The 53,771-nt window shown below is 35.8% G+C and overlaps 4 protein-coding genes across 4 annotated transcripts; 1 reads left to right on the forward strand and 3 right to left on the reverse strand.

Annotated features, from left to right (window-relative positions):
- The first annotated feature begins 2,201 nt into the window (after positions 1-2,201).
- On the forward strand, positions 2,202-2,558 carry LOC133321085 (uncharacterized). The gene has a single exon (XM_061530184.1). It carries the CDS (start codon positions 2,202-2,204, stop codon positions 2,556-2,558), a length of 357 nt encoding a protein of 118 aa, XP_061386168.1.
- A 13,472-nt stretch (positions 2,559-16,030) lies between these two features.
- LOC133321086 (G2/mitotic-specific cyclin-B3) lies at positions 16,031-28,300 on the reverse strand. Its single transcript, XM_061530185.1, has 5 exons — positions 26,465-28,300; positions 21,600-21,940; positions 16,862-17,008; positions 16,717-16,818; positions 16,031-16,651 (listed from the first exon to the last, which is right to left on the reverse strand). The coding sequence occupies exons 1-5, from the start codon at positions 28,254-28,256 to the stop codon at positions 16,031-16,033; spliced, it is 3,003 nt and encodes a 1,000-aa protein (XP_061386169.1). The 5' UTR covers positions 28,257-28,300.
- A 2,690-nt stretch (positions 28,301-30,990) lies between these two features.
- Positions 30,991-40,463, reverse strand: LOC133321090 (phosphoinositide 3-kinase regulatory subunit 4). The gene is made up of 11 exons (XM_061530190.1): positions 40,369-40,463; positions 40,099-40,279; positions 39,579-40,033; positions 34,511-35,141; positions 34,036-34,453; positions 33,376-33,971; positions 32,896-33,295; positions 32,039-32,495; positions 31,541-31,976; positions 31,300-31,475; positions 30,991-31,225 (listed from the first exon to the last, which is right to left on the reverse strand). The coding sequence occupies exons 1-11, from the start codon at positions 40,461-40,463 to the stop codon at positions 30,991-30,993; spliced, it is 4,080 nt and encodes a 1,359-aa protein (XP_061386174.1).
- A 7,395-nt stretch (positions 40,464-47,858) lies between these two features.
- LOC133321087 (delta-1-pyrroline-5-carboxylate dehydrogenase, mitochondrial-like) lies at positions 47,859-49,625 on the reverse strand. The gene has a single exon (XM_061530187.1). The coding sequence runs from the start codon at positions 49,623-49,625 to the stop codon at positions 47,859-47,861; it is 1,767 nt and encodes a 588-aa protein (XP_061386171.1).
- Positions 49,626-53,771: the final 4,146 nt, after the last annotated feature.

Raw genomic sequence — 53,771 nt, forward strand, 5'->3', positions numbered from 1 at the left:
TGGATGGAAATAAACGTGCCTACATAACTATCTTTGTTCATATTTATTTTCAATTTGTTCCAAACATAACTAACGGAGACAAGCGTATGTTAGCCGCATTATGGACCATTTTATGTAACCAAACCCGAACTTTAATAGGTTCAGGTAATGTGCATAAACCCAATTATCACATAGACATAACTACAAAGCATATTCACATGTACAAGTACATTCACACGTTGGTACATAATTAAATTAACAGCATATACGACCATGCATAATACCCTACACTATTAAACATGTTACTAAATAATTATCAGAGCTATAAGCGTGGATTTTTAATAAATATTTCCCCATTATTATCAAGAGCTATAAGCGCGAATTTGTAAACAATATTTTCCCATTATTATCAGGAGCTATAAACGCGAATTTTTAAACAATATTTTCCCATTATTATCAGGAGCTATAAACGCGAATTTTTAAACAATATTTTCCCCATTCTTATCCGGAGCTATAAACGCGAATTTTTAAACAATATTTTCCCCATTCTTATCCGGAGCTATTAGCGTTGATTTGTTAAGAATAATTTTCCCATTATTATCATTAGCTATAAACGTGGATCCCCATTATTATGTGAGCTATATGAGTCGATTTTTAAAGAGCATTTTTCCCATTACTTTCTGATCAATAAGCGTGGATTTTAAAGAAAAATTTTCCTTTATCTTTGTTGTATTAGTTCGGCTGTAGGCTTTTTAAAAGTAAAAATCGTTTCTAATTCTGATTTTTAATATTTATTGTTTCCAATATTTCGATTGGATTCTCCAATCATCCTCAGGGAATTGAAGAAAGTTATGTTGTCTTTAAGTCAACGTTCTTACTTCAATTTTCCCATTATTTTCAGAGCAATAAGCGTGGATTTTGAAAAAAAAAACATTTTCCCATTATCAGGAGCTATAAGCGTGGATTTTTTGTAAAGAATATTTTTCCCATTATTATCAGGAGCTATAAGCGTGGGTTTTTAAAGATTATTTTTCCCATTGTAATCAGGAGCTATAAGCGTGGATTTTTAGAGAATATTTTCCCCGCTATTATCAGATCTATAAACGGTGATTTGTAGAGAATATTTTCCCCGCTATTTTCAGATCTATAAACGTGGATTTTTATAGAATATTTTTCCCCATATTATCAGAGCTATAAGCGTGCATTATTTAAGGATACTTTCCCCATTATCAAGAGCTATAAGCGTAGATTTTTAAAGAATATTTTTCTCATTATCAGAGCTATAAGCATGGATTTTTAAAGAATATTTTTCCCATTATTATCAGAGCTACAAGCATGGATTTTTAAAGTATATTTTTCCCATTATTATCAGGAGCTATAAGCGTGAATTTTTATAGATTATTTACCCCATTATTATGAGAGCTTAAAGGATTTTTAAGGTATATATTTTTTCAGAGCTTAAAAATCACAATTGTTCGATAGGTTTTTTGATTGACACACACGAATTTTAATATCCATTCCCTTAAACAACACTATTTTAAGTTTTTATTCTCTCCTGGAGATGTTATGCTGCTGTAGCAGACACATCCATCTCTCAAAGCGTCCATGGGATCTGTGCAGCCAAATGATTGGAGATTTTTGTCTGCGTTTCCGTTCACAGCGATGACAAAGCTAAGCATTTAACGGTGCGAAGTTGTGGCGTTAAGACGTGATTTGAATTCAATCTTAGTGTAAATCACAGATGTCATAACTTAGCTAAGTGCAAAACAACAGAAATTGTGTAAAAAAATATACAAAACAAATAAAGTGGGCTAAACCAAAAGAAGATCGCTTCAAAACAGCAATTTGCAAATAAAAAAAAACAAAATTCAATTCTAAAAAAGTTCATAAAAAATTATCTTGCCACAGACAAGAAGAAATTGGAATACATGTGTGTGACTGTGTCCGAATAACATTACGCATACAGATAACATTATAGACATTCTTCGGGACTTAATGCAGTGCGGACGGGACTTTGCCATGGAAGTAGTAAAAAATTAAAAAAAGTTATTTTTTAGAACAAAAAAATATATCTTATTTGTATTCCCAATGGATTTTAGAATACGACGGTGATTTGTCATTCTATATAAATATAACATCTTGCCATTCAAAAGTAACAAGTCTTGAAGAACCACTGCATGTGAAAAGAACAAATTGAGAGGATTTTGAAAATACTCAACATTATGAAATTCCTGCAAAGTGCTGTGTTCGTTTTACTATTTACAATCTGTTACCTCGATTTGTGTTCGACATTATTTTTTAAGCCATGGATAAAGAGTTTAAGGAAGTCTGTGGGATATGGCAACACTGGACGTTATTATGGTTATCAAAATCCCTATTACGGTTACAATAGTAATTATTACAATTATGGTTATTTTGGCAGCGGCGGTGGAGGAGGTTATAATAGACCCGGCAGACGTCCTGGTGGCAAACGTACTGGTCGCACTTATTCCGACATTGCAAGAGTAGTAAATCCAAATCCATATGCTTTTGTCGGTCAACGACCATATCCAGCACAACCATTTTATCCTATCGGTTAATAATTTAATAGTAAATAAAACAGTATAGTGTTTAAATTAATTATAATAAGGTATTATTAAGTTTAATGGAAATATTGTAAATAAAATTTAAAATATAAATAAATAAAAAATGTCTGATAATAATGAGAAACCTATTCTTTAAATATCCACGCTTATAAATCCGTTAATAATGGAAAAAATAAAAATCCTCTCCTATAGCTCAAATAATAATGGGAAAAGTATTCTTTAAAAATCCACGCTTATAGCTCTAATAGAGAGATTCACGCTTAAAACTCTGATAATAGCTCAGATAATAATGATAATAGGGAAAAGTATTCTTTAAAAATCCACGCTTATAGCTCTGATTCACGCTTCTAGCTCAGATAATAATGGGGAAAATATTCTTTAAAAATCCACGCTTATAGCTCTGATAATAATGGGGAAAATATTCTTTAAAAATCCACGCTTATAGCTCCTAATAATAATGGGAAAAATATACTTTAAAAATGCACGCTTATAGCTCTGATAATAATGGGAAAAGTATTCTTTAAAAATCCACGCTTATAGCTCTGATAATAATGGGAAATATTCTTTAAATAACCACCCTTATAGCTCTGGTAATATTGGAGAAAATATTCTTTCAAAATCCACGCTTATAGTTTTTTTGGAGAATATAAATAAAATACAACGCTTGTAACAATAGTGGGAAAGTATTGTTTAGAAATCTATGGTTAGAGATTCTGATAGTAACGGGAAACGTATTCCTTGAAAATCCACGCTTACAGTTGACAATAAGGAGAAAATATACTTATAGCTCTGATAGTAATGAGAAAATTATTATTTAGAAATCTATGCTTAGAGGCTCTGATAGTAACGGGTAGAATATTCTTTAAGAATCCACGCTTATAGCTTTGTCGATAATGGGGAAAATATTCATTAAAATTCCACGCTTATAGGCTCTGCTGATTTTAAAAATAAAAAATTAATTTTAAGGAATTTTCACAAAAATACCTAGCGCCCAGAATAAAATAGCCGTTGCCCACCAAAATATAAAAAATGTCGGCCTGGCAATTACCTACCAAAAATGCAACATTTTGCCTAAAAGTATGCTACAAATTTTGTAATTTCTTAGTATGGCCTTGCCAAATGCAATTTTTTCTACATTTAAATTTTTATGGCGGATTGCTTACTATTTTATACTGGGTGCCTGATATTTCTGTGAAATTTGTCCAAAAATGTGCAGGCTAAAGAAAAATTGTGACGTCATTACATAAATATATTTCTCGCAGCCATACACTTCCTTGTAGAATTTTATGAAGGATGTTTTGGGAAATTTGTACTAATGTGTACTAAATTTGCTACAGTTTGGATTTAGGTAAACCAATAGAACTGGAATCCTGAAAACCAGAATTAAGTTTACTGCTGTGTAGGGTATACAAATTCAATGAAATATTTGAAATAAAAATTGCTTTAAATATATTTAATTTACACTTTATTTTTATTATTAAAGAACAAAATTTCCGAACATTATAACTTAAGAACTAAATTAAACTATATATAAACTATTATCCGGGTTTACCCACGTTGGCAAATGGATTTGGATATAATACTCGACGAATTTCGGAATAGGGGCGGCCGTTACGTTTTTTAGTTCCACTCTTCTTCTTAGTTCCACCTTTTCCAACACTGCTGCCATAATAACCCATTCTGTTGTGGTAGTTATTCCGGTAATGATTAAATGGATTGTGATGGCCATAATAGGGAACAACAGGATTACCATAGTCCTGCAACTGCTGTAAACCGCTAATCAGTTGTTTAAAAAATAATGCCCGGCTCACATCAATGGAGCAGAATATTAATAATAAAGTAACGAGTACAACACTTTCCTTCAATTTCATTTTATTGAATTTGAAATTTCCGTTGGGTTCCTTCCACCTTCAATGTAATTTTGGGAATTGTTAATTTTCAAATGCGTAAAGGGTTATTTAAATGGAATAACACAATTTCAAACCAATTTTAATACAAAATAAATGATTTGGGAATATAAAAAAATAGTTTTCAAAACTTTTATTGGTTACAACATTCAGGGTGATTTACCCGTCTGTGTTATTCACGCAATGGTACTATTATTTCCATTTCTTTTCTTTCATTGAATTTTTGTTTGTTTTTTTTCCAGAACTTCTTAACATATCTTTGATCGGTTTAGTGTTGTTTTCAAACAAATAGAACAGTTATGTCATCTTTGAATCAGTGATTCACTGACACGTCGTGTGTGTGTACTTTTCCATAATACGATTTGTGGTCGAAGAAAAAGAAACGGAGCCAAACAAAAAACTTCGTTCTACATTTATAGGTTTGTAAAATGTTGACCCCTTGTGGGGGAGGTACCAGAAGGAGAGGAAGGTGGGTCTCACCTTCGATATATGCAAAGTTATCATATTTCAATGAAATTTGATATACTGCTTTGATATATTGCTTTATATGAGATTTAAAACTTTTCAAAATGTTGAGAAGGAGTGAAACGTCAAGTCCCATCTTACAACATTATACAGACATGATAAAAATATTAGGTTGTGTAAAGTTTGGTTCAAATCGGATAGTCCATTCATGAAGTTACAAATCTAATTTTCAGCAACAGTTTGACCATTTTATGTGGAAGGTACCAGAAGGAGTGCAACAATATTCCCCTTATACGAACGCGATTTAAATTTGGGAGAAATGTTACGATGTAAAAAGTTTGGAGGATGTCGTTTACTCCCTTTGGGAATTATCGTGCCCACCAGCCAGTCAAATTGACGGGCATTTGCAAATCGACTCTAAACTTCAATTTTATATCAATATTCAATTAATTTTAATTATAACTTTCATATGACACCACTTTCATTTGAATACCAGCAATACGAAAGCCATCGTCTGCGCCATCTATTGATGGACATGGTTCAAATCATGCGAAAGTTTTTAAGTCCACCCTTCCAACCGTATAACTTTGGAACAGTTATGGAAAAGACAAATGAGGTTTACATTTTGCACCCACCCGTTCAATAGATGGCGCTGACGGCAATTGTTTGCTAGTGCTGCCATGTTTAGGGGAAATCATTGGTATTTTAGATTCTACATAACTTTTGAAAGCGTAATGTGATACAGAAATAATTTATATGAAATATATATATTTAGCATGATGCAATAATAAGGTGATGTATGAAAACAAAAACATTTTTTTTGTCTCGATTATCTGTCACATTTTCCCTTATAATATTTCAAAAAGTTGGCAGCATTGCACATCGAATTCAAGTAAAATTGACCACTTTGACAGTTAATCAAGACATCAGCTGCTCTAAATGGACTACCTATTCATTGTGCCATGATACTTAGTTTAGAACATGCTGTATTCGACAGTAAAAGAAATAGTTTGACAGAGTTGCCATGTTAAAAGAAAATTACAGTTTTATAGGAATCTTCATAACTTTTGAATATTTCATTCTTTGACAATATTCACGAAAAATTAAGTTTCATGTTACAGTTAATTGAAACTAAAAATTACTTACTTACTTAGCTGGCTTGTTACAGAACGGTTGTTCCATAAGCCGAGCTTAAAAAAGATTTCCAAGCGCGTCGGTCTTGTGCGCAAGTCCACCAATTTGGAAGACCACGTTCCAAGATGTTGTTTTCTACTTGGTCTTTCCATCTAATTCGTGGCCTTCCCCTTCTACGGGAACCATCAGTAGGCTCATTTTTATATGCCTTTTGAGCTGGGGCATTTTCATTCATCCGCACAACATGCCCTAGCCACCGTAGTCGCTGCAGCTCAATACGACTGACTATGTCGATGTCCGCGTATAAATTGTAAAGCTCGTGGTTCATTCGACGCCGATATTCACCATCGACGCAGATCGGCCCGTAGATCTTTCGGAGAACTTTTCCCTCAAACACCCCAAGAGCTGCCTCATCTGCTTGCGCAAGTACCCATGCTTCTGATCCATATAATAGCACTGGTAGTATCAGCGTCTTGTAAAGTGTGAGTTTGGTCTGGCGGGAGGTGGCCTTGTTTCTAAACTGCTTACTTAGACCATAGTAGCATCTGTTGGCCATCACAATCCTTCTCCGAATTTCAAAACTGATGTCATTCGTTTTATTTACGGCGGTACCAAGGTATATAAAGTCTTTAACTACCTCGAAGCTGTAGTTCTCAAGTTCCACAGTTGATCCGAGTCTACTGGACGTCTTGCGCGTTGATACCATCAGCTTGGTCTTCTCGCCGTTTACTGCCAGACCCACTTTAAACACCTCTGGCTTTAAACACCTCTGAACGGAATTCTTTTCCATTGTGCTTCTATATTACTATTATCGGGGCAAGAAGTGCTTTCTTCAAGCAGATGGGTAAAAATTATAAAATAATATTTCGGATGAATTGTCCATTTTCGAAAGAAATCCATTATTTTTTCGACAGATGGCTCAACTGATAGATTTCTCGAAAAGTATCGATCAAACAATTTCAGATTTATACACGTTGGAGGAAGGGTGAGATTTCGCAGTAAAAACAAATATTTTGCTTTTTTTTGGTGCAATCAGTTGTGAGTTACAGGGTGTTAAAAATGAAAGTGAACAAAGAGAAAATTCGGTACATTTTACATTTTTTCTTTGACAAAGGCGAAAATGCAAGCCAACCGGCTAAAATTGCGAATGGTGTTTATGGTTCCGATACTGTTCGACAGATGGCTCAACTGATAGATTTCTCGAAAAGTATCGATCAAACAATTTCAGATTTATACACGTTGGAGGAAGGGTAAGATTTCGCAGTAAAAACAAATATTTTGCTTTTTTTTTGGTGCAATCAGTTGTGAGTTACAGGATGTTAAAAATGAAAGTGAACAAAGAGAAAATTCGGTACATTTTACATTTTTTCTTTGACAAAGGCGAAAATGCAAGCCAACCGGCTAAAATTGCGAATGGTGTTTATGGTTCCGATACTGTAGCAGCCAATTATGTGTAATTTACGTTCAGAAATTTTTGATGTTAAAGATGCATCTTTGATTGCTATCTTACTTGCTGTTCCCCAGAGTTGAATACCATATGTTCAGATTAAGTTTAAGTATGGTTCTATACAAAATTACTTTGTTCTCCAAACTCAGTTTTTCATAGTTCGTCTTCGGGCGGCTCACAAGAAGGACGCATTTTTAAGAAGTAATCACGCATACGGGCTTAAATATTTACAAAATTGCGTTGTGTTAAGATTTCGCTTAAATTGCCACATGTTTTATCTACCGAACTAGACGAAATATAGTTTAATATCGAATACAAATTTGACGAAAATAGTTTATAAGATCCCGTTTTTATATAACAGCCACCCAAAAAGGATTCATAGATATTTTTAGACGGTGTCTACATATGGTGTATGGTCCTATACCTTCTATCTCTTATAACATTCATCAACCGATGGCACTGTTCAGGTCCACCATGTTTTTCTCTGAAACCAAACTGTTGATCAGGCATAACATTTAATTTATGAATCGTGTCTTTCGTATCTTTATCTTTATTAGACCTACACCAAATTCAATTCGAATTTTTAATAGGCACATTTCTTTTTTGTGGTCTTTTAAGATATTTTGTTGCTCTCCATAAATTGTGATCATTATTTTATTAAGGCTTAGATTGCTTAAGAAATGTTCAATAGATTTGTTATTAAATCACTTGGCAGGAGTTTAGGTGGATTAGATACTCTGTTTAAATTTATTTTGTCCATTTGATGATAATATTTTTGTCCTTTATACCATTCTTCTAAAACGATTGGAAAAACGTAGTGAAAAACAAAGATTTAAATCATTTCTGGAAAAGGGGACCGAAAAAAACCCCTTCGGAGTGTTAACATATTAGAAACTAATATTTAGTAATATTGACAAAGACACCATACCTAAAATGCAAGGATTTCGAGAAATCTTAATCCGAATATTTTAAAATGTCTTGGAAATATTGCCACGTCTTTTTTTGTTACCTCCTGATGTAAACTTTCAAAATGCCGATACACGTATCTTCTCATTATTATTCTCCCCTCTATCATTATTATTTTTATACCCTCCACCATAGTATGGAGGGTATATTAGTTTTGTTTTTCCGTTTGTAACGCATCGAAATACTCATTTCCGACCCTATAAAGTATATATATTCTTGATCAGCGTAAAATTCTAAGACGATTTATGAATGTCCGTCTGTCTGTTGTAATCACTTTAGCGTCTAAACGAATTGAGATAGAGCCCCAAAATTTCGCATAGAGTCGTATTTTGTCTGCAGGCAGGTCAAGTTCGAAGATGGGCTATATCAGTCCACGTTTAGGCATAGCTCCCTATAAGGATACCCCCCAATTTTCGGTATTTTGAGGTTCTTGAGCGTGTTTTTCAACCGAATTCGCTGAAATTTGGTACTTTGAGTTCTTATTGGGTAGTAAATATCCCCACTAAAAATTATAAATATAGGTCCATTTTTTCGGACAGCCCCCATGTAAGGGTAACCCCAAAATTTCGGTATTTTGAGGTTCTTGAGCGTGTTTTTCAACAGAATTCGCTGAAATTTGGTACTTTGAGTTCTTATTGGGTACCAAATAAACCTACTAAAAATTATAAATATAGGTCAATTTTTTCTGGTACCCCCCATATAACGGTACCCCTCAATTTTCGGTATTTTGGGGTTCTTGGCCGCGTTTTTCAACGGAATTCGCTGAAATTTGCTATATTGGGTTCCTATTGGGTAACAAATTTCTACACAAAAAGTTATGGATATAGGTCCACTTTTTCTGGTAGTCCCCATATAACGGTACCTCCTAATTTTCAGTATTTTGGGGGTTTCGATCGTATTTTTCCGCCGAATTAGCTGTAATTTAGTATTTTGAGTTCTTAATAGGTACCAAATCTCCCCACAAAAAATTATGAATATAGATCCATTTTTTCGGATAGCCCCCATATAACGATACCCCCAATTTTCGGTATTTTGGGGTTTTTGAACGCGTTTATCAACCGAATTTGCTGCAATTTGGTATTTTGTAGTCGTATATGGTAACAAATCTCCCTACCAACAATTATTAATATTCGCCCCCTTTTTGGGGTAGTCCCCATATAACCCCCTTTTTTTATATTAAAATAGTTATCTGATTTGTTACGCTTTTAATTTTGGTTCTAAGACTCTGTTGTAATCATTTCACCTGCGGAGGATAGCGAGATAAAAAATTAGAACGTAAGGTTCGATAATGAACTATAGCCGCATTTAGACCTAGCCCCTGTGTGGAGGTACCAGAAGAAGTGGACGGATATTCCCCATCTTCGAATTTGAACTAAGTTTGGAAGAAATAATAAGATGTGCGAGGTTTGAATGAAATCCAACTTTACTGAAACGGATTTGGTCCAAAGAAACATGGGGTCTAGAACCAATATTTCGATGAGGCACATTTTCATTGTGTTAAAGTGTATACCCCGTCATTAGCTGTAAGGCTGGAGGTATAATTGTCCATTAAAATTTTCTGAAATTTGTATTGTTGTTTACATTGTGGTTTACATAATCCGTTTTTAGAAATGTCGGTATAGGTCCACTTTTTGACATGTTCCCTATATTTTCATTTCTAGTACCTGCCCGTATATCTATGGTGGAGGGTATCCAAAGTTCGGCCCGGCCGAACTTAACGCTTTTTCACTTGTTTTATTTTTTAATTTCCCGATAGTTATTTTTTGTGTTGCGCAGTGTAATTAATAAATTCTTCATAATAAATATACCCTTCATACTCGTGGTTCACTCAACTTAAAGAGAAAACTATTTTTGATTTGTGTCCTCTTATATTTGCATATAAAAGTTAGTTGTATTTGGCTACGAGAACGGTGTTCTGGTAAAATATCACAAAAGTGGTAAAAGTAGTAACGCTTCAGGTTCGACAAAAAAACGCGTATTCGAATATTACTCACTGCATTTTTTCAAATTTATTAATAATGAAATTTCGAATAACATGGGTTTTGTATTTATAAGCATCGACATATGACACATTCAGTTAAGACAATATCTCAGATGTTCTTGAGAAAGTCCATAAATGAGTAATACAGCATTTGGAGACTCCAATGCAACAAATAGCCACACATAGTTTGTGTGTATGTGCGTATGGCTTTTGTGTGTACGTTTTTTTGCGGTTAAATATGAATTGAATTATTATAACAAAAAAAGCATGACAGAGGAGAACACATAAAAGGTTATCACAGCAAGAGATTTTGTTTATTTATTGAACCGAGTCACCCATAAGTCCAGAAGAACACCTTGTTGGTAAACAAAAAGCCAAAAAAACATCGCTTCAATTTTATTTTGCCGCTGCGACTCTTTAAACGTTAGTCAAAATGATGTTCCGTTCGGGTAACATTTGTATATTTTTGAGTATCCTAGTTATTACATCCGTGGCCAAAGGTGCTCCACCTTCAGAGAAAATAATAACAAATTTAATTCCTACCCTCTTCGGATTACAAGTTCCCCAAACCACTTACTATTATCCAACGATCTATCAACAACCCGGTCAACAATATCCTGTCTATTATTATCCGAATTATCAATGGACCAATAATAATGGTGTTCCGGTGCGACCAACAGTTGGATATGTACCGCAGACACCCGCACCACCAAAATGGGCTCCTAGCGATCCGGGTGAAGAGACTGATCCAAAGAAACAAGTTGAAGTTTTATTTTAATTAAAAAAAATAAAATTATAATTAACAAGTTAAATATAAATATAAGTGTCATAACGTTAAATGTTAAGTGTAAATAAAACAAATTAAAAAATAAAAACACTATGCAGCAAATATCATTTTTTTTTTATAATTACCCAGAAAATAAAAAAAAAATATTAAAAAACGGATTAAAAATAACGCATCGACTTTTTGAGGTAGCCTAAAAAGAATTAGGATTTCTTGAAATCCTTGCATTTTAGATACACGGTGTGTTTGTGTCGGTATAATTTGTTTTTAATTAATTTTAAGACGTGTTCCATATATCCGCAAAGTTGATAAAGCCATGGTGTTAAACAGCACTTTTTGGGAATTCCCAAACAAAATTATGCCAAAAATAAGCCGAGATTATTTTGGGCGCTAATCAGCGGTCATACAAATCTGCTTATGTGAATAATTAATTGGCAAAACATCTGCTCTAAAAAACAGCAACAATAATAATAAAGACAATAGCACGAGTTTATTACGAAAAAAATCCGAACAAACAAAAAGACGAACAGCTGAAAATTGTCTCTTACATACATACTTAGAATGAACAAAATAAAACAAATCAATGTACTATTGTTAAGAATTCGAACACATTTGTCGTGTGCGCAACCTAGAAATTCCAAAATCTTTTGTTTTACTTCAACGTTTTTAACAGGCATTGTTTGTTACCAATTTTTTGTTGGTGCATATGCGCAAAGAATCGTGGTATTTTGTCGGTAATATGTTGCAATAACAACAACATTGCTTTTGGTGAAAAAATGTTTGTTGCATTTTCACTTTCTTTTAACGACAATAACGGGTAATTACCGTAATAAACAAAATGGTGCAAAGATAATTTATTGTTGTTGTTTTTCTTAATGCAATCAATGCTACAGATTGACATTTATGAGCACATGTACATACATACAAATCAAATCTTTATACATCGATTCACAATGAAAATAAGCAACATGATGTAAGGAAAATTCCTGAAGAAATCTCTTCTTCTTCAGACATACGTTGCCATATGTCAATTCCACCATAATTAGGGGAGGAATTATAAAGTGACACGAGACACTAGGTCTATATTGCCACTTTCACGGGTATTGATGTATATTTGTTTGTGAATATTGTAAATTTGGTCTTTTTCACGGGTAAAATTGTAGTTATGAATTATTTTTTTTTTATAATTTTTAGATTTTGATGTCTGCATCTTTGTAATATTTCCATAAAGCGAAGTAAGCTTTGACGTTGTTCGATTTTAATATGATGTCGATTGATGTTTGGTGTATGTCAAGATTTTGTAGTTTTTGCAATAGGAAAAGACGTGTGTTGATGTTGATATTCGGGCATTTGAACGTAATATGATCCATAGTTTGGACGTCGCCGCAGTCACATCTGTCGGAGCTGGAGATATTTATTTTATGGAGGTGATGTTTTGTTTGGTTATGGCCAAATCTGAGTCTTGTGATGGTTGTTGCAACACTCCGGGGTATTTTAACGTACCGGAACCAGGGCTGACAGTTAACTTTAGGCGAGAAAGAGTAAAATCTTCTGCCAAAGATGCTGGTGTTCCATTTTTGTTGCCATGATGCAAGAGCTGTGGATCTGTCTTTTTGTTTTATGTCTGATGGAAATAGTGCCGGATATGAATCGACGGGGATATGGCTGGTGGCAATGGAGTCCACATACTCATTTCCCTCGATGCCACAATGACTTGGCACCCAGAGAAAGTGTATTGTAAAGGCCTCTCTGGACATAAGATACACCTCATTTTTTATTCGATAAATAGAAGGATGGGTGTTTTTGCTGTTTTGAGATTGAATGGCCTGAAGGACTGATTTACTATCTGTGATTATAAGGTATTTATCAGAGCCACATGTTCTGATCAGGAGTAGTGCTTCTAAGATTGCATGTGCTTCAGCGGTAAATATAGAACTTTCTTGATCCAGAGAGAAGGATGCTTCAATGTCTAACGATGGCAACCAAAGGGCGCAGCTAGTTTTCTCGGAAGTTTTAGAACCGTCTGTAAATACTTTTGTATAATTGCTAAATTCAGTTTCCACAGTAATATTGAATTCATTGGTAGCGTCCGCTGCTGTTGTGCGACTTTTACAAACATTGAGGTAAGTTACATTTGGAACTAGTAGGTTGGCTTGAAGAGAAAATGTGTATTGAACAGGTCGGGGGAGTCTGATGAGATTGTGTTGCGTTCTTTTGTCCTGGTATAGTTGGAAAAGCGAGGGTCTAGCATGAAATTTCTCATTATATTCCAAAATATATTTATTGGCAGGGTTTCTGCAGTCGGTAATCATATTGTTTATATAATTATTGGCAAGCAATCTGAATCTTTCCGGCAGGGGCATTACATTGGCTTCCACTTCTAGAGATTGCGTATGCGTGGAGATCATTGCTCCGAGGGCAGCTCTCAGCGCTCGAAATTGTATCCGTTGAATTTTAAGCAGTTTGTTTAGCGGTACATCAAGCAGTAAATGTCCCATATACTCTATTTTGGGTCTTACTACGCCAATGTATAGACGGATGAGTTGATGTGGGTTGCCTCCCCAGGATACCCCACAAAGGGCCCGGATAATATTCATAAATTGAAATGTTGTTTTGTGTATGTAATCAATATGTGGTGCTAGACTTAACTTTGAGTCCAGCGTGAAACCCAAAAAAATAAATGTGCTTACAAATTCGATACGTTCGCTGTTAATGTATAAATCAGGGTGGTTTTGAATGGAATTTCGGGTGGATGGATTGAAGAGCATGCCTTTCGATTTCTGTGGGGACAGTTCCAATTGTATATCGTCCAATTTGTTAACTATGCAGTTAAGTGCGTGCTGCATCTTTCTTTTTGCCACATTAAGGTCTCTTTCAGCGCAAAATACAACCAAGTCATCTGCATATCCTAAAATGTCTACATCCAGGTCTTTGAATACATCATTGATGTATATGTTGAAACTCAGTGGGCTCATAACAGAACCTTGAGGAGTTCCCGTAAAAGACCTTCGAGATGTACCAGTATCTGTGTCGATAATGAGTTCCTTGTATTGAAAAAGAAGATGTACAATCGAGGAAGTATGATCACTTACTCCAAGTTCTTTATATTTTTGTATTAGTATATCAATGTTTACATTATCAAATGCTCCTTTGATGTCGAGGAATGTTGCCAAGAGAAATTTACCTTCTCTTTTTGCTAGCTGTACCGCAGACCATATGCTCGTAACATTGTCTCTAGTTGATCTATTCTTTCGAAATCCAGACTGTGCGTTGTGTAATTTATCACATGATTCAAGTTGGTGGTCAATTCGGAAAAATATCATTCTCTCAAATATTTTACGCCAACATGATATTATAGCGATTGATCGGTATGAGTGAGGGTCATCAGGCGGTTTGCCTTTTTTATGAATAGGGCATATTTTGTATTTTAACCATGAGGTCGGAATGTCTCCGGATCTCCATATATGGTTATATAATGATAAAAGTTTTCCTCTTACCTCGTTATTAAATCCTTTCATATGACCGTGTCGAATGCCATCAATACCTGCAGTTGTGTCCTTTGAAGTGTTAATTGCCGCGTTCAATTCATCCATAGTAAAATCAGTGTCATTTGAAATGTTGCTCAGAGTAGGTGGTACGTTGATAGGACCGATTGGGCCAGAAATTATGTCGCAGAATTTATCTGCGCACATTTCTGGCATATATTTGCTTTTGGTTGCATGTCTGCCTCTAAATTTTTTGACAATATTCCAAAGTTCTGTGGAAGATATGTCAGCACTAATACCTTCGCACATTTCTTGCCATCCTTTCCGTTTTTCTTCTCTGAGAGTATAGAAATACTCTTTTTGGCATATTTTTAATTTTTCGTTGTTGATCCTGTTTGGTGTTTTTTTGTATCGAGCTAGCGCTTTAATAAGAGTTGCTCTTACCTTTTTGCATTTCAAGCTCCACCAACTGTTATCCGGATACTCTTTTTTGCCAACAGGTGCTTTGAATATTTCATAAAATTTTTGAGAAAGAAGTTCAAATTTTGATGACTCCGGGCATTGTAAATATTGGTCGTCGTTAAGTATTTGAATTATGCACTCGTTAATTCGATCTTGAGCTATGTTTTTTGGTATACCGTAGCTATTTTTACAATATGTTGTATATAAGTCAATCTCCATAATTATAGCGCAATGGTCTGAACCAAGACACTCATTTAAAGTGGACCACGTTGTTATAAGAGCAATGGAAGGGCTACATATAGATAAGTCCAACGCAGAAGGAAAGCTGCTACCAAAATAGGTTGACGAGCCGTCATTTAGAAGGACAAGATCGTTATCTTCTATAAATTGAAGCATATTTTCTCCACGAATATCTGTGTTACTACAGCCCCATATTTGGTGATGGCAGTTAAAGTCACCGCAGATTATTATTTTAGCATTTTGTGGAATGCGTGTGGTAATACTCATTAAGTCAGCGGTGTTGAATGTCACGTTGGGTGGAATATATGTAGATATTATAATTGTAGGGCCGGAATCGTTATTTATACAGCACGCAATTATTTCTATATTACGGTTGATAATTTGAATGTCAAAGCTGGTGTATTTTATAGTATTCTTTATAAGGATGGCAACGCCGCCACCATATGATAATCTATCTTTTCTTAAAATGTCATAATTAGGTATAGAAAAATGATCCGTAGTATCCAAATAGGTTTCCGATATGCATGCTATGTCAATCCCCGATTCTTTCAGGAATTGGCATAGCTGTGTTTTTTTATTTCTGATGCTTCTCAAGTTAATCTGTAGGACCTTCATCATGATCAAGAACATTCATTTTTTCTTTTTGAAATGATTCAAAAAGATATAAGGGTGTGCGGATCACGTTATCGGATATTGTGGATGTTCGGATGATATTTTTCAATGTGTTAGTTATAGGTTGATTGAGTTTTGTAGTGTCATTTTTGCTTTCAGCATATTCTGGTTGAGAGTTATTTTGGTTGGTTTCAATGCTTTTGGAATTGATCAAAGATTTTGGACTGAGATCCATGGACGGAGTATCCAAAGCATTGGGTGATTGAATGTCGAAATTTGTAACGGCTTCAGTTAAATCAATGGCTGCTGACAAAACTTCAGCGCTGGAAGGGGTTTGTTGAATGTTTTCTTGATGAGAATTCTCATCAATATTTTCAGTAAATGAGTCGGAAACAGGATTTTTCTTCCTTTTTATGTTGATTTTAGATTTTGGTCTTAATTTTGGCCTCTTTGCGTTGATTTCCGGGAAGTCTTCTTGTGATAAATTAAAAAGATCCCGCAGAGGAGGCTTGTTGATTAAATTATTGTAACTGTGTATGATCTTTGGCGTTTTTTCCTCAGCTTCTTTTTTGGCTTTATTCCTAAGCATTGTACGCAGTTCACACTGGTTCGACCTGGCATCATGTGGTTTGTCACAGTTGATGCACTTTGGTATAGTTAAACAAGTACCCTCATGAGCCGAGCCACAGCGCGGGCAAACTTGTCGGGAGCGGCTGCAAACTCTGGTTGAGTGTCCAAACTTCCAGCATTTTTTACACTGAAGAATCCGTTCTATGAACGGTTTTACCAAGAAAAATACCTTATTTATACATACGTGTGAAGGCAGTTTATCCCCACTGAAGGTCAGAAGGACAGCATCGGAATTGATTCTTTTATCTTTGTCATCCAAGTCAGGTTTGGTAAAGCGTTTGACTTCATTTATGGTAATGTTGTCATATATGGGTCCATATTCCGCTTTATGCTTTATAATTAAGTTTTCGTATAGAAATTCTTCAGTGAATTCTGTGTCAAATGGGATTTGCACCACAGCTTTTGTTTCGCAGAGTTCACTTGGTATGAACACGGAGTATCTCTTGCGGAGATCTTCATCAGCAACTATTTTGTTTATGGTGTCGCGGTCGTTACATATAATTTTTATTTTTCGTTTTGTAACGAAGTGCGTCTCCAAATTATCAAACTTTGAATGAAGTTCGTCTGCAATTTTCATTGTTGGGATACTTTTTCCATTTGGATATCCCTGCAAAAGAGCAACATATTCCGGCAAATAGGTTATGTATTTTTTAATTCTTGGAAGTGGGTATTTATACCCATCTTCAAGGGTTATTTCATTGGCCTTGGGCCAAACCATGTTTAAATAGATGTTTTGGATTATAAGAAAACCGAAGAATTTGCAAAAATTAAATTTTCCTATGGTATTTGGATTCTTTAAAAAATTTGCGCGTCCTATTCGTTCCGTTACTTTTCACCGTTTTTTCTGAAGAAATCTCAATAAATTTAGAACATTTGTTTAATAGCTTTCTAATGATATGCATATAATGTATTGAAATCGGTTTTATTCTCCGAATATCCGACTCAAAAGTTTAGAAAACCGGTTCTTTGTTCCTCGAAAATATTTTTTGGCGTATTTGACATAAATATATATGATTTTTATAAAATAATTTTTGTAAAATATTACGAGTATGGAGTCCGGATAATTAAATTAAGGACGAAAAAGACACACAAGGATAATAGGGTCGCAGTATATATAGGATAATAGGGTCAAGTATAATAGGGTCGCAGCTGGTGACAGATATAGACAGCGTGTTGAGTATCTGGAAGGATAATTTTGCAAAGCTTCTGGTATCAAATAGTGGCGGAGAAGAAGATACCCCAGAACCAATAAGAGATGACGGTATAGAGATGAGGTCAGAATAGCAATCAACCGTTTGAAAAATAATACTCCAGCAGTTCCCGAAGGGTTACCACCCGAACTATTCAAGACCGGAGGTTAGATGCTGGTCAGGAGCATGCACCGGCTGGTTATGCAAGATAATTTTAACAGCCAGCATTTAAAGTCGGAAAGGACCTCTCGGAACCCTTCAATATCGAATGACGGTTCAGACAAGGTAACAATTTATTGTGTGATCTCTTTAATATTCTGCTATAAAAGGTCATACGATAAGCAAATGTGAACAGAAATGACCAGCATATGTTACTCGTCTACACCGATTACATCGACATAATGGGTCGAACATTACGAGCGGTAACATTTGATCAAACTGAGAATGAGTCAGCCCAAGTGGGCCTGGCAGTAAATGGCGAGAGGAATAAGCTGATTCAGAGCAACTTTGGAACTTGAAAACTACAACTTCGAGGTTATACCTCGGTGCCGTCATAAATAAAAGTAATGACATAGTTTTGAAATTCGGAGAAGGATAGTGTTTGCCAACAGATGATACTATGGTCTAAATAAGCAAAGGCCACCTCTCTAAAAAATAGTTCTAAAATCAAAAAAGCTTCTAATTCGTATAATCTACTAACATTGCGCCAAAGAAAAGGCCATCAGACTGTTTTTAATAAACTTTAATTTTAATTAAAGAAACACATACGTTGTGTATAGTCCTTGACGTATATTATATCGGGATTTAGTTATAGTTCATTAAAGGGCTTAAAACAAATTTCGGATATAGTCCTAATTGGCTTATAGTCCACAAAAATTGTGCAACTATAGTTGTGGACTAACGAAAACTACTGTACTACCCGTGCGTGGGTACTTGCGCAAGCAGATGAGGTAGCTCTTAGAGTGTGTTTGAGAGATACTTTCTCCGACAGATTTATATTGGCGTCGAATGAACCACAAGCTTTACAATATATACACGGACATAGTCAGTCGTATCGAGCTGTAGCGACTACAGTGGCTAGATCATACTGTGCGAATGGATGTCCCAGCGCAAAAGGCATATTGAAGGACACGAATTCGATGGAAATATCAAGACGAAAACGATGGTCTCTCAAATTGGAAGAGCTCCGCACAAGATCAACGTGCCTGGAAATCTTTTTTAATTAATTAATTATCCATTAGTTTTTGGAAAAATAAGAATTAAGTCTATTGATCAAGATCGATCAGAATATTCTGGTGGCAACAGCTTCATTATAATTATATATAATTAAGAATTCTCAATTATATCAAATAGTACAAAATAATAATTTATTTATTAAGTTTTGTATTTTGAGTTGTAATTTTATTTAGAAGAAAGGATTCTTCTTAAGAAAAAAATCTCGCATCTACCTAAAAAGATGCCGATTATAAGACATCTTCAACATTTTGAGAGAAAAAAAGCGCCAAGTGGCTAGATCATAAAGTGCGAATGGATGCCCCAGCGCAAAAGGCATATTGAAGGACACGAATTCGATGGAAATATCAAGACGAAAACGATGGTCTCTCAAATTGGAAGAGCTCCGCACAAGATCAACGTGCCTGGAAATCTTTTTTAATTAATTAATTATCCATTAGTTTTTGGAAAAATAAGAATTAAGTCTATTGATCAAGATCGATCAGAATATTCTGGTGGCAACAGCTTTATTATAATTATATATATAATTAAGAATTCTCAATTATATCAAATAGTACAAAATAATAATTTATTTATTAAGTTTGGTATTTTGAGTTGTAATTTTATTTATAAGAAAGGATTCTTCTTAAGAAAAAAAATCTCGCATCTACCTAAAAAGATGCCGATTATAAGACATATTCAACATTTTGAGAGAAAAAAAGCGCCAAGTTCCTCAATAGTGAATTTATTTCCTACCATGCATTTCAAATATTTGTACACATGCCGCGCTGATCATTGTACCTTTTTTACGGATGTTTCTGATGTTACAAAAACAACAACAACATTTTTAGTATTGTTGAAATGCCATATGCACACCACCACCACCTAATGACAAATCTACCTGGTATTGTTTCTTTCCTGCCTCGTCAAATCGGTTGCATGTTGCTTCTTGAAGAAAATAAAACATCTCCCGTGAATTTGTTGGTGTATTTTGTTTCAAAGGCAAACCTGCAAAAGGATCAAGGATATTTCAATACACACACAAAGACAGAATCCCAAATAAATGCAGATACATACACACAGTTTTCGTTTATGGCAGATGAGAACCTTCTCATTTTTTGTTTGACAAATTCAAATCAACGTAGAGGTCATTACCTCCATAACAACAACAAATGCCTCAAATGCTTTTTTTGTACACTCAGAAAAAAAACATTCTTATCATTTCCAATAAAATCTAAAATATGTCAAATTGCTTATTACCATATTTGTATAATCAATTAAAATATTTGCCACGATAGAGGATAATATTCGAGCTTTTCGGAATAACAAGAAAACAAATTGGATATTTAATTAAATTATTTGTCACAAAAGAGGATTATATTGATGTTTTCAAAACAACAGAAATTATGAAGACAGTAGATATTACTATGGAAAGGGGGATGATAAAGGATATGGCAGTTCCATTTGCACAGACCATAGGTTTGAGGTTTAAAGTGTCGAAAATCTAGGTCCGCAGAATAAAAAAAGACGAGATCCAGGTCAGCTCCCCATCTAACAATAATTGGTTCAGGTGACAGTCATTGGTCGAGTTAGACTCGGGTCTTTTCGGATCGTAGACCCCACTGCCAAGGGAACGGGAAAAGGAAAAGAAAGATTGGAAGCCTTCATCTAAAGAATTAAGATGGAATCTTTGTAAGGAACATTAAAATGACCTCATTAATTATAATGCAAAGGAAATAAATAAAATATTGTATATTCAAAAATTCTTCCACGACCGATGATGGATATGCCATCCTACAGTAATCAAAGTGTTACCCTCTTACTTAGCTGGCTAGTGACAGAACATTTGTTCCGAAATGTTGTCTCTCACTTGATCTTTCGATGTCCGAGAATAGATGGTACAACTTATGGTTTATTCGACGACGATATTTACCATCGACGCAGATCGGTCTATTGATATTTCGGAGAAATTTTCTCTCAAACCCGCCAAGAGCTGTCTCATCTGCTTGTGCAAATACCCATGCTTCAGACCAATACAACAGCACGGGTAGTATCAGTATCTTGTCGAGTGTGAGTTTGGTATGGCGAGAGGTGGCCTTGTTTTTGAATTTTGATTGTCCGTTCGCCAGCTATTATAAAATAAATGGCTGAGGGTATAAAAATTCCTTCAGACTTTATTCCACAGGTTTTCCTCTCACGGAAACTGTGAAGAGGAGAAAAACAAAAATTGGTTCTATTGCAAAAACTTTTAGTAACTAGCTCGGAAAAAAAAACAGCTGCAAAGGATCTGACTCCTAATATTTCCAGTGGAGAAACAGCACTAGATATATGACCTTATTATAATTTATTTAACATTAAATAATTCAACCATAAGGCACTATGCCATCATTCGATATTATGAATAGGACACAATTTGAGGAAAAAAACTTTAATTTAAGCATTTTCTTGTTATTTTTTTACAATTATTTTTGATCTCTCTTTTTTCATAAAGTTACATTTTTAAATCGTTTATTTATTAACTTGTACAACATTGGGTGGTAAAGGTTTTAAACGTTGTGGCGGAATATTATAGGTATGCACAGGTGCCGTGGTGGGTATAAATTTCGGCAGTGGTGCCAAAGATGATGGTACTTGTGGCCCAACCACTGTTTGCTGACCAGGATGTAGGTAATATGTTGTCATACCATATGGCTGTTGTTGCTGCTGTTGATCCACATAAATGTGTATATGCTGTTCAGGCTGTCGGCGAGATCCTCCACCCAAGAGGGCATCCAATGTTCCAAGTAGACCACCAGTTAAGCCACCAACGGTATCGGTTAAAATATCAACTGTGGGAGCAGCCATAACATTGGTGGCCACCACTGCTAATAAAAACCACAACACTTCGATGCTTTTAAATTTCATTGCGGTAGTATTCACAAATTGTCAAATTACTTTGAATCACAATAAATGAAAAATACCAGAATTTATATATTTTGTAAAAAAGAAACCAAGATAAGGTTTGCTTTTTATTTATTCGGGTGTTAAATGAAGCGTAATTAATGATTTTTTAAAAATAATTTCAAAAATTATGTTCTAGGAAATGAATTTCAACGTAAATTTGTAGCTTCCTTGTAGATAAGTGGTGGGTAAGGAATAATAGCGTTATGTACAACTCTCGAGGAACTCTTATAGGTCGTATATATATGTCCGTATATATAAATATGATCTCTCTAGAATTACTTATTGTACTGCAGAGGTAATTATAGGTAAGGAGGAGCTCTATAGAGGTTCATGTAAAGAATAAAGAAATGTTCATAATGTAGACATTTTGTGCGGGAGTTACTAGAAGGAGTGGACCGAAGGGTTCCATCTTCGGACATAATCTAAGTACGGTAAAAATATTACGTGATGAAATCGATGAAATTGGATGTTCGGTTCGCCTTATGTGAGATGTTCTATTTTTCAAAACGTTGACCCTTTGTACGGTAGTTACTAGATGAAGTGGATCGATACAAAAGTCAGAATGAAGTAAAACACCAAACCGATGGTCGTGGTGCAGAGATTAAGAGGTAACCCTGGTCACAGATACAGACAGCGAGCTGAGGATCAGGAAGGAGCATTTTGCAAAGCTTCGGGTATCAAATAGTGGCGGTGAAGAAGATACCCCAGATCCAGTAAGAGATGACGATATAGATTATTGGACTATACCAATGCAGCTTCAAACCTGGAAAATCCACCATTGACCACATTTTCACACTGCGCCAAAACCTGGAAACGACCCACAAAATACACATCGACACATTCCACCTTTTCGTCGACTATAAAACCGCATTCGAAAGTCCAATCCTCTCTGAGGTGTTTAAAGCCATGTCTGCGTTCGGCTTTCGTGCTAAATTAATACGGATATGCAGGATAACTTTAACTGGCACAAGGGTAGTTCCACAAGCAGTAGCTATTGGAGAGTCGAATGAACCATGAGGTGTACCATTTATTCTAACCCAGCTCAAAAAGGTATCCTCATTCATTCCCTTCGAGAGTTATCGTGTGCAGCAGCCGGCTAGACAGACGGACGAAATTTTTTAAATCGACTTCAAATTGTCTGGAGCGGATTTTGTCCAAATAAACATGGGGACTAAAACCAATATTTCGATGAGGCACATTTTTGGCGTATCATTTGCCATAAGGCTGAGGGTATAAAAATGGCGGGACATTAATATGCGGGATATGCAATAACATGGATTTATGCTGAACCTTTTCTATCCAGATGTGAAGATTTCTAATTTATTTTAAGTCGATGTAAGACCCTATCAATACTTAGTCTTTTTTTGGTCCAGATCTGAAATTGCCCAAATAATATAACGCTACAATTGAGGCGGTGAACAGAACACCAAAAGCGGATGTGGTCAACAAAATTGAGCTTTGGAAAATGTTGACAAAGTTCATTATGGGAAGATTCTATTAAAGTGGACAAAATAAAAACCGAATACTTCTTGAATTAAACTGGTATACGAACCCCTATAGTACGTACTTACATAGGAAAAAATAACATGTACTACAGGTTGTCCTTGTATGGCCTGGTAGTTAAGTTATTTTCTTAACAATTGGTTAACAAATACTTAAGAAGAAATTAAAAATAAAAACAAAAAATATATAAAAAATAAAAGACCAACAAATTCATAAATAAAAAACGTATTTATTAACCAAAAAATAAAGAAATAACTTAACTACATATACAAAAAAAATGATTTGTTGTTTTGTTTAATTTATACAACCAACATGGCAAAAAATACATAACAAAAATACAAAACAATGAAAAAGAAAAACATATACAACTAGGAATTATATTATAATGACAAAGAAAAACTTAATCAATACGAAAAAAATAAAGTCAAAATTAATTATTACTAATATAAGGCAATTAATTTAATTTATAATATTGAAAAATCAAAAAAAGGAAAAACTTATTGAAAACCTAGTAAACAAAGAAAGAAATAAAAAAAGAAATGACAAAAATTAGTTAACAAGACAAATTGTTTAACAACTTTATCATGGGTCCAGAGGGCGAGTAAGTCCACACAGTTCCATATATAGAATGATTGAATCACACATCATCATACCAACTAGCCAAATAATCAACATTTGCACTAAAACAAATGTGGCTGTAGTATTCATAAAAAAATGTAAGTAGCGGGGCAGGGCACATAAGTTAACACTAGAATATATATTTTTTGTGTAGTAAAATGCAAGAATTGGTAATTTATTAAAAGAAAATTGTAATTTTTGTGTTTGTTGTTCTTATATAGCTCAATAGTTTAATGTATAGTTAATATATATGTTTGTGTTTAGTTGTTGTTGTATGTATGAATAATGGTATATAATAATAAAACTAATAATAATTATAATAAAGTGATAAATGTTACTTAACAATTAATAAAGTTATTATAAAAAAATGTATAAGTATTTTAGCAAATTGCTTGTTGTTTAAATAGAGTGGTGAATATCGTTGTTTCTCTCTCTCAAAAAAAAAAAAAAAAATAGATAAATGGTAAAGATAATTATGACAATGTTGGAAAAAGAGTATAAACCTGATTACAGTAATACATGCTGTGTTTTTTGCTAACATTTTTAAAATATTTTTTTTTTCCTTTTAATAATTTCTCTTTGTCCTGACATCTTTGTTTTTTTTTCAATTCTTGATCAAATCAAAATGTTAACATTTTGTAGAAAGATAAGACACACACTTTTACATATATGTATATATTTAAAAAATGTATTAACTTAATAGAAGCGTAGTATGTATGTAGTTATATATATTGTACTTGGTTGAGATTGTTTCTTCTTCTTGTTTTTTTGGTGGCTTTCATGTTATAGGTTGTTAGATAAAAAAAGGTTTTGTTGTCAATTTATAATTAATTTCTTTTTTGTAATAGAATAGAATTTCTAAAGATTTAGCAACAATGAAGAACAAATGACAGACATGGGAAAAAACACTGAAAAAACGAAAACATATATATGTATATTTATATAGATCGATAAAAAAAGATTAGAGAGAAAAAACACGTTTTGATAGTTTATAATAAAAATAAAATTGTTTAACAAAATAAACAATAAATTATATAGAGGGGGAAATGTTAGATTAGGGGAAATAAAGTTAAGTATACTCTGCTGTCTGCTCTAAAAATGTGGCATGTAGAGGAATTTCTTTTACAAAAAATACTATAGATATATGCAGCACAGTCAAACTGAAAAAGAAGTAGAAAAGGGCATTAATTAAACTTTTGTTAGTTATCAAGGATGACTTTTAAAAAATAAAATTGTATATTAAATATATTATAGTAGATATTATTTGAATTTCGATATATTCATTGTGATCGAAATTATTTAAAAATATAAAAAACAACTGGGGTTCAAACAGACTATGTCAATACGTAGATTTATAATTACCATCGAACCCCAATAATCATCGAGCACAGATATTTCAGGTCTTGTTTTAAAAATGAACTTACTGGAAGAATAGATAACTTTTGTGGTATACAAAACAATGGTGTATAAGGATCGTTCCAAACGGAGATGTATGGCATCACAGAGGAATGGAACATTTCAACTTTTGTAAATCTGTCTGTGATTCAGCAGAGATACTACCCATTAGGGAAACTTATATAATACTTTATATAATCACAATGGACTGCGGATGGGATACAATATCAAGGTGTATACGGCCGATTCCAAAATGAGTCAAGAAACATTTCTAGCAAACAAATCAAATATTGACTCACAAGTATTGCAAAAGAATGTGTGGGTCTTCATAAATATTCGCTTCTCTCCATGAGGCGTGATTCTTAATTTCTCTTGTCACGTTTTTAATTGACATTTCCTAGTACAACCTAAGACAAGTATCGGACTGGTGGGATGCATTTACCATTAAAGTGAAATTAATTAGATCAAATTTAGATTTGATTATTGGTTATACAACTTACAATTAAATATAATATCCTATTTTTCCTATATGCTATGTTTAATTTACAAATACCAGAGGCTGTATCTTTCCCACCACTGCATCTGTTTCGAATCAATCACTTAAATCCCCGGTAACTAATTTTAATGCAACTGTCTAATTTCAAAAAATCGACGCCCAAATAATAAAATAGGAAAAACACAAAGAAAATTAAATCTTACCTTATATAAATTTCATGCTACTTCTCTTCTCCGCCATATCTTGCATCCATCGGTAATGTTTGTTTTGCTCTGTGCCTATATGTTGTGTTGTTGTAACTAGGTAACTCTTATGATGCTGATTGTAACTAACTTCTTAATATTACGCTAAAAAAGGAAACCGAATTTTCTTCTTTTTTGTCCAATAATTTATTGTTGTTGCTGCTGCTGTTGTTTGTCAACTCCTCCACCGCCGCCACTGCCACCACTACCTTGCTGTGATTTTGTTTTTGTACTTTTTTGCGTTTGCTGCTGCTGTTCATTTGCTGTTATTTGGCTTGACATTAAATTAAAGTTAAAATCTAATTGATTTTCAAACAATTTCTCTGTGGTCATCAGTGCAACTTTAGCTACTTCGTGGAATATCTTATGCGAATATTTACTACGTATAGTTTTAATGGTGCCCTTCGGCTTGCGATGCAGTCCAGCATTTAAGATCGGCACAATGTCAGCAAAATCGGCCAATTTATAACCGGTATAATAGATCAATGTCGATGTCCATGGCTGGGCATCACCATGCAGACGTAAAGCCATAAAGAGGGCGGCACATGCCATTTTCGAATCACTAAATGTTATACAATCGTAATCCATTAGCGACAACTCAAGAATATAACGGGCCAATGTCAAGGTGGGCATTGGTACTTTGGCACAACGGGCATAACGACGCAGAAAACGATATGACAATGGAATGCCCAAATCGAATTGTATCACTTTAAGGGTGGCCATTTCCATTTGTATCAGTTCGTCGTGTTTGTACGCACCATCACAGATATACAAAAAGTCTTCGATCAATGGTGGTGTACGTTCGTCGAATTTGCAAGCAATGAATAGTGCAGCAGCACCCAACAGCTGTAGCTTATCCTTGTTTATCACTTCTCTGCACAAAAATTGATCAACAATTTTCACGGCCAAGTAGAGGGTTTCGTGATTGAGTTCAAAGGTTTCCTGTACCTCAACCATCCAATCGACCAACAACGAACGCATCCACTTGGACAAATGTATTTGTCGCTCCATGTAATCGTCAACGGGGAATTGAGCTTCGCGTTCTTTGAGATAATTGAAAATGTCCATGGCATAGTGGGAGACCTGGAAGGGATCGTTCCAGTTTAGTTTATCGAAGTCTTCCACCCCCTCGGGGACTTGGTGAACAGATGTTTCTTTGGCCACTGTTATTGATTCAGTCTTATTTTGTTCTTGTTGTTGCTGTTGCAACAGAATTGAACGACGTTTGGCAGCTTCGAAGTTACCCGATAAACGCATAGAATCCGAAACGGAAATGTCCTCCAAGGCAGACATATACAGTGATTCTTCAGTCTTATTAAATTCATTGGAAATGCGCCGAACTGGCTTGTTGGCGGTCTTTTGAACCTGGTGTGGCTGCAATGAGGCCACTGGTGCTGCTGGCACATCATTCTTTAGCTTGGTTTTCACAGACGTTAATAGTTTCTTCTCTTCGTCCTCGAATATTTTTGAGGTTATGTTCGATTGTTGCTGTTGCAAATTTTCTTTTTGTGCATCTTTAGTAGCATTCCGGCTGGAGGCCCTTGTTAATATTTTAACCGGTTGCTGTTGTTTCTGCAGAGCTCCCTGAGCCTGTTGCAGCAATAGATTCTGTGTTTCCTTAAGAATTTGCAAAGTGTTCTCTTGTTGTCCTCCAGCCGCTAACAGATTTTGTACCAAATCCTTCTTCTTGACAATATTGTGTTTGGCATCATCATCTTGATGTATATTCGTCAATTGGTTGTTGTTATTCACATTGTTCGTGAGGTTTCCCAAAGCGGACCTTTTTATCTTTTCATTCTTTTGGGGGCTGTGCTCTGCCTTGCGTTTGCCGCGTGTTTGCATAATATCGGAATTCTGATCCTGAACATTGGTGGCATTGCGTCGGGTTAGGCCTTTGCGAGCCAGAGGCATGAGGTTTGTTAGAGTGGTGGTGGCCACAGATTGCTTGGAAACTGCACGGGTACTCTTTGTGGGCGCCATTTTTTAAACTGTTTTCTCGGCTTTTAAAGTTGTCCTCTTCTTCTTCTTCTCGTCGACGACGATTTGTTCCCGTTGACAGACAAGGAGAGAACCTTTTAGCACCGAAACAATTTCTTTCTTCTTTTGCCAAACACTTTTGATTTGCGAATATTTTTCTTGTTGTTGGCTGGCTTTGTTTTTGTAATACTTTTGGCGGCTTTGAATTTATTTCAATTTTGTGACAGAAGTCTTTTGGTTTCAAGTTTTTTGTTGTGTGTTTTCACGTAATATTATCTGAACTGCATTGTTTTAAGGATCTGCAAAATCGTAGACAATAAAAGAAACACCAAAACAATGCCTCAATACAATGTCGATTTTATTGGCGAGAAGAATACGTTCGGAGTTAGCTTACCAATTTTTTCTTTTCTAATTTATTATTTGTCTAAAGTAACATTTCTCTCTCCTTTTAGCTATTCTTTTTCCTTCTGTTTTCCAAATTTTCAAATATGCCGCGCCGATCCGTTGAGGCACAACCTTTCCTTCAACCTTTCAAAGAATACAAGCGTACAAGCCCGCTGAATTGCTGAAGTTGGTTGCAGTTGAAGCGCACAGGGTTGCCGCAACTACCAACAACAATGGACCAGAGTTGAAATTAGTGCAAATTAATGACGATGGAATTTTGTGGCAAAAACGTATTTGTAATTTGCGCGCTATTTTAACAAAATCGTAAACTAATCGATTATTATTAATAAATGGATAGGAAAACGTATTATTCATAAGCAAGAACGTATAGAAATTGTTCATATGTATATTCGATTAGCTGCAAATATGTCCACATGTATAAATTTTTTTTTAAAGACGTAATCATATTATATCATATTCTGAAACTGCAAAAATATACAAATTTTTTACCATTATGATATCGAAAAAATATTATGAATTAGTAGATCAATTGTTGTGTATGTTCGTATTTTGTAATTAATCAATAGTACTGCAGTACCCAGGAGCTGTAGCATATAATATGTTCCAAAACATCTCCTGCTATATACTGTGAGATATATTAGTTCCGTTCCAGAACCTGTAAGAATCTACTATTTTGAAAACATTTTACTTGGGAAATTGGGGCGAGTAAACATGATAAACAGGAATGCCAACTTTTGATTTTCTGTTGTGTTAATTTTGAAGTATTATCATCTAATATTGATATTTTCACTAGCTTTACTATAAAAAAATACTGAACAATTATCCTAAATATGGCCTATAAGTCTTATATTCATTGAATAGGGCCCTATTGTGGGACAAACTCCTTTATATTATTTATTATTAATTCTAACATAAAATTTTTTGTCATTCAAAATTTATTTTCTTTTATTTTATAACTATTATTAAATAGCCTTTAGTTGTTATTTTAATTTGATGTGGAGTTTATATTTTATTTATTTAAAATTAATTTAGAATTGGTAACACTATATTATCCATTTTAAGGGAGCATCCACTATTTTGACGCAGTTTTTGAATGTGCGCTATTAAATCTAAATAACCCTTAACACTAACACATACACGCACATGTAAGCTATTCAGCAACTTGTAGGGTTAACGTATTTGATTATTTTATCCCGAATTTGAATAAATGTTTTGGTTTAATTGAAATTTGTTTGTGGGTGAATAAACTTTTATAAAAGAAAAATCTTCACGCTCTGTTATATACGAAATTACAGATGGATACGGATCTGAAATTGTTAACAAGGTAAGAATTTTGATATAATATACTTTTAATTGTATAGTGATTTTGAATTAACCTTTTAATTAATAAAGAAATTATTATTGCTTATTTCCGACAAGAGCTTCAACCAGACGAGCTTTGTTTTGCCTTGGACAGTAATGTGATGTTTATACTGCTGGGAGAACGACTTTACCCAGAAAATAACTCTATGCTTGATGTATGTCGTACATCCCTTAAAAAAACAACCGAATCGAGTTGAAAAAAAAACGTCGGAAGACAGGTGAGTGAGATGCAGTTTTGTAGGTTAGAAGGTTCAGGCCGTGGTCGACGTTATGATCGAACAGTAAATATGATATGTATTCTGTTAGTTGGTTTTGGACTACCAACAAGTGAAACGCAGTTAAGCTGGACAAGACCGAAGTTTACCAACTTATACCATCCATTATGAGTTGTGCATTAAAAATAGCTAAAACCTTTAAAAGCTTTTCGTTCACTAAAAAAAACCAAAATATCCCATCAAAAAGGTGTGGATTTTTTTACTTCAAAAAGGAGTGGATTTTTTAAAAGAATTTTTAAAGAAATATCCTTATCAAAAAGGCGTGGATTTTTAAGAAGAATTCTCAAGGAATATCACATCAAAAAGGCGTGGATTTTTCAAGAAGAATTTTAAAGAGATATCCCATAAAAAGGAGTGAACTTCATGACATGGACTACTCCAAAAGTTTATTTTCAAGCAATTACACATCAAAAATGCTTTGATTTGTTAAGAATAATTTTATAATTTATATTGTGCACTTACACACTGGGTTCAACAATTTGCTTATATATTAAAATTTCAAAGAAATGTAGACACCTAAATATTAATTTAAATCTGTAGTATTGATTATTTTTTATTGAATATAACATTAATTATATTTAATTGGAAATAATTATGCATGTTAAATCATGTGCTAAACGAAATAATCACAGTAAAAAATACATATAGGACAAAGAAACTATATAAATATATCTTAAACTCTAAGTAAATTGAATTTACTTCCACAATTTTATAACGCCATCACGTGATGCTGATGCTACATAAATTTGATCTTTATCAGTTTTACACATTAATAAATCTGTAATGGCATCATGATGACTGGCCGATGGCATTTCAGGTCCTGATCTGGGATTTTCCTCTGTCGATGCTCTTAATGTATTTATATCCGCAACATTGCCCATTGAGATAATATGTTCCTCAATAACCTGACTGCCTTCAATGAGGCGGGAGCTAAAAAAAAAATATAGAACAATTTAGATCGCTACAGAAGGACACATAATATAAATTCGACATATATTACTTACTCATAATTAAAGGTAACATCATTCAAATTATCCTTGGACGATGGTATTATCATTGAAGAATTCTTTGGCTGTTGTAAATCCCAGAAACGCAAACGTTGATCCGAACTACCAGTAATAATAAATGGTGAATTGTCAACAACACCACTCAATATGCCACATGTGGTGGCAGGATCATTCTATACGCAAATGAAAGCAGAAAAATAAGCACAACACAACTCTCTTTCAATCACATTTAACCTACCATACTGGTATACGATAATACCGGTGCTGAACTGGCCCACAGAACCGTATGACGATGACCCGTCTCAATATTCCATATGGAAACTTCATTGTTGGATTGTGAAGCGGAAATTAAACATGATGGCTCTGTGGGATGACAGGCTACTTTTCGAATCCATGAATCCGCAGGATGTTTTATTTCAGCTATTGGTAAACGAAATCTTAAATCCCAACAGATGTGTTTACCACCACTGGTACCGGTAACCAACCACGAACCGGTTGGATCAGCACAAATGGTGGTTATCACACCATGACGTAGTTCGTTTTGTAAACGCCAAGCAGATTTTTGCATGCGTGTATCCCATGCCACAATGCCGCCATATAGAGTGGCATAAATTATGACACTGGGTGAGCATTGCTCATAGGAATGCATATCCACAACGGAACCATCATTTTCACTGGAAAAAAAACAAGAACCAAATTACCGATATTCTGTGGGTGGGTGGTGAGTCCAACTTACTTTTGATCTAAATGCAAGGCCTGTTGCAATGTCATCTTCGAGGAATTTCGATCGATTCTCATAATTAACAAACTGCCATCCTTGCCGCCCACAGCTAACGATTGTCCATTGTCACAAGCCGCCAACGAGTAGATTGGTGTATTGGCTGCATACACTTGTCTCGATTTGTTAATGCCATTATTGCCACTTAATTTATTGGCATCCCATAGACGTACTGTACCATCTATACTGCCACTGGCAAATAGAGAACCATAGGGTTTCAACGGTGTTAGTTTGATAACTGATTCGGAATGTTCATGTAAATGGGCGACCATGGTGCCACCTAAGCGCCAACCATGTGGATAAGGAGAATTTGATTTATCCAAATTACTGCGCTGTGATAGAGCCAAAACACTGTATTGCGTTTTCATTTTACTGCGTAAATTCTCCAAGTCTTTGCGGCATTCGGATGAGCGTTCTGAGGAGAGAAGATTTTTAAGTATTATTTTCTAGGAAAATACAGGTGAAAAGGTTTTGATTTTTTAAGAAATATTCTCAAAGAATATCGGGACAAGATGCCGTGGATTTTTTAAGAAGAATTTTTAAAGAAATATCCCTTCAAAGAGGCGTGGATTTTTATGAAGAATTTTTAAAGAAATATCCCATCAAAAAGGCGTGGATTTTTAAGAAGATTTTTAAAAGAAATATTTCATCAAAAAGGTGTGGATTTCTTAAGAAAAATTTTTCAAGAAATATCCCATCAAAAAGGTGTGGATTTATTAAGAAGAATTTTTCAAGAAATATCCCATCAAAAAGGTGTGGATTGTTTAGGCTTGCTGATATTCAATTATATTTACCTAAATCTACCATATACATACCTTGCCAATAATTCCTCTCCGGCATTGTATACTCTCCCAACGAGGTTGCTGTACTAACTGTTGTCGGTTGGGTGCCCAACACGATAACACCCGATGCCGGTGATCCCGACATACCGCCACCAGGTGATGCTGCTGTATCTGAATTTGGTGATGTTGGCGTGATACCATCACTAATACGTGGTTCCATACTTATTTTCGATGGAGCATGACGATCGCCCAATGGAAATTCATGACATACGATAAATTTACGTCTCAAACTAATACGGCCATTACTCGAAATCGAGGGTTCATCGGCATCTTGTTGTGATTTGTATTTGAGTTTAGCTAAAAAGTTTTTCATTGCCAGTAATTGTTTTTCAACCTGCTCTGTTAGGCCATCCGATTCTAAACGACGGAAAAGCTGGAAATGTAGAAAATATTGTTGAAAAAACCCTTTAAAAATTCTCCCAATTCTCTCCTCTCTGACTATTAATTACTTACACTACTCAATGTTTGACCCATATCACTATATTGTACCGGCAGACCAGGCCTTGTTTCATTGCGTATTTTGGCTCTATCCTCTAGGGCATGAATAAACTTGTGAACATCTGCAAAACGCATAACACTATCATAGACCTGTCTTGGTATCGGCGGCAAAATACAATCCAATAATATATCTGGTTTCTCAACTTGTATGATGGGAGTTTTTAAAAACTTTTGTATTGCCGGCATTATTTTACATTGAACATCAATGGCCGATAGGTTACGTGCTGTAGTAGAAATCATGCCACAAATTTCATGACGTATCCATAAATTGGGATGACAAAGATAACATGCTGTCTCTTGAATAATATCGGTTACGGTGGGCTTTTTAATGTGACCCAATTCAATTAGGATGGTTACGGCCCTTATTGCCTTGGCTATGACAAATTCTTCACGATCCGTAAAACCTTGTTGTAACAATGGTACCAGAATATCGGACACTTGCCAACCCACATAGCCGGCTACACCGGCAATGTTGTCATAAAATGAGCCACGCAAATTCTTATCCTCATCATTTAAGAATGTCATGATGTGCGATAAAATTACATCATTGGCTGAAATTAAAAAAAGAAAAGACGATTAGTAATATAAAAATAGGGATATTCTTTAAAACCCCACCTTTTTCCTTGCCAAAGAATGCACATAAATCGCAAATATTCGATTCCATTAGGGTCTGTTTGACAATGGCCTTTGGATCGGTTAGTAAACTTAAAACGGTTTGTCGTATAATTTCATGTAGAGCATTCAACTCCGCTTCATAACGTCGTGTTGGCATATCATTGGGTGAATTACGCTGAGTTTCCTCTAGAAAGTAAATGGCGATTTTGGCCAATTTGGCAATGTTGCGGGCAAAGGCTACCCTTACAATGACGGCACTTTGATCACAATTTGCCAGCTGGGTTATCGACTGTAAAATATATTCAGGAAATACATTGGCATCGCTACGTGGAATATCTTTGACCATACTCAGGCAGGCTGTTAGTGTTTCAATGGCTTGGACTTGTACTTTAGCCGATGAGTTTTGGGCCAAGTGGATCTAAAAAAGGGGAAATTAATTGGAACTAAGAGCATACCATTCTTATTTTCTACTTACTATATACGGCAGTATACGATCCAAAATTGTCTCCGATGTTGTATATTTCGATAATTTTTGCAATATTTCCAGCGAAGCAATTTTCGTATTTGAATGTTTCAGTCCGCGAATACACGAAGTGACAACGGTTATAATTAAAATCAAGCCATCCTGATCCGGGGCAATATTGGCACATGTTTCAGCATCTTTCTTTTCGGTTTCTTGTTCCTCCAGAATTTCTTTGGATATATCATATTTCTCGTGTTTCCCCTCCTCTTCTTCGGGTGTTAAATCGGCACAGTGACCGGTTGTCAGAACTTTTATGCAATGATTTATATCTGTATGTAGACGCATTATTTTATCATCTGGTGACATTATGGGTGCCGAAGAGAACATTTGTAAATACGATTGTAGGAATGAATAGAAATATTCGGGAAATAGACGTCCACGTTCCTGATCCAGATAATCTTCGGCACTTTTACGTAACATGGAATTTAAATCGATCATGGATGCGAGCAAATTGCGTAAACGTTCATTTTCAATGCCTTGCAGATGCTTCTCAACAAGTTCGCGTTCACCACGACGATAGGCCAATAATTGGGATAATTCAAAGGGCGCTGTTCCCTCTGTCCAAAGTTCCAGCAAGGCACAGCTAGTGGAGAAGAGTAACGTAAATTAATATAATAGTAACATAACATAACAGCAAAACGACGGACTTCAGAAGACGAGGTGGAGAATCCTCACCTCATTTGAATTAAACGGAGGTCTTATCGCAAAGTTCGCTACCGTCTTTGATGGAGGACAGTGTACTTGAGAAGGAACAAGAGTGAATTGTTTTATGGGTTGGTGAACTACAATTCCGACTCCCGCCAGTAAAACAAGAAAACGACAGTAGCACGCGACGAACGTGGTGCAGAAAATCTGCATGAATGTAGAGCATCAGCTGCTTCCTTAAATACCGACATCGCGCTCATCCAGGAACAGTATCTCCACAAACCAAAGGCGACTGATTTGAGCGACAACAAATACACGGTTTTGACCGCCTTCTACTGGAGCAATGAGTCACATTGGTGACGTAATTATTGGATGTGATGCTAATGACCATCACTTCCACTGGGGTAGCAGTGACACTAATCCCAGAGGTGAGTTCATTTTTGATTTTATACTTAGATATAATCTTAGAATATGTAATAGGGACAGTACAGCAATGTTTGTAAATAGATTGAGAGGTGAGGTCATTGAAATAACTCTCACTAATATGGAAGACTCTGAGGTTACGAACTGTATCTGAAAAATGTTCCTTCTCGAGGAAAACAGAAAACCTACAGGAATCCTTGGAAGATAAATTCTAAGCTAAAACAGCATCCTCAAGTGAAATCAAGAAGGCTAAACTTGAGTCTTGGGTTTGCTATAGCGAGTCAATCGAAGAACTGGAAGAGAGACTCTTGATCTTCTATCATCAAGCATAACGAACTATTTTTTTCAATCCCACGGCAGCGGGTTCTACGACACCGGATTGACCCGATTTATTTCGGCCAGCGGCTGCCAACCCAGTTATATATGTTTGTATTGTTTTTCTGTTTTGGGAGCAACATATCCCGGAATGCTTGCTCCGGATTCTTTTGGTCCGTGCCGGGATCGAACTAAACCCCGGACCGTGGTTCTGTTCGGTTTGCCAGAACATCATTCACCACAGGTCAGTATCGGTGAGATGTAATGGGTGCAGGGAGTGGGTGCACTTCAGGAATTGTTCCGGGTTGGCCCGGTTGCGAGACTACAGCGATAGGGATTACGTTGCCTCGTGCTGCGACAGCGCAATCCCCAGTGAGTCTTCGTCTACGTCGTCGTCTTCTTCGTCGGAGTACGGAACTCCATCGCAGTCTCCCGAACAGCAACCAAGTACGCAGCACTTAACACCGCACGTTGCTGTTCCCACCCCTGATAGTGCATCGTTTCTGCAATTTAATTGCAACGGTCTTCGAGGAAAAATAGATGAGATAGTGGATTTCATGAATCGGAAGAATATTTTGGTCGCGGCGGTGCAGGAAACCAAGCTCAATGAAAATTGTAGCCTACAGCGTTGTGATGGTTACAACGTTCTGAGGAAGGATCGCACCAGAAGTGGAGGTGGAGGCCTAGCATTCCTTATGCACCACTCTGTTCAATACAGGCCTATCTCGCTTGAGCTTGACTCTAGTGACCCATACATGGAATGTATGGGGGTAGCAGTTAAATGTGGTACTGCCGAGGTAGAGGTGCTTAACGTGTATATACCGCCGATTAATAGCTGTGAACCGCGTTATTCGCCCAACATTAGTTTTCTATTGGAGGGCAATAACCGTCTGGTGCTAGGGGACTTCAATGCCCACCACGAGTTGTGGCATTCCGTCCTAGGTAATGACCAGAGGGGAACAGTGCTGGCAGAGCAAATTGATAGCTCCACGTTCTGCACGGTAAATGAGGATGCCCCCACCAGAATAAGGGGAGAGTGTCACAGTTCGCCAGATATAACCATCGTGTCACCGGGTCTGATAAATGACGTCAGCTGGCAGCCCGTCATTTCTCTTGGATCAGACCATCTCCCCATAATCGTCTCCATCAGCAGACCGCCCGATTTCGTCATCTCTGAACGCCGCACTTTCCTTAACCATAGGAAAGCCAACTGGCAAGGATTCAGAGAGTTCACCAACCAACGCTTCAGAGAACTTTCCATTCCTTCTGATGTACGGGTAGCAGAAAGGAAATTCCGAGGCATCATCACTGCTGCAGCTGCTAGATTTATACCTGCTGGTCGAATACCCGAGATGAGACCCAATTTCCCAGCAGAAGCAGTTGTTCTGGCAAATGAGCGTGATGAGCTCCGTCGATCTAACCCAACAGATCCCAGGGTCAGGGAACTTACGTTGGAGGTCAGCAGATTATACGCGGAGCACAAGCGGAATAAATGGTTGGAGCACCTGAAGAGTTGCAACATTGGTACCGGAGTAAGCAAACTGTGGGCAACGGTTAAGTCGCTCTCGAACCCTGGTAAGAAGGATGATAGGACCTCAGTCACATTTAACGACGAAACTGTGACTGATCCGAAGAGGTGCGCAAGTCATTTTAACCGACAGTTCGTCGAGCACCCCGAGAGCGACAAGGCGAAGAGAAGAGTACTTCGTCGTATAAGATCTCTTCCAGCCGAGGAGGTACCACCACAGTTTACAATGGGTGATGTTGCATGTGTGATCCGTAACGCGAAGTCATCAAAAGCGTTGGGCCCAGATGGAATATCCATGTGTATGCTGAAGCAGCTGGACGAGCCAGGAGTCGAGTACTTAACCAACGTCCTCAACTTGTCGATAGCCACCCACGTCGTCCCCGAAGCCTGGACTATGGGCAGGGTGGTCCCGCTACTGAAGCCGGGCAAGGATGCCAGCAAAGGTGAATCGTACAGGCCGATTTCACTATTGTCGCCAGTAGCGAAGACTCTTGAGGCGTTACTCCTCCCCAGCATTAGAGAAAGCTATCCAGTTGCGGATCATCAACATGGATTCCGTAAGCAACACAGTACAACAACAGCGTTGCACGCCATTTCCACGCATATAAGTAGAGGACTTAACCAGAACCGGCCGTGCGATAGAACAGTGTTGGTAGCGCTTGACCTATCAAAAGCCTTTGATACTGTCAACCATGCCACGCTGTTTGAGGACATAGAGAACACTTCCCTCCGGCCGAGTTTGAAACGTTGGATAATCAACTATATGTGTGGACGCCAGTCGTACGTGGAGTTCCGGAACAAGAAGTCCAAACCCCGTAGAGTTAAACAGGGAGTTCCCCAGGGTGGAGTGATTTCTCCGGAACTGTTTAACCTCTACCTTTCCGGTATTCCACGCCCTCCGGACGGCATTGAAATCGTTACGTATGCAGATGATTGTACGATTATGGCGTCGGGTCCCATTGTTGAAGACATATGTGTGAGGTTGAACGCCTATCTCATCGATTTGGCAGCCTTCTTCAAAGCGAGGAATATGAAAATATCCGCCTCGAAGTCGTCAGCCACACTATTCACCACATGGACTGCGGAGATGAGAGTGCCGTTGAATGTGCAGGTCGAGGGGCATACAATTCCGACCACCAACTACCCCAAAATACTTGGGGTCACATTCGACAGCATGTTTAAATCGTCCGCGCAAACCACAGCTATCTGCGATAAGCTGAAAAGTAGGAACAAGGTCCTCAAGTCGCTTGCCGGCAGCACTTGGGGCGCAGATAAGGAAACCTTGTTGACCTCTTACAAAGCGATAGGTCGGTCTGTGGCTAGCTATGCGGTTCCAGTGTGGTCTGCGAATTCTAGTGATACGCAATGGAGAAATATTCAGACCTGTCAGAATGCCGCCCTGAGGACAGCGACAGGGTGCCTCCTCATGACACCAGTGGACCATCTTCACGAGGAGACGAAGATCCTTCCCGTACGTCAGCATAGCAATTTCGTTGCAGTACCTGCTCGGGTGTTTCAGGGACGATCATCCCAACCATCATATGGTGGATAGGACTCCCCCACCCAGGCGTGTCAGGAAGGATCTGCATGATCTAGAGAGAGAGGTCCAACGATACAAAAGGGAGCCTCTAGATCAAGTTGCCTATCGAACAGGTCTGAATGGCATTCATACAGATGCAGTAGCCGCAGCGCTGAACGGTTACAAAGTGAATGCCGTCCTCGGAGCTCACCCCCCACCCATAGCAGCTGAAGAACGTCAGCTGCCTAGACAAACCAGAGTAGTTTTGGCTCAGTTACGTTCTGGATGGTGCAGTCGGCTCAATTCGTATTGGGCACGGATTGATGACCAGGTGCAGGATGTCTGCCCAGCATGTGGTACAGGCCCTCATACCACACTGCACTTGTTCAATTGCCCAGCCAAACCTACTCACCTCACTCCGGAAGATCTGTGGTTACAGCCAGTGGAGGTAGCTGCATTTCTGAATCTGGAGACAGAACTGGAGGAAACATAACAGAAAACATGCAATTCATACAAACTGCTACAACAACAACAACTATTTTTTTTTTTTTTTGATTTGGAAATTCGAATTAATGATCGATCAAACTTACCCCGCCGAAAATATATCCATTGCCGGCAACAATGTATTTCCCGAATAATGCGGACCCAAACGTATTATGGAGTCGGTGGGAAACATTGCTGCATTACCATCCATATCATCCGATGATAGAGTTTTAACAAATCTTTCGGGTGCTATATAACATGTACGTCTACGACTCGTATCAAAGAAATATGTATAATCGGCAGGATTATCTTCGGGTAAATATGTTGGCTTAAACGAAGCAAAATCCGACAATAATATCCAATTCCATGATGTGATCAAAATATTTTCCAATTTAATATCACCATGACATATTTTCTGTTTGTGACACTGATTGAGAGCACACAATATCTGAAATGTTATCCACTTCTTTTCCAACACCGTGAGGAAGGGTCGGGTTGAGACACGATCATATAAACTGTGTTTAACATATTCACGCATTATATAGGCAGCTTTATCGGTGATCTGCAATGCAAATTGATAGGTAATAGTACTCCAAAGAAACTCAAAATCCTTCCACACTTCCCTACCTCAACCCTTTGGAATGGTAGACAATTGACAGCATTTGTCAGCGACTTCTTAATATATTCCACACGAGCCTTATGGTCCTCCAATGGCAAGGTGGGATCATGTATAACAAATACCTTGACCACAATTAGTCCTTCCTCAGATTTTGCCTTGGCCACTTTAAAAAATCGTGTACTACCCATACTGGAAAGAAGAACAATGAATCAGTTTTATTTTTTTTTCCCAAAATTGGAGGCGTATTTTCTTTTCCAGCCCCCGATTTCTTTACTTACTTGGAATCGAATTCAATATCACCAAATTGTCCCGAGAAATAATGTTCAACGGGATAAATTTGTGATGGTGCTATACCAACCAATTGATTACCCATATTTATAGCCCGAAATGTTTCACTTTTCTATAATCATGAAAAATATTTTATTTGAAAACTAATTAGAAAAACGTTCCAATTGATACGAATGGGGAAGATAGAAGAGAATGACTGATAAGAGAAATGAATACAAAACAAAATTGCTACAAAGTTTTTGTGTTTACGAATGTGTGTAAAGGATGATGACAATAATGTTTAGAATGATATATAAAGGAATGTGAAAATCAGCTGATAATATTAGGGGTAAAATTTGTGTTAAATTCGATTTTCCAATAATCGAGTATTGACAACGATAACAAAGGTATAGGGGCAAGTGTTGGTAAACAGCTATGCTATGAAATTGATTTCTATGCTATTATTTAATATATTTTAAATATTATTTTATGACATCGGAAAAATAGTAAAAATTCAGATTTGTTTAATTGGATTATAATTGTCAGGCATGTCACAGAAATGAATCCCGTTCGGAAGTGGAACTAATTCCGTATTTAGCTTCTTCAGAAAACGAAAAACGAAATTTTTTTTCGGAATGACCACTTGATTTTGAAAGTGGAATTGCATTTATTTGAGAACTTGTCAATTTTAGTTATCAATAGTTATTTGTCAATAAATGATACCATCAACATCAAAGGGCTTAAAACGAACAACCTCAGGAAATAAAGAAAATAGCCGCTTAGATATTACATTATCGCCTTCCCACTCAGTATGTCATTCACCGTCACCGTCGCCAAAACGATTTAGATCACGTACTCCTAAAACAGTACTTTGAGCCTCAATCACAGATACAATAGAAACTCCCGGCATTTTTTAACCCTTTGTGGCCCAATGTTGCCCACAGGCAACAAAATGTTTTAAAGCTTACATTTTATATGCAGCTAGTAGATATTTATTATTTGGATTTCATATGTGAAGACCTAATTATGGACGACACATATCAAAAGAAAAATCAAAAAAAGAGTGTAAATTTGTGTACAGTACTAATTTGTGTATACAGTCCAAATTATTTAAATCGCTTCGTATTCAAATTGTACAAATTCTACCCTCAGAATTATTTTTGATTCTTGTAAAATTGAATACAGAGGATAATTTAAAATGATCTTTCTGACGATTTTGCATTTGGTTTTCTTGATATTGGACTTTATTTTTTTCCGAAAGAATGTACTGTATCTCCCGAATGCAAGGATATATCGATGTCAAATTTTGTGCCTATCCTATTTAGGATAGTTGTATTAAATCTGTGAACAGAAATTTGTCCTAAGATTGCGGGAAAAAATTCGGGGCTCAAAGGGTTAAACAAATATTGTGTTTTTCACTGGGTTTTAAAGAAATAAGATTACTTTAAAATGTAACATTTTTTACCGATTCTCTTTTCGGTTTTTTAATCTTATGGTTTTGTTTTGATTATAGCAATGTTGTCATATTTTAACTAAGCGAAGAGATTCGTTTCAGTTTTCGGAATTAATAAAATCGATCGGAATCTAAAGAAGCTAAAACAAAAAAAGAAAGTAATAAAGTCTGATTGGGCCGACTATATGAACCCTTTACCACTATGGTGTATTCTACATATGTATCCTAACAGACGTCGCTCTTCGAAGGAACATTGGCTTGAAATTGAACGAACTCATATATATATATAAATATCTGTGATCCGACTAACATCAATCCATATGTATGCCATTCTAAAACCTACGGACGGACATGAATAAATCGACTCAGAAAGTGATTCCATGCAAATTCTCAAAAGGAATCATGGGTCTATAAAAATGCCAGATTATTTATCAATAATAATGAAATTAACCGGTGGAAAATAAGAGGATTTTTTTTTTTGATGACATGGATTTTGAACCAAAGGGATTAACTATCCGAGGAAATTTACATGTGTTTTCGTATACAATATTTTGTTGACCCATCATGTGGTTCAATTAAGCGGGGAAACCAATTAACCGTAGGGTCAATTAACCGAAAAATGCTGTATTTAGAATTTTGAGGTCGCATATCCCATGTCTATGTGGAAAACAGTAGGAACATAGGGTCCCTGAAAAGATATTTATATATCCATCGCATATGAAATATCTACTATATTTCCTACTCCAATCTAGTCTGTCCAAAGAAGCCTTGTAAGTATAATAACATTCATTATTATATTAATTTCATTAGGAGGGCATGCTACGAAAGAGCTCCGTAGATATTAGCACCCATTTGAGGAAATTCCCTGTTGCCTTCTATGGGTCTTACATATGTAACCGATATATCGTTATAAACGATTTCGACTGAACATGGCACATGCAAACGACAAATAAAAAACCTAGCATTTTCAAAGAAGTCAACAAACTTTCAACTATTACAGGAGATACTTAATTGTCAGATTAGTATAAGTGTTATAAATTTGTTTATTACATATTTTTATTTAACTTAGCCTGGGTATATACATGCAACTTTTTTAAGAAACTCTGCTGCTGCTCTCTTCGTTTCTCTTTTGAATTTCTTCCCCCTTGTCACTTTTTATACCTCTCACTTCTAAGAACACAGCAGAGTTGCTTACAAAAGTTGCGTGTGTAAACCCTAAGTTAACAATTCGTTAAATTTTATTTGTATGTATAAATTTTGTTATTTCTTAAAATTTTTATTTTTTTAACTAATTACTATTATCTCCAGCATCTTTCATATGTTCAAGACGCTTTTTACATTTCATTTTAATTTGATCTCTACGTAATATGTCTTGCTTAACCTCAAAAGCCATTGAAGTGTCTAGACAATTTTTAAACGGTTTTAGAAAAGACCATGAACCAAAAAGTATATCCGAACCAGCACAAGTCCAGCAGAAACCTATATTAATAAATATTTTGTTTTAGAGGTTGTAGTGACAATTTTGGAATTACTCTTCTGTTCCATACCAAGAAATGTGCCAGTTAAATGTTCTTCGGCTTTTTGTGCATATATATAAATAGGTCCACCCATTTCTTTATTAGTTCTTCCCTCAATTTTCCATTCTAAATCCATTATGCTGTGCTGCTTAGGTGGTATACAATCTTGAATTTCTATAGATACATTTTTATTTAAGGGAGTGTTGTTTGTGACTTGAATATCAAAACATAAACCCATGGTACTTGAAAACCAGGTACCACTGATATTACATGGTGTCCCTGTAGATAAAATGCAATGTTAGGAAAATGGCAATGGCACAGTTTTAATAGATCTTGATTATACAAACAGTTTAGTAGCTATTTGTACCATTTACATGACTCTGTTCGTTATTGTTTTGATTTTTTGACAGTTGTAATTGCTCCAATATATCTATGATTCGATTTAATACATTTCTTATTTCAGATGTTGATATATCCGCTACATTATTTTCAACCTCCACGGATTCTTTAAATGTTGATGGTGTGTATTGGGAATTATTAGGTGATGCTGAAATGAAAAAAAAAAACCATTACAAGATACATATAAAAAATTGCTACGCTTACCATTTCCGGATATATAATTTTGTATGATTCTCTTTAAATCTTGTGATTCTTCCAAAGTCGAACCATTGAAATTCATGGGTTGAGTTAAAATTGTTGCCAAATCCATTACACTAGTATTCATTTTATGGGCAATGTTTTCCAATACATTGCCATTGTCATTATTTTCGATTTCGGCACTCGGATTTAAACTGATTTCCAGAGCTTTTGTTAGTACCGAAGGATATAGTGGTTTTGATATATTCTGATGGGATATATTATCCTGATGCCGTCTATGGTTTAGACTTCTACGATTCTTATTGGAACTTTGTTCGTATTTCATATTATCTAAAAATTCATTTTTATAGGACAAATGTCTTCTATCAGCCTGCCGTGCACTGAGCTTCCTCTCTGCTATAGTCTTTTGAAAGTCATCATCGTTAGTAAACTCGCGATGACTCAGTTCTAATTCTATTTGCTTTAAACGTTCGTTGAATATATCATATAAATCACCATTTGTACCTTCCATTATGGGCCATTTATTAATCGCCTTGTCTTTTGGATTCTTTTCATATGATATTGATGTACTTTCCTTAACTGTTTGCAGGCATATAAAGATATACACCAGGGTCCTTATTAAAAGATTTCGATGTTCTCCATATAAAAACATTTCACATTTGTTTTTACTTTTGGTATTTTAATAAATGACAAATATTTAGGCTGACTCAGGCCTTGGGCTGACTGTATGTACACTAGGGTTAGGATTTTTTGACAAAAAAAAAATTACTTTAGCAGGACTGAAAGTATCATAGAATTCGATGAACACCTGTCGTTTTTACACTATTAATAGCAGAATCTGAATTCTTCTAATTTCGAATTTTCATAGATCCGGAATTAAGCCTCATTTTGAGTCGAACGAACAATTATCGTAAAATGTGTATGCTTACCTACTTAGCTGGCTTGTTACAGAACGGTTGTTCTATAAGCCGAGCATCTCCTCCAATTTGAAAGACCACGTTCTACTTGGTCTTTCCTTCTAATACGTGGCCTTCCCCTTCTACGGGAACCATCAGTAGGCACGCTTTTATATGCCTTTTGAGCTGGGGCATTCACATTCATTCGCACAACATGGCCTAGTCACCGTAGTCGCTGCAGCACAATACGATTATGTCGATGTCCGCGTATAAATTGTAAAGTTCGTGGTTCATTCAACGCCGATATTCACCGTCGACGCAGATCGGCCCGTAGATCTTCGGAGAATTTTACTTTTACTTTGGCAGACTCCGTCTCCCAAATTGGGTCTGACAGTACATGGACATGCATTCCTATACCCAAGTTGTGCTAATCAGTTGGACCTGCTACTGATCAACGTCTGGTCATCGGTCTTAAATAGTTCGGCTGGTAATCCATCGGCATCTGCTGCTTTATAATTCTTCAGCTATCCTGATCTCATCTTGGCTATACAATCTGTACCGTAATCTCTTATTGGTTTTGGGATATCTTCTTCACCGTTACTAGTAGATACCAGAAGCTTTCCAATACCTGTTACCAGGTTTCCTTCTTCATCTCTACAGGAGGCACAAAATCCTTCGGTTTGGTGTTTTTATCGTTGTTGGTAAAATTTTCGGTATTCATTCTGACTTCTTTCTATACATCTCGATTTGTTCAGGCTCACGTTTTTCTTGTACTTTCTTTCGAAAATTCGTTTCTCAGATGATAACGCACTGTATTATAGCTGTCATGATATAATACAGTGCGTTATCATCTGATTTACTTATGCCTGTAAGTGTACTTCATGAGTACATCCGCCAAAGCGAAGACTGCGCTTGTTCTGTACAACCTGTGCACATTCCAAGTGCAGATTAGCAGATCGTGGTCCTTTATACGATTGTGGGGGGCCGTGAAAATTATTGGGGGGTTTGGTTTTCCCTCTTTGTTGCTTTCTCATAGTAATGGGGGTTTCCCGAGTGTGGGCAACTCACTCGACGCCTCAACCTATTTTTATAGTTCTTATGGGTGAACTCGCAAAACATATCAGCTCACTATTTAAACGGGTGATGAAAGTAGCTACCCCAGGTGGCACAACGGGAGGTCAGTGTCCACAAATGAGATGAAAGATGAGATGGGACCAATATAAGCCTGGTCTTGTTAAAGCCAATTAAAGACGTTGCTATTTCATTATATATACCAGTGATTCACACGGTGAGAGAATGGCAATTTGTAAATGTATGTGTGAGACTAGCACACAAAGTTAAAGCGGGCCACACACGTTAAACATGTGCTTTCCATCGGTGTGAAATAAATAAAAAAAATAAAGTAAATAAAATTGATCGGTATTTTTTGCGTCGTCACTATCGCTGACCTTCTTCATTCTTTAAAAACCAAATTCGAAATAAATCTTTGTTGATTCATTTGTGGCCCATCAGCTTCACACCGATCAAACGTACATGTTTGATGTGTGTGGGCCGCAATATGATGCACATCAGCACAGACATGTTTATTTGTTGAAGTCTCAACAACGACTAAACAAATGAGCGTAAAAATCCGTGTGAGTTGAGCTGACCGCTAGAGTGCAAGGGCGTGCATCCCTGATATATACCTAAAATTCCCTGTCCGCCCAATGTCAATATTTTTGGTAATAAAAGTTCACTTTGCTTTTCGTATACAATTGTAATCATATTTGGTAAATGTATTTATTTAGCCAATGAACGATACATATTGCAATTGTTGAGAGTCGCTTCAGATTTTGATATAAATCACATGCATTTTTTCGTCTGTTATGATAAACCCTCAGATTTTATGTAAATTGATATAGATGCTACGACAGTCCGATCGACACGACATTTTCCACATACTACGCGTGATAAGTTTGGGTCAGATATTGATATAGCTTCCATACATATATGATTTTGGACGATTTGGCGCCAAAGGAGCAGCATTAATACAATTGTTTGGACATCTAATAGTTTTATTATGTTCAGGTTTTCCTACATTTTCTAACCACCCACCATTGCACAACCATAATCCCCTCCAAGAAAGTAATCAAACATAGACATATTTTATTTAATATTCATTAGAAAAATTTCCTATATGTCTATTGTTATTATTTTGCAAATATTTTCTATAACAATGATCACATCTTTTTCCATCATCATTCTTCATTATCATTTCCGAATCTTGATAATCATCATTTGCCACATCGAAATATTGATGATCGGATTGATCCGTTAAACATGACAAACGTTTCTTAAAAATGTCATATAAACTGTTACTGCCAACGCTATTTGAACGTTTATTGATACCCTCTAAAGGATTTTCATCATTTCGAATAATATTGTTTAGTGGCCTTAAACGTTTTTTAAATTCATCATATAAATTTTGTATTTGATGTGACTTCTCTGTAAGCGATTACAGATTTAGTTTTTTTATTAATGAAATTTAATATATACAAACCCGGATTATTCTGCAGTGTTTCCTGTAAATCAGCTAGCGTCATTTGCAAGAGATATAGGTAAAAAATCATTAAAAATATGGTGTTGTTATTCATTTTTGTGTTATTATTAATTTTATTGTAAAAAAAAGTATATTTGAAATGTTTAACATTTTACACTTGAACAAATGGCCTCAAATAAATTATAGAAAAAAGGAAAAAAGTACATATTCGAATATTATAATGAGCGATATTTGTATATGTATAAGAATTCCACATCTGACCCCATTGACATTTATTTACTAATTTATTTTGCCTCTTAAATCGTAATTAATACGGATTGTCAAAATAAAGCTGCCAAAATAAAGAGAATGCGGAATAGATGAATATTACCTCTGTAACAGCGCTAATACAAACTTGACTTCATGCTCTGGGTAGAACATTACTAAACTACCTCGCCGATGCAAGAAAAAAAAAATCATTAATTTATAAGACAGAAAATATTAATTGAAAAACAATTTATTAATTATCACAATTCTCCCCAATTCTCATATAAGAATAATAAATTTTCGATTGTGGCTCAAATGTTTCTTTTATTGTCAGCGGTGAAGACCAACGCATTAAAAAATATGGACTACCCGGTTTATCGTTAGTTCCCGATAGACGACTACCACCAAAAGGTTGTTGACCGACCACAGCACCACTTGACTTATCATTGATATATAAATTACCAGCTGTCGTTTGGAGTCTATTCAAAGCCTCTTTAAGAAACTCCTCATCTTTGGCAAATATAGAACCTGTTAAAGCATATTTTGTTGTAGTACCAACCAAATCTAAAGTATTCATAAGTTCACTCTCCTTATAAACATACACCGTCAATAGGGGGCCAAAAATTTCTTCCTTAAATAAAATATCATAGGGATCACGGCACACAACAATTGTGGGTTCCACAAAATAACCCCGTAAATTTGTACAACGTCCACCAATTAAAACATCACATTGTGGATTTGTTTTGGCCATATCCAAATATTTTGCAATGCGTAGAAAAGCCTGATCATCGATTACTGCTCCGAGAAATGTTTCCACATCACAAACATCTCCCATTAATAAATATCCCGTTTGTGTACAAAGTTGGTCTTTGATTTCACTTTCCCACAAAGATTGGGGAACATAAAGTCTTGAACAGGCTGAACACTTTTGGCCACTGTACTCAAAGGCACTGCGTATGGTACAGGCAACCACAGTTGCAACATCGGCAGATGCATGTACGAAGTGATAATTTTTACCACCACATTCACCGCTAAGACGGGGAAAACTTTTGTAAAATTCCAAATGTTTTGAGACCAATTTCCAGAGTTTTCGAAACGTTGACAAGGATCCAGTGAAATTTATACCACCCAAATTCGAAGAATATGTAATGGTATTACCAAAAACAGGGCCATTGGCTGGTATGAAGTTAACTACGCCATCTGGAAGACCAGCTTCTTGCATGATTTTAGAAATCAGCCAACTTGAAAGCATAGCAGAAGGGGGTGGCTTCCACAATACCGTGTTGCCTATTAAAGCAGGGGTATAAGCCAAATTGCCACCAATGGCTGTAAAATTAAACGGACTTATGGCGGCAACAAAACCATCTAGAGGCCTCCATAACATGTGATTTTTAGAAACATTTGGATTTCCACTGAATGGTTGATATTTGCAGAGGTCATTCAGGAAGCCAGCATTTATCCGCATGAAATCAATCAATTCAACGCCGGCATCAATTTCAGCTTGCTGTAAAGTTTTCGATTGACCCAACATTGTGGCTGCCACTAATTGGGCTTTGTATTTGTTGGACATTAATTCGGCTGCTTTTAACCAAATATCTATGCGAGTCGTTACATCTGTTTTGGACCATTTAATTTTAGCTTCCACCGCTGAACGTATGGCTTTATTTATTAGATTTTCATCAGCTTCATAATATTTGGCTACACACTGATGATGACGATGAGGTATTATTTGAAAACGTTCGATTTTGCTCGAGAATTCTTTGCCACCAATAATTATGGGTATTTCTGCAATTTGGGATTGGTATGTTTTAAGGGCTTCTTGCAGTTTATTTAGTTCTTCGGAACCGGAATTGTATTTTAAAATTGGCTCATTTTTCATCTCAAAATTGGGATCAAATTGAGGTAAATCAACAATGGATTTAGTTTGAGATTGATTTTTAATATTTAATTTATTTTTAGCAGCTGATGATGTAAATAATCTCGTTGGAAAGCAGAGAGCTGTTCTTGACTTAAAATACATTTTGAACTGTTTTTAAATATTTCAATAAAATGTTAGCTCTGATCGAAATTGTATTTGTATTGATAAATTTAGAAAGTTTAACAACTTTTTGAGTATGGAAACATATAACAGAACTTTATATCGGGAACAGACCAATATATGTAAATGACAAAACGATTGATCGGATTGGGATATAGTTTTCATATATAATTTCAACTGACACGAAATTTTACAAATGCTTCACAATTGCATTTTGGGCATACAATCTAAATAAATATAGGAAAACCTGTGTAAAGTTTGAGAAAATGTGATTATAAAGAACATAACGGTGCAGTAGGGCCCGATTTTGTAATTTTCATGGTAATGTTCTTATTCTTTTTTTATAAATTGAAAATTGAATACGGTTGTTATAAATTAATATAAATATTCAAATTGAATATATACTAATAAAAGAGTAAAGTGATTGACTGACTGACTGATTTAACGATTCATCAACGCCCAGACGAAACGGCTGAAGCTAGAATCTTGAAATTTTGGGTGAGGGTCACTCTTGGCCCAAATGTGACAGATAAGGCTGGGTTTTTGGAAATTCGTACTAGAAGGGTACGAAAAGTACTAAATATGATATCATTTGTATTTGGCGAACCAGTAGAGCTAGAACTCTGAAATTTGGATTGAGGGTCACTGGTGGAGTGTAGGATAGATGTACAAAAGGGTTTTTGGAAATTCGAACTACAACTATCCGAAATGTACGAAAATGTACTAAATTTGGTACAATTCTGTAGCATGAGAACGGATAGAGCTAAAAACTTGAAATTTGGAATGCGAATTAGGGTTGGGAAGTAGGGTCGATATAAGGAGATGGTTTTGAAACCGTGTACTCATGTGTACGAAAAGTACTATATGGTACTATATTTAGTACAAATTTGATTTGGAGGTACAAATGGAGCTAGAATCCTGAAAATTGAAAGTAACATTACCGTCGGAGTATAGGATTGTGATATGTACGTAGTTTTGGAAATTTGTTACTTATGTGTACGAAAAGTACTAAATCGTACTATAATTGGTACAATTTGGATTTGGGTGAACCGATAGAGCTGAAACAATGACATTTGGAGTTAGGATCATTTTAGGGGTGTAGGATTGGGGTCAGGACTCAGTTTAAGACATTATTACTTATGGGTACTAAATGGTACTAAATTTGGTGCAATTTGATTTTTAGGTGAACCAATTGAGCTAGAATCATAAAATTTGGAGTCAGGATCACTGTCGAGGTGTAAGATTGAGATATGCAGAAAGTTTTAAAATGTTGTACTTATGTGTACTAAATTTGGTACAATTTGAATTGTGGTTGAACCGATACAGTTGGAATCCTGAAATTTAGATTTTGGAGCACTGTGGGGGTGTTGGTTTGGGTTCAGTTGGAAGTTTTTGATATTCGTACTAAATGGTACTAAATTTGGTACAATTTGAATTTTGGGTGAACCAATAGAGCTAGAATCATGAAATTTGGAGTCAGGATCATTGTTGAGGTGTAAGATTGAGATATGTAGGAAGTTTTAAAAATTTGTACTAATTTGTACTAAATTTGGTACAATTTAAATTGTGGGTGAACCGATGGAATTGGAATCCTGAAACTTAGATTTAGGATCACTGTGGGGGTGTAAGATTGAGAAATGTAGGAAGTTTTAAAATTTTGTACTAATGTGTACTAAATTTGGTACAATTTAAATTGTGGGTGAACCAATGGAATTGGAATCCTCAAACTTGGATTTAGGATCACTGTGGGGGTGTTGGTTTGAGTTAAGTACGAAGTTTTGGAAATTCGTACAACTGTGTACTAAATTTGGTACAATTTGAATTATGGGTGAACCGATAGAGTTCGAATCCTGAAATTTAGATTTTGGAGCACTGTGGGGGTGTTGCTTTGGGTTAAGTTGGAAGTTTTTGAAATTCGAACTAAATGGTACTAAATTTTGTACAATTTGAATTTTAGGTGGGCCAATGGAGCTAGAATCAGAAATTTGGAGTCAGGATCATTGTTGAGGTGTAAGATTGAGATATGCATAAATTTGTGCTAATGTGTACTAAATTTTGTACAATTTATGTTGTGGCTGAAGCGATAGAGTTGGAATCCTGAAATTTAGATTTTGGTTTGGGTTAAGTTGGAAGTTTTTGAAATTCGTACTAAATGGTACTAAATTTAGTACAATTTGAATTTTAGGTGAACCAATAGAGGTAGAATCATGAAATTTTGAGTCAGGATCAATAAGGTGTAAGATTGAGAAATGTAGGAAATTTTAGAGATTTGTACTAATGTATACCAAATTTGGTACAATTTAAGTTGTGGATGAAGCGATAGAGTTGGAATCCGGAAATTTAAATTTAGGAATACTGTGGGGGTGTAGGATTGGGATATGTAGGATGTTTTGGAATTTGGGTTAAGTAGGAAGTTTTGGAAATTCAAACTACTGTGCACTAAATTTGGTACATTTTGAATTGTGGGTGAACCTATGGAGTTGGAATCCTGAATCTTGGATTTAGGTCACTGTGGGAGTGTATGTTTAGGTTAAGTAGGAAGTTTTGGAAATTCGTACTACTATGTACACAATTTGATACTATTTGGATTTGTTTGAAACGATAAGTCTTCAATCCTGAAATTGGGGAAATAAGCATTTCATTGGATTATATGAAGTATATAGCAATGGAAAGCAATGAAAATGAAACGGTTATACGATTTCTGTTGGATGGTTGAGGTATGTACGTATGGACATTTATATTAATGTGTGCAACTAAACTAAATGTAACTAAATTTGGTAAAATTCGGATTTAGGTGAACCTTTAGAGGTCGAATCATGAAATTTGGTACTTTATGGTCGATATTAATGTGCATATTGATTAATTTTTCTGACATATGCAGTATTATGTGAAAATAGCATAATAGGTTAATACATGTTTAAATTTTTCCCACATTCGCTAACGAAGTAACAGACATATACTATATGATAAAAATTATATATGTAATAAAGATAAAATTAATGTTACAACAAAATGTACACATTTTGGTAATGTCAAATATCTCCAAAGTTTTTTTTTAGATATATCTATACTAATAAAAGAGTAAAGTGATTGACTGACTGATTTAACGATTCATCAACGCCCAGACGAAACGGCTGAAGCTAGAATCTTGAAATTTGGGGTGAGGGTCACTCTTGGCCCAAATGTGACAGATAAGGCTGGGTTTTTGGAAATTCGTACTAGAACGGTACGAAAAGTACTAAATGTGATACCATTTGTATTTGGCGAACCGGTGGAGCTAGAACTAGAAATTTGGATTAGTGGTCGTTGATTGACTGTAGGATAGATGTACTAAAGGGTTTTTGGAAATTCGAACTATAACTATCCGAAAAGTACGAAAATGTACTAAATTTGGTACAATTTCGTAGCATGTGAATGGATTGAGCTAAAAACTTGAAATTTGGAATGTAAAATAACGTTGAGAAGTAGGGTCGATATGAGGAGAGTTTGGAAAGCGTCTACTCACGTGTACGAAATGTACTATATGGTACTATATTTGGTACAAATTTGATTTGGAGGTACAAATCGAAAATTGAAATTATCATTACCGTCGGAGTGTAGGATTGGGATATGTACGTAGTTGGAAGTTTTTACTTATGTGTACAAAAAGTACTAAATCTTGCTATAATTGGTACAATTTGGATTTGGGTGAAGCGATAGAGCTGGAACAATGAAGTTTGGAGTTAGGATCATTGTAGGGATGTAGGATTAGGGTCAGGATTCAGTTTAAGAAAATAATACTTATGGGTACTAAATGGTACTAAATTTGGTACAATTTGAATTTTAGGTGAACCAATAGAGCTAGAATCATGAAATTTGGAGTCAGGATCACTGTTGAGGTGTAAGATTGAGATATGTAGGAAGTTTTAGAAATTTGTACTAATGTGTACTAAATTTGGTACAATTTAAATTGTGGGTGAAGCGATAAAGTTTGAATCCTGAAATTTTGATTCAGGATCACTGTGGAGGTGTAGGATTGGAGTATGTAGGAAGATTTGGAAATTGGTACTAATGTGTACTAAATTTGGTACAATTTGAATTGTGGGTGAACCGATGGCTAAGAAGGAGGTTTTGGAAATTCGATCTATT

Source organism: Musca vetustissima, unplaced genomic scaffold (genome assembly GCF_032173495.1).
Source record: "Musca vetustissima isolate MV318-11 ecotype Yass unplaced genomic scaffold, APGP_CSIRO_Mvet_v1 utg64922, whole genome shotgun sequence".
NCBI lineage: Eukaryota > Metazoa > Arthropoda > Insecta > Diptera > Muscidae > Musca > Musca vetustissima.

What these genes read in the sequence shown, in the direction of transcription:
- LOC133321085 (XM_061530184.1), top strand. Translation starts at nt 2,202, where the DNA reads ATGAAATTCCTGCAAAGTGCTGTGTTCGTTTTACTATTTACAATCTGT.
- LOC133321086 (XM_061530185.1), bottom strand. Translation starts at nt 28,256, where the DNA reads ATGGCGCCCACAAAGAGTACCCGTGCAGTTTCCAAGCAATCTGTGGCC. An exon ending in TAGTGGTGGCAGTGGCGGCG is followed by an intron (nt 21,941 to 26,464) that starts GTGGAGGAGTTG and finishes TTTTATTAGCAG; the next exon opens with TGGTGGCCACCAATGTTATG. An exon ending in GGGATAAACTGCCTTCACAC is followed by an intron (nt 16,819 to 16,861) that starts GTATGTATAAAT and finishes AACCGTTCATAG; the next exon opens with AACGGATTCTTCAGTGTAAA.
- LOC133321090 (XM_061530190.1), bottom strand. Translation starts at nt 40,463, where the DNA reads ATGGGTAATCAATTGGTTGGTATAGCACCATCACAAATTTATCCCGTT. An exon ending in GATATTGAATTCGATTCCAA is followed by an intron (nt 40,280 to 40,368) that starts GTAAGTAAAGAA and finishes TCTTCTTTCCAG; the next exon opens with TATGGGTAGTACACGATTTT. An exon ending in GCCTTGCATTTAGATCAAAA is followed by an intron (nt 31,977 to 32,038) that starts GTAAGTTGGACT and finishes TTTTTTTTCCAG; the next exon opens with TGAAAATGATGGTTCCGTTG.
- LOC133321087 (XM_061530187.1), bottom strand. Translation starts at nt 49,625, where the DNA reads ATGTATTTTAAGTCAAGAACAGCTCTCTGCTTTCCAACGAGATTATTT.